Source organism: Notechis scutatus, chromosome 2 (genome assembly GCF_049901735.1).
Source record: "Notechis scutatus isolate UNSWTSFEM ecotype Mainland chromosome 2, rNotScu1.2, whole genome shotgun sequence".
Taxonomy (NCBI): Eukaryota; Metazoa; Chordata; class Lepidosauria; order Squamata; family Elapidae; genus Notechis; species Notechis scutatus.
The window spans coordinates 127,387,469-127,451,624 of record NC_142010.1 but is presented as its reverse complement, the minus strand read 5'-3'; the positions used below and the strand labels follow the sequence as shown (position 1 = coordinate 127,451,624).

At 40.8% G+C, this 64,156-nt stretch overlaps 1 protein-coding gene and 1 pseudogene across 2 annotated transcripts; both read right to left on the bottom strand.

The window, feature by feature from the left end:
• Nucleotides 1-21,403: 21,403 nt before the first annotated feature.
• On the bottom strand, nt 21,404-42,409 carry LOC148132237 (tubulin alpha chain-like; annotated as a pseudogene). Its single transcript, XR_015747754.1, has 4 exons — nt 42,278-42,409; nt 28,746-28,968; nt 23,910-24,058; nt 21,404-22,486 (listed from the first exon to the last, which is right to left on the bottom strand). The product of XR_015747754.1 is annotated as a tubulin alpha chain-like (transcript).
• A 3,666-nt stretch (nt 42,410-46,075) lies between these two features.
• On the bottom strand, nt 46,076-62,908 carry LOC148132236 (tubulin alpha chain). The gene is made up of 4 exons (XM_087956133.1): nt 62,458-62,908; nt 53,519-53,741; nt 51,099-51,247; nt 46,076-47,162 (listed from the first exon to the last, which is right to left on the bottom strand). The coding sequence occupies exons 1-4, from the start codon at nt 62,458-62,460 to the stop codon at nt 46,188-46,190; spliced, it is 1,350 nt and encodes a 449-aa protein (XP_087812259.1). The 5' UTR covers nt 62,461-62,908; the 3' UTR covers nt 46,076-46,187.
• Nucleotides 62,909-64,156: the final 1,248 nt, after the last annotated feature.

Below are 64,156 nucleotides of genomic sequence, written 5' to 3'. Positions count from 1 at the left end.
AGGCCTGCTTCTTTTTTGCCTCCGATGATTTATCTATCTGCTTCTTCGCACATTGTGTTTTCTGCCTTTGCCTGCCGGTCAAATAGCTTCCCAGGAGCTATGGCAGAAACGGCTTTACCCTCAGTCAGGAGAGAAGCTGGGGGAGTCATGATCATGTTTCACGGATCGCTTTGAGAAAGAGCTTTGCTCATGGGCACCGCATGAAACTCTGGACATGCCTTCGGTACACACAAAAGATGCAAGTCATGGGCAATGCAGATAACTGAACTTCTACAGCACACACCCACCTTCAGACAATCACATATTGGGGTAGAGAGATCAGGTCTAAAAGCTTTTCTCCTCCCCTCTGGTGGCTGCGGAAAGAAATTGCAAAAATTGAGATTTTTTTTTTTTTTTTAATGGAGAACTTGGCACATTATCCCAACCTAGATAGGGGTTTTTTTTCCCTATCTCACTGTGTGAGATAGGATGGACACACCCACGCACATGATTGCTAGATATACTATTAGCCCATACCTTTCAATACTTGTTCTTGTGTGGGCTCTTCGGTGCTCTCCGAGGCTAGTTGTTTTCTGCAGACATTTCATTACCCAATTGTTTTACTGTACACTGCCCAGATACCCCCTGTGAAAGAGCTGGGTGGTTCTTAAATATGACAAATAAATAAAATTAAGTCACATCATCAGTGCTTGAAGGGAGTGGGGTTGCTCTTTGTTTATATGAAAGGGGCAACAAGAAAACAACCAAGCACCAAAGAACCCCTGAGCTGCAAATACTCTCTTCTATGGATACTTGTTCTTGTTTTCCTATTCCTGTGTGTTTGCTGCTCATTTCTTGCCAGGGGCCTTGATGCGATGAGGAAACTGAGGCTGGGCCTTGTAGCCAAAGCCCAGGACCTGACAACTTCCAGATTTATTTATTTAGTTCTCAGGAGATAGGCTTATAATTCTGGGCAACTTCCAGCAAACACAATAAAATAGTAATAAAAACAAATTATTAAAAGCACTAAATCTTAATAAAAACTGTTGCTGTGATCCAGCAAATCTGAAGCTCTCCTGAAGAGGGTCTGTTTTGCTGTTATGAGAAACACCACCACGAATAGGGACATATCTGACTTCAGGTAAATAAGCTGAACCAGAGAGAAGGTTCCATTGCAGAGAATATGGTTCCTCCAGGTCCCAGTCCCCTCGCACCCTGAGGAAAAGTACCCGGAGCATCCTCTTTACTGAGTGGTGTAGAGTGGGGGGATTGTATGTGAAGAAGATGCTACTGAACATAACAAGGGCCCGGTACATAAGGGCTTCGTAAATAATTGGCAGCACTTTGAATTGGGCCTGCAGTCTTATCAACAGCCCATGCACTTTCTGCAGAATGTTATTCTGCTAAACTAGCTAATGCTGCAGCTTCCCAGTCATCATCAAGAGCAGTTCCACATAAAGCAAAGTGTAGTAGTCTAGCAGAAATATATTTATAGTGCCTTCTGGTCCAGGACATAGTGCAACTGATGGGTACACCCCAGTAGTGGGAATCAAAAATGTTTACTACCGGTTCTGTGGGTGTGGCTTGGTGGGCATGGCATGGCTTGGTGGGCGTAGCAGGGGAAGGATACTGTAAAATCTCCATTCCCTCCTCACTCCTAGGGGAAGGTTACCACCAGTTCTCCAAACTACTCACCATTTCCGCTACCAGTTCTCCAGACTGGTCAGAACCTGCTGAATACCACCTCTGATACACCCAACTTTGGTCAAAGGCTCTCTTTGGTCATATTTTTCATCTGCTATTCCAGCAGAAGCTATGAATCCAGAAGAACGTCTGGCTCCCTCAGGTGTCATCCCATCATCCTATCATTATAGATGGAACATCCATGACAGTAGCGGGATTCAAATTTTTGTTACTACTGGTTCTGTGGGCGTGGCTTGGTGGGCGTGGCAGGGGAAGGATACTGTAAAATCTTCAGTCAGAGGTGGTATTTGCCAGTCTGAACTACTCAAAATTTCCACTACCGGTTCTCCAGGACTGGTCAGAACCTGCTGAATTCCACCTCTGGGCCATGATGTCAAAAGGTTTCTGAATCACTAAAAACTTTGCATTTGCTGGAATATGCCCTATCTGATCCCTGGCAACCTCCAGATGAAGACCCTCAGGACTTTTTCATATCTCCTGTTTAGTTTGAAACAGGTAGTCCTTGACTTATGACTGGTCAAATTTACAACCTGGCTCCAAAGTTCTAGTGGCTGCTCCCTGCCAAGTCATATGACTACATTTTGGGTGCTCAGCAACTGGCTGCATTTATGGTGGTTTGCAGCATCCCACAGTCACATGAATGTGATTTGCAATATTTTTGCCCAAAACCAGCATTTACTTCCAATTTACTTCCAACATGGCCAATAGCGAACAATAGATTTGTGTAATAACCTTCACTTAGTCACAGTTACAAAAAGGTCATAAAAATAGGTCCAGTCACATAGTGAATTGCTTTATGACTCTCATGACTATAATGGGCAAGATCCATTATAATTATGAGTTGAGGACTAACTGTATTATCAACCTATTCATGATTCCTAATCCAAAGATGTGGATGGCCTTTCCCAGAGTTTTAATGTTAGATGACAATAAAATATTAGAGAGGGCCAAGTCCTGGAGCATCCCATTTTGAAGTCCCAAGGACTTGACTTCTTATCAACTTGGAAAGAAGAGTAAAATGGGCCTTCAATTCCCAAATCTCACAGGCAGTCCAAGTTTACCAGAACCACTGCTGATGGTTTTCATGAGCATGCTGGGATCCACTCTGGCCAATGTTATTCACCACAGCTTCCTTCCTTTGTATTTAAAAAAAAAACCATATTTCTAGATCAGGAATAGCTAGGCAGAAAATAATATGTACTGCATTCTGTTCGATTCAGTTCACTTAACTATAGTCATTTTCTACAATAAAGCATTCTTGCTGCCAAGTAAGTAAGTTTTGGCCAGCAGAAAACTTGTCATTCTATTTTGAATTCACTTCATGACTAAAATGAATTTAAATGGCAAAAACACGCATACCCAGATTATCACTTTTTATCAGTGGTGGGGGAAAAGATGGCACTTGCTTTAATAGCTAAAAACTTACAATAACTCTAAAGGACCATGAGGTCAAGAAAAGGAAAAGGCTGAAGAAAAATGTGCTTGACACACAAATAAGCATTTAAACAGCATTAATCCAAACTTTAGAAATCCCTTGAAGCTCCCATTTTGATGTCTTTTTCCATCTAAAAATAATTTTCTGCATCTACATACAAGAAAGTCTAGAAAACCTTGATCTGCCTCGGTTTGCTTTCTTTCTCGGCAGTTTGCACACAACCATCAGTAGTACATTCTGCCTATATACAACAAGGAAGGACCTTATGGCACTATGAAGACTATCAGATCAGTGATGACATAAAATAATGTGCGCAGTGGTGGTGCAAGGAGAAAACATGCTCCCTGTGACAATTCAGTTAAGGTTACAGCTTAAACATGTGATTTTTCACAGCTTGTACTGTGGCTTTCCCCAGCACAGAGATATTCCTCATTTGTCTTAGGCTGTTAAAATGATACCCTGATTCTTGTCAGCAAATACTGTTTATGTTTCCAACCATCCTCAGCTTTCACAGAGTTGTGACCAACGTTTCTAGATTACATCAAATTTTACAGCATCACTCTAACTCAGGCGCTAATTCCTTTATCTCGTTTTGGCCTTGCTGCTCACCCACATCCTATCTCAAGATATTCCTGCCAAAAAAAAATAATGAACCTTTCGAGCGGAAATTATTGTGCATAACAAATTGCTGTACACACACATGCATTTTTTACAAGGGCCCTTTGTAGAGTTTTACACTGTAGTGTTGGTTTTGTGCCTGATCTCTCATGGGGAGGGACAGGCCCTTGCATTGCTGCACATCAAGCTCCTTTTCTTGTGATTTTAATCCTGGTTCTGGGAGTGGGGTCTTCAACTTGCCACATTTGGGAAGGAGAGTAAAAGGTGGCTGAGGAATTCATAGCCATCATGGCGACCCTGGGCTTGTCCTACATCATTTGGGCCTGACTCATGAGGGTAGCCACATATTAGATCTGGTATTTGTCTCAAAGCACATGGAGTATGATGTGGAGGTAGAAAATGTTAACGTTCTTTGTCTCTATGGAGTTGACTAGGGCCGTTAACTTCTGCAGGGAAGAAGGAGCTATTCAGTCAGTCTGCTTCAGGAGCCTAATGGATCCATTTAGTCTCTTGCTTAAGGTCAAAAAGGGCAGTGCTGCCAAGTCCTTGGTTATCTCCTGGAACATGGAGAGGCTGCCTTAGGCTTAGGCTTTGGAGTAGCTTCTCACTGTTTGTCAGTCTAGGGCAGGGGTGTCAAACTCACATTGTCACATTGTCGTCACATGACATATCATGACTTTTTTCCTCTTCATTAAAATGGGGGTGGGGATGGCCAGTGCGTGACACATCCAGGTCGTGAGTTGGACAGCCCTGGTCTAGGGAATCTGCTTGAAGATGAAGCAAGAACAAACGCTCAGTCAGCACTGGCGGAACATGAGAAGTGAAATTGACTGCATATTGGTCAGAAGTCAGAGTCAAACCTACGCCGTGACAATCAGAGCAGAAAGCATCAGCATCTTTCCTCTCTTAGGGCATCTGATTTCTGGATCAGTTGTTAATTTCTGGAGAGTCTTCATGGGCAGCCTCATGGACAGCACATGGTGGTATTGGTAATCTAACCAGGAAGTGACTAGGATGCGAGTGACGGTGAATAAGGCCTCTCAGTCCAGAAATGGGTGCAACTGGAACACAACAGTCTGTCAAATATCCCCATCATCACGGCTGCCACCTGCTCCTTCAGCAGAAGCCACAAGTTAAGAGGACCCTCAAATTGCACACCAAGATTGTCTTGGGATGTTCTATCCTTGCCAGGGTCAAAGATGATACCTCACCAGACCCAGAAGGTTCAAAAACCCAGAGCCACTCTATTTTGCAAGGGTTGAGTCAAAACTGATTCTTCCCCAACCAGAGCCCCAGAGCCTTCGGCCTCAACTGCAGCACCTAAACAGCACTACCTGGCTGGTCTGATATATAACTGGGTATCATCAGTATATTGAAGTACACCTCGTATTGCCAGATATTCTCCCCCAGCAACTTCATGTAAATGTTAAAAAGGTCTGGGGCTCGACATCTCCCCGCTCCAACTAACATCACCTGGAACCAGTCCCAGCGGAAGGAGAAGAACAATCACAAATCAGTGCTCTTTACTCCCAACTCCCAAAGCTGGTCCAGAAGGATGCCACGGTTGAAGGTAAAAGCCTTCAAGAAATTCAAGAGGAGTAGGATTGATGCATCACTCACATTCCAAGCCCTCCAGAAGTCATCCACAAGCTTGGTCAATGCTGCAATCCACCCTGAACCTCAACTGAAAGGGTCCAAGTCATCCACTTCATCCAAGGCTCTCTAAAGCTGAACACCTCCCACCCTATTAACAGCCTCTCCTTTTTAGAAATGGAAGAGACTAGATGAACGTTGGCCAACACAATCAGAGCTAGGAATCGTTTCTTGAGAAGGGGGACATGCCACCACCTCCTTCAAGGCAGGCAGCACCACCTCCTTCCACAGTCAGGCATTAATCACTGCTTAGAGCCAACCACATCACCTCCTAGGAGACCTTAACTAACCAGGAGAGGCAAGGATCCAGAATATACGTGGCAGAACTCACAGCCTTGAGGATCCTATCCATTTCCTTGAGAATAACTGGATTGAATTCTTCCCAGATAAACTAAACTCAGATGTGCCCTGGTTACTTCCAGAGATTCTGCCAAGCTGGCATCAAACTCTGAGGAAAGTTAAGCATCTTTATGCAAGAGATACTGAGAATATTCTTCAAGCAGCCCTGGAAGGACTCTTTTGGACCCTCTTTATCCAGAAGGGACCAGGTCCTTTCTAAACAGGAGCTCCAGCTGGTTATCTGTGGATGAAGAAAGAGTGGAGAAATGAGCTTGCTACTCCACTCTTATTGTCACAAAGTCAGTCCCAACTGAGCTTGGTCAGCCTTGTTCTTCCTCTTTTCTTAGTGGTGCCTCAACCATCAATTGCATCGTTCTGTCACCCACAGCTCCTTGGTAAACTGAAGATGTGCTGTCCAGACAGTTTATAGTTAATTGGGAATTGGGATAGTTAGTTAGGAATTGGGAGCTGTCCCCTTAAGGGAATAAATGTAGTTAAGGTATCCTGGGAAATGTAGTCCATGTCATGTGGCCACATCTGTAATACTGATTGGTCACTGAATTGACCCTTGGTGGGTTGGGGGAGGTTTCTTCACTCTTGCCTGGACCCCAGCAGCATGCTGATGCCTCACCCCCTTACTCCTTCATTATGTGGATGAAAAGAGAACTATTCTTTTACACCAGAAAGTCAGCTATGCAGAGTTGGACATTGAGATGAATCTCGATGTAACCATGAGTTATCTTGAGGATGCCTGATGAACCAATAAAAAGACTTTGTATGGATGCTTTGTGGAGTTATCTGTCTGCTTTATAAACAGCTAATGGTTGGTTGTAAGGTCCAGAACAGTAAAAGGATAGTAATCTGTCGAATTCCCAAGACAAGTAAAAGGAATGTTGCTTATCTGAACTCCCTCAGTAAAAGGATAAATCGGGATTCCCAACATTAAAAGGAAAATTCCACAGTAAAGAAAGTTGTTTATCTGGGTTCCTGGAGAAATAAAGTACAATGCTAATCTGAGTCTCCAAAGCAAAGTTATAAGTAATCAGATTGCCTGAATTACAGAAGATCTCTACCGTATCCCCAGCCACAAGGTCCACACAGGCATAATATAATCCAGGGTCTCAGCCAAATCATGTGTTAGAGCTATGTGGAAATAGTAGCTTGCCCTTAGCTACTGAACGCCTCTTTGTAGCTTTCAGCCATTCACTCTTTCTCAGCTCATACAATCTAATAGAGGTGTTGGTTGGGGGGGATGGAAGAAGGGGTACCATGAACTTCTTCATAAAACTATGTATACTTCGAACCAACAAATAAAATAAAACTGTGCAATCATTTTATGAACAAATTCTCTTGGCAGCAGTCATTTCGGGCAGGGTTCAAAATGCAAAGCACATCTCGCTGCCCTAAAAGTTGCCCCTCTCTGCCATACAAAAAATGGAAGGGAACTATAGGCTACCAGACTGGGGGACTTGATTCAATGAGACAGATGGTATATGTGTCAACAGCTGCCAGGTAGGATTCTGGTGGGTGCCCTTTCTTGGCCAGGTAGAATTTTACAAAAGTGTGTGTGCAAAATTCAGAACATCAGTGCCTGATCATGCCTATCTCCATCAAAAAGCATTGCACTGAAAGAAATAGGAGGGCTATAGTCTCATACTGAGCCATCCCATGTTAGAGATACCTCTAGGGGGGAATGTGTGTGTACATATCATTCTAGAGCTGGTCAATGAAAATGCAATAGGAAACAGCTGGGTCTCTGTCTTGCCTCTTTCCAACTGGGTGGAGACTGCAACTTCTATCAGTTCAAGCCACCGTGGTCTTTCAGTAGGCGCCAAGAGAGCCTCCTTCAGTGAATATGTTCTATTATCAGCTTCATGTCTTACGTGGAGCCTTTCTGAACAGAAGCCAATTAGGAACTTTAAAATAATGAATGCAATGAAGGATGAGAAACTTGACTTTCACTTGGGCTCTCTTGGTGTTACATGCAATCTCACTGCCAAATGCTTTGCCAAAAAAAAAAAAAAACTCAACTGGGGGAATCGGGGGTGGGGAGCATTGAGCTGACACTTGGACTTTGGCAAACCTCAGTTAGACCATATCTTTGTATGCCTTGGATAGTACGCATTAGAAAAATGGGAGAGGAGATTTTGCACTTATCACACATCTGCCCAAATTTCTCCCAAGAATTCAAGACAGCAGATTTCCCCGTATTTCCACAGATTTCATAATCTGTATTGTGCATAAGTGCACAATCATGCCTACTGTCCCTGTCCTATTGTCCCCATTTATTTGTACCTATTTCCTGTATTCTTACTCATGTTTATCTATTATCTTGTAAGCGATTGACAAATCCAATCAATAAAAAACCTATAAAATAAATTTCCTCTTGTGGTACGGTAGGTTAGCAAGAGGGCTGGTTCCTACCCAGTTTGTGTCAGGCTGAAGGTTTGAACCAGTTCTCCCCAGACAAATTTATCCTCGTGTACAGCCCAACGCACAGATTTTAGCAATCAAAAGCAATAACCCTGCATATAGACTCCACTGCTGACATGGGCTCCGGTGCACCATAAAGCACTTGTACATTAAAACAAAACAGAACGGCAGCAAAAATAGACAACCAACCTGGGCTTTTTCAAAATCTGTCAAGATTACACGGCCAAGTTGCTTGGAATGGACAGCTGCCATCCAAATCACCTAGAGGATACCAAGGTGGAGTAGACCAGTTTAGATTATGGCAGGATCGATGGAGACAATGCAGCCTGTTGCAGCAAATTGAAAAATGAGATTAGCTAACTCTTCCTGTAAACCCCTGTGGCTTTCCTCTTAACATCTAATGGCCTTAGCAGAAAAAGCAATAGCAATAACAACCCTAGCCCTGATGATTTAATCCTTGATCAGCAAGAAAGGATGAGGCCAGTGACCAGACAGACAGAGATGAAAACAACTGCAAAAGATAAAGCCACGCCTTTGCTCTCATTACACCTCTTGTTCTCCCCTTGCTCACACTCTCTCACACATTCACCAGTGGATACAACCAGCAAAGGTGGAATATCCCTGCAATAACTGTATACTTTGGAAAGAAGCTCTTTCCACCAAATGTCCCCTTTTGTCACATTTGATGAGGGTGCCAATTCAGGATTAAGAACCACGGGTTGTACTCTTGCAATGGTTTTTCTGCTATAGGATATCTGAATGAGATTTAGTACCCAGTTGATTGATTTGTAGACGCCTGGATTTGGTTTGGAGGAAGAGCTGTTGCAGCATGTGTACTTAGATCAAGTGGCCCTCCCTCCCCTCTCCCCCTCCACTTCCTTTAGCCTCAGTCTCAATCGTTTAGCACTAAAAAACAAGGACGTGAATGCCCCACTAATGTGAAGATCAGAATGGCAATTACCATGCAGCTCTCAGCATTGGAAAAAAAAACATGCAGTAGATGGATTACATGAGAAGAAATGGCTGTAATGCAGAGCCTGGCCAATTATCCTGTTCTCTCTCACTTGCCAGAAAATGTGTAATTCAGTTTTGGTTCTGACTATGCAGACCGGGAGAGATTTTAAAAGCGGCTTAGTTCCACTGATGCTCTTACATCTATATAGGGAGACAGGGGCAAATAGGAATCCCTGTCCTGAAGAGTTTACAATCTCAATCTTGCCACGGAGAGAAAAGGAAATGAATGACATGCAGAGTATAAAAAATTCAGGCAAATATATTTTTAGGACATGGGGAATAACAGAATGACATAGGCCTGGAAGAGGGATTGTTAGAAAGGAAAGCGGTCCAGGGGATCAGGGCACCTAGAGTACTCTGCATCATCGGAGCCTTTTACCTTCTACTCAGACAGTCACCAAGGCTCTCTGGGATTACATTCCTAGTAAATGAAATCCTTTTTTGCAGCGTAAGTGATTTGCAAGGTCACAGAGCTGAAAACAGAGGCAAAGCATGGTGATTAATGAAGCATTGGGCAAGGGACACACTTTGCTGGCCTTTGCACAAAGTTTTGGGGCAGCAGTGAGACACAATGGCTTAGGGTCTCTTCCCCAGTACAACTCCCAACCAACCATGGCCAGCAGCAGTACTGTAGCAGGAATATTATTAGGCTGTCTAGAATTTTGGTACAAAGTCTCTAATCTGATGCAGTATCATAGCAGTGGGCCCCAAAAGCACAAGAAATATTAAAATATTACAAAAATCCTCATGGGGCACTGAAACTGGGAGGCCTTGATTTGTAGTCCCACCTCAGACATGAAAACAGGCTGAGTGACCTTGGACCAGTCACTCGCTCTCTCAGCCCAACCCACCTCAAAGGGTTGTTGTGGCAAAAATAGGAGGAGGAAGGAATATATGTTTACCACTTTGGGTTTGTAAACATCATAAAGGGGGGATATGAATAAATAAATCCCCTTATTTATTTCATTTTATCCTGTATTTATTATTATTTTTACATAACTCACGGCAACGAACAGACCTCATACTCTTTCCTCCTCTTACTTTCCTCACAAAAACAATCCTGTGAGGTGGATTGGACTGAGAGAGAGTGACTGGTCCAAGGCCACCCAGCCAGCTTTAATGGCTAAAGTGGGACTAGAACACTCAGGTTACTTTGAGGGGCAGTAAGAGAGCCAAAGTGAGGAATTTGAATCCAGGCCATTCTAATTCTATATCACCATGCTGTGACTGGGGTGTGGCCTCAGCCACAGGCCCCAGTACCAGGCTTTGAATATTCAAATGATGATTAAACAGGTTGCATCCTAGGTCATTGCCTGGCCTTATCTGAGGTTATCAAAACAAATAAACCATGATTCCCTGAGCAGAACATCTGAACCCACACTTTCCTTAATTCATGACTGGCTTGATCATGCTCTATTTTAAAAATAAAAGGCCTATTTCCTAAGCTTCATACAGTTACAGGCATCAAATTCTAATTAAATTAATTCTAATTAAATCTAATCTTCCCTGATCCTGCTGACAATGCTATGAACTGGTATAAGATCAATCACACTAATGGGGTCAACATGAGGCTGCAGAGACAGGTCATGGAAATAAAATAACAAATAAATCATTCCTGAAATTAAGCTCAGCAAAAAAAAAAGGCCGCTTTTTTTCCTTTGGATCCATCGTTCTCTGCCTGACCTCTCTCTCAGCCCCGTGTGCTTCATCCCTGCTCCCCATCTACCCACCCCCCCAGGCCTGAGGCCTGCGTCAACCACTAACAGGAAAGCCAGACAATTGAATATCCTGCCTTGAACTGTTCCCAGGGCGCAACTCAAGGCCTTTATAGGATGGAAAAAGAGAGGGCCAGCGAAACATCAGTGAAATGCCACACGGTATCGATTTTCAGGCTTAATGGATCATCCGCAGCCAGACCAGCCAAGGAAAATGGCCTTGGCTAAAGGCCGGATGCTGAATCAAGCAAAATCCTCATTTGTATTCATTTGAAAAGGCTGCCTCTTTAGAAGCAGGAAACGAAAGCTCATGCCGACCCCCATCAATTTAAAAACATGAAATAAAACCACAGGGAAGGGTAGTGGTGATGATGGGCAATATTATATTTCCCTGAAGGAAATAACATATTGGTTGTCCCAAATTACATTTTTGGGGGGTGAAGGAATCCTAAAGGGAATATAATTAAGAATATCTCTTCCCCCCCCCCACACACACAACTTGTGATATGGAACTGCACAATTCACCAAAGCTATGGGTAGGGGTTACTCCTGAATGGACCTTGAGATTGCTCGAGACTGAGGATCTGAACCAAGGGTGCCTTCGGGGAGTATCTATAAAATATGGTGGAAAAACTCAAGATGGTGCCCATGACAATGTAATCAAAGCTCTCTAATCCACAGGTATCTAATCCACAGAAAGCAGTCTTCTTATCATGTGTCCTCTGCTTAAAGGGATGCAAGGTGAAATTTAACAGGGTGTGACAAAGAGTGGCTTGTGTCTCTTATGACAGGTCACAAATCACAATTGCTTTCGTAAGGGGTGCGAACATTAATCAAACATTTCCTAAAGGTTTGGGGCATAGAAGGGTTGGGAACTATTGCTTTAAGGGAATTGGTCTTCCAATCACATCAGCCTCCATCATTGGTTCTCTCCCTCTTATTATTTACAATTGATGTGAAGCTGCTGGGAGAGCTCATCCATCAGTTTGAGATATAGCATCATCAGCATGCTGCCAATGCCAACTGTATTTTGCTACCCCAGCTGGCACAGAAACCACCATCGATGTCTTGATCCAGTGCCTGGAGATTGTCAGGACCTGAAGGAGGCAGAACAAATTTGATCCCACAAGATCAGTTGTTTATTCATCAAGCTATCTTATGGATCTAGTGGGGCCTCTGCTGGTATGGATACATGACCTGGGGGGGTTCTCTGGACTTACAGCTACTCTGAATGGGCAGGTAGAGTCAGAAGTCTTTTGCCCAATTCCAGTTGGTGCACCAACTGCATCCCTACCTAAAGCAGAACCTTATGACAGCATTGTGCAGTTTGACTACTGCAATACCCACAACATGTAACCTATCCTTGAAGACCACCAGTAGGCTTATAATGGGGAGTCCTTGGTGCTCTCAGAGTTTGGTCATTTTCTTGCGGACATTTCATTGCCCAATTAGATAACAACATAAGTGCTAGAAGGGAGTGGAGTTTGCTCTTTGTTTATATACAAGTGGCTTGCCCTGTCCATGTTGGTGCTTCAGATAATCCTGAAGAGAGCAGGGAAGCTGTTGGTTGCCACCTGTCACCATAAGTCTATGAGAGCACTTGCTTTAGAACTTGTATTGACTCCCTATTTGCTGTTGGATACAATTCAGCATGCTTTTTTTTAAACCTACGAAGCATACCTTAGTTTAGCACCAATTAATTCTCCAGCTGGAAGTGATCTGTGCAACTAGTATGTCCTAGCGATGCAGCTTGTGGTCTCCCAATAATATGATGCAAAAGTGGGTGAAGCATGCTGTGGTTTATTTTTCAGGAACTGCTCCTATGTTAAAGAATAGCCTCCCAATTGATATCAGCTTGGGCCCCATATTACTGGAACTTTGGAAGTTAGCCTGAATTGTTCTGGTGAGTCTGCATGGACTGAGATGATGCCAATAAAAGTTGGATGGGTTTTGCATTTTATATTGGTGCACTTTTAAGAGTTTCTCTGTTGTTTTTACTGTGGATGTTATATTATGCTATTGTACTGTGGTGGGGCAAATTTAATTGAATTAAGAAGTGTCTTTGACTAAGCAGCACAAGAAACACGACATCAGATTGGGAGAGACTTTTGTAGTTCTTCTGTAGCCCAGCTAAGGCAATCTTGAAAAGCTATGGTAAGCAAGGACAGGGTTCCAACAGAAGAGAATATCTGTAGTTCCAGTTTGAACTGAGGAGTTCTTGGTGTTCTCTGAGCTTGGTTATTTTCACACATTTCATAACCCAACTAGGCAACATCATCAGTGTGAAAGAGGGTGGGGTTTGCTTCCTGTTGTATACAGGACAAGGCTACCATTGGGATGTTTAGGAAACTCCAGGGCTGAAGTATCTGAAACACCCTGACACACCACTTCTGCACTGATCCAGAGAAAAGGATATGGCTTTGTCTATGATGACTTTAACCCAGCCAGTATTTAACTCTTGCAAGGTAAGTTTATGCATATGAACTTTTAAGTTCCTATGAGGTCCCAGTCTCTACACCTCTTAATTGCAGAGTTTAGACTGAGGCTGCAAGGAGCCATTAAAAAGATGGTGCTTCAGAGCATGAACAGGCTGGTTTTCTCTTCATTAATAGTAAAAGGGCCTACCCATACTTGGCACCTTTTAAATTTCAACCTTAATTGCCAGTTCTTGCCAGTTTTTCAGATACTTAACAACCTTAGAACGAAAGTCAGGTTATTCCCATCTCAAATCAAAGCTAGGATGTGCTTTGCCCAAATGGATTCATGGTGAAAGTGACATTCGAACACACCGTCCCCACATTAGGCACAACTTTAAAACTTTTAAAGCAACCATTTCCCACTACAGTACAAATCCTCTATCCTGGTCCTCATTTGGAAACCGGGTGATCTTTTCCGGCCACAGGGATCGCAAACCGCCCCCCTCCCTTCAACCATGCCGCCCTGGCAGGATCGGTGCCTGCTAAGGGCTGTGTTGCGACTGGCGCCAGCCTCTAAACAAACCCCCAGCGGCCCTCCATGACCTGATCGATGCCTGTTGGCTCGTCTTTTCTGTCCTGCCCAGGGGGGCTCATCGCCAGAGAGGCGCGTACGAACCAAGGCTGTAACTCTGCCAGAAGTCTGGACTGGGGGGCGTGGAGAGAGAGAAATCCATCTTAGGCAAATCTCCACACCGCCTCCTTCATCCATATTCAACCATACCAGTGGCGCCGGCTGGAGCCGAAAGCTTTCTTCCTCCCTATTCGATCCTTCCGCTCATTTTAGGCAAGGCACTAGAGGGCGCCCTTGTGCCTCCAACAAAGTCCCTTGTGCTATTCGGTGCTTAAATTTAGGTATTTCTCCGAAGGGGCTTTCCTCATTCAGACCGTCAAGGTAGCTCGTTAACGCGGGACCTTAATCGCAGGAGGAGGAATATCCCTTCGTCTGGATTGGAGGACAAGATCTTCACCTTAGAAAAACCAAAAGTGCACATATAGACTGGGTGACACCAGGTTCAATAGCAGTAACTGACAGGGATCTGCAGTGGACAACCAGCTAAATATGAGCCAGCAGTGTGCAGCAGCAGCCAAAAAAGCTAATGCAATCCTAAATTGTGTTAACAGAGGGATACAATCAAGATCAAAGGAAGTACTAATACCACTCTATAAAGCCTTAGTAAGACCACACCTAGAGTACTGCATCCAGTTTTGTTCACATTATAAAAAAAGATGTTGAGACTCTAGAAAAAGTACAGAGAAGAGCAACCAAGATGATGAGGGGACTGGAGGCAAAAACATACAATGAACGTTGCAGGAACTGGGCTTGGCTAGTCTAGTAAAGAGAAAGACCAGGGGAGACATGATAGTGGTCTTCCAATATCTGAGGGACTGCCACAGGGAGGAAGGGGTCAAGCTATTTTCTAAAGCACATGTAGGCCAGACAAGGAATAATGGATGGAAACTGAACAAGGAGAGATTTAACCTGGAAATAAGGAGGAACTTTCTGACAGTGAGAACAATCAACCAATGGAACAGCTTGCCCTCGGACGTTGTGGGAGTGCCATCACTTGAGACTTTCAAGAAGAGATTGGACTGCCATTTTTCAGAAATGGTGTAGGGTCTCCCGCTTGGGGGGGGGGTTGGACTAGATGACCTACAAGGTCCCTTCCAACTCTGATTATCTGTTATCTGTTATCTATCCATTACATACCAACAAGGGAAGCCAAGCGCAAACTTGTAAGAGACTTAACTTGCGCCTCCTGAACCCTGCATTTAAAGGTTACGTTTTTGGGGGGTCATTAATGAAAGCCAGCGTTTTATATATATAAATATAATATTAAACCTATTGTGTGCAAGGGGGCAGCCCTGCCTACCCTTTTGGAATGGAAGTGGAAGTAATAATTTGGCCCTGAAAATAGAGGGGCTGAAGTTCACAGCCTCCCCCTTCCCAACCCGCCCTCATGTCTGTCAGGAAAACCCACACTGGCCATTGGAAGGTAAATGTGAGGGGGCTTGCAAATACCTTAAGATAAGTGAAGTTTATAGGATGGAAGGTTTTTACCAGAAGAGGTGTCACAAAGGAGGGGTGGGAAGAAGCAGATGTCCTCGGGTGCCATCTAGAGGTCGAAGAAGTGTGGCATAAGCCTGCTGTAGCCCAGACAGATAATTCACATTCCCAACGTGGTTGGCTCTTGCAGCGCAAATACCCTTCCCTTCAGTATTTTTCAACCTTGGTAACTTTTAAGATGTGTGGGACTTCAAATCCCAGAATTCCTCAGCCAGCCATGCTTAGGAAGGCTCTTGATTTTCAACCCCACCCCACCCCAGATTTTAGTTGCCTTTCCATACATAGAAAATACATGAAAAAACCCTAGATGGATGTAGGATTAGGATTAGGCCTCCATGAATTCAGAACGTAAAATAAACATCACCAATAGAGTCCGAGAACCTGGCTTATGCTTAGGAAGGGTCTTCGAATTTAAATCCCTCAAATGCTGCTGTGAAATTCTGGGAGTTGAACCCCACGCATCTTAAAGTTGCCAAGATTGAAAAACACTGCTCTTTACTCTGGGTGCACAAGCATTCATTAGCTAGACTTTAATCTAACTGAAGCCAAATGTTTTGGATATTGCTGGATATCCCCTTCCCTCTCAGTCCTCAAAAGATGTGGAGAAAACATTCACACCTAACTTTTAAAATCCGAGAATTCTGTAGCTTCAGGCCTTCTAGACCAGTGATGGCTAACCTTTTTGGGCTCCTGTGCCAAAAATGGTGCAGGCGCTTGTGCCTGCACGCTCACGTGCCAACACCCAGAAGGCAATGTATCCGGCCCTCTACCACCTGCGCATGCGCATGCAATCCCTCCCCACCTTACCTGCACTGTGCCTCCCACCTGATTTTAGGGCTGTTTGAGGCCTTTTTCGGCCTCCCAGAGGCTTGAGGGAAGCCTCTGCAGCCTTTCCAGGCCAGAAATGACAAAACTGGCCTATTTTTTGGCCTGCAAAGACTGCAGAGGTTTCCCTCAAGCATCTGGGAGGCCGAAAGAGGCCTCAAATAGGCTGAAAATCAACTGGGAGGAGCGTGCATGTGCAGTGAGGTATGTTTGCCTGGGGCTCACATGCCCGCACAAATGGCTCTGCGTGCCACCTGTGGCACGTATGTCATAGGTTCACAATCACAGTTCTAGACTAAGCCCCCTTTCACAGCCCCTTCTGACCAGAACCACAAATCTGAGGCATCATTTGTTGCCACTCTGAGGCAGGGAATGCATCATCATTGCAGAAAATAAATCCACTCATCCTCTATATCCTCTAAATATTTTGCCCAAGTCTCAAGCATCCTACTCACTGCAGCTCTCCTCTTCCCAGAAATGTTAAATATGGCCATCAAAATATTCCTCATTATTGTTGTAATTAAGGCAGTTGTGTTATTAATGCCAGCTGAGTCTGAGTTACAAGGATTCAGATAGGTGCTCCGTAAAATAGACTACAGAAAAGAACTGGAGCTAGTAGTTATAATTTTCCCAAAAAGTACCTTTTTCCACAGTAGCTTAGTGAACAGCACACTCTTTTAGCTTCAGATTTATTCAAAAGCAAGCACAGTAGAGCTGAAAGTAATAGCAGCAGTCATTAACTTAATGTCTTCCTTACACATTTATTTTCTTTAACTATTCTGACATCCAGAAGGCAACTTGGCATGAACTGGTGTTCTCATGCATAAGGACTTGAATTCCAAGTAGCAGACTAAATAGCATTTATTCTGCTATTTCTAACCAACTGTATCTGGATTCAGAAGAATAATAGGACCAAATCCTGCTTAGTCAGGAGACTATGCCACCAGAAAATCTCAAGGTGGTAGACTACACTGGAAAATCTACATCCATCTTACAAAAACTATTCCAGAAAAGAGCTATGACAAAGCAGTTGTCAAGAAAACTGCTGTTACCCATTCAATTTTTCCTGTTTGTTAGCCTAGAAAAAGGTCTTCTAGAATGGATTAGAAGTTTACTGACTTAGGCAAGTATAAAGCATGCATCTCAACAGTAGGGCTTCCACAAGTCTTCTGTAATGGTTCATTCACAAAAGTCATTATATGTTGATTGTAGCATTCCTTCTGAACAGTATAAAAAAGCTTGTCCTTAGAGCAAGCTACTGAAAAACTTAAAAACAGAAGGTTTGAGAGTCATATTTTGAGATACGTATGTACCGGTATATTTTTTGTAAAAATTAGTGCTGTATCTTGATCATTGTACAAAAAACTTTTGTACATTCCAGGATTAAAATACTTTTTTTTTCTGCTTTATCTGTTTCCTACATAGCTTTTGGCACTGAATTCAGTTCCTCATTTTTATTCCAACTCTTATTAAATGCATCTCCTTTTAACTATGCAAATGCATGTTTTCTTCTTCCAGTATAGCTTCTGTAATTGCATGCACAACTAGGAATTATACATAAAGAGCTTATTATGGAGTGCAATTTGCATAACAGCTTAATATAGGCCCAAATTATCAGGAGTATAGACAGAAACACATGCATCTGCTGTTCCTGAGCAAGGTGACATCCTTCCCTACTCTTATTAATGCCATAAGATTGATTTTGTATCTGTGCAACTGAAAGCTTCTTCCAATTCCATTTACGATCCTTTCTCTTTACTTCTTGATATATGCGTAGATGTGATGGAACCACAACACAAGAATTCTATGGTCAAAGGTGAGATGCTTTAGCAATTGAAAAGGTAACAAATGGCCACTGGGAAAAGGTTTTTATCTTTCAGTTCTATGACTTTGTAGAACAGAGGTCCCCAAACTTGGCAACTGTAAGACTTGTGGACTTCAACTCCCAGAATTCTCCAGCCAGCTATGCTGTTTGGAGACCCCTGTTGTAGAAACTTAGTGATCCCAACTTTTGAAGGATTGATTTTCCTCTTTCCATGGGCAAGGCAGGAGTTTTGCTCTTCGGCAACTCTTCCCACAGCCTGATTTACAAAGCAGCTGCTGCTAATTTCTTTGGAGCCCCTTCCAGTAAGGTCCACAGCGATCAGAAGTGTCTTTGGATGCATAACCGGAACAACTAACGTTGACGCCTGTATATACCACCTCAGAAGGTCCAGAGCCAATCTGGTTTCTCCACTGAGAACATTACAGTCCTAAGGCTTTGCAGACTTCTCCCAAAAACCTAGGAGCAGCTGAAACATCCAAATTAAGCAAGAACCTGCCAGTTTCAGGTCCATTATGATAACTGAGCTGATCATTTATATAAGACACATGTATGGGTAGAGGCATTCACTTTGTCCCCAAGTCCCTAAACGCAGTCCAAAAGTTAATTGCCCTGATCTACAGAATGTAACAACATATGAAGGAATTAGCACAATGAATTTCCTTCTCAGGAGAATTCATGAAAGTAAACTATGCTGAGGACTTTCGGTTAGAGCTTCTTCAGCGACAGACCGAAGCCTCGTCTCTCCGAGGCTTTGATCCATGCTTGCCGCTGGAGCACCCCGAGCCGGCTGGTAGAGGTGGTGAAGAGGGGGGAGACTGCCTGCAGGGTTGAGGAGAGCCACATCTCTCCTCCCCAGCTGGCCATTACTCCCTTTCCCGAAGGCGGTTGTAGTGGTGGTCAGAAATGGCCACCACAAAGAAGAACTCGACCGGAAAAGAATGTGCAGGAAGAAGATAAGAGAAAGTTTTGGTTGACCGGGTCAAACAGCAAAAGCAACAAATTAGGTACCCTGGAATTTAAACTTAACAACATTGTTCCCAAAGAAGATTTTGAAGCTGCGAAGGAGAGAGAGAAGGGAAAGGATTAGGTTTTTTTTTCTTCCCTTCCTTATACTGACAGCTAAGAGACTTAAGCAAGAAACTGAAAAAAAAATCCACTTTGACATTAATAGGCATCTAAGCTGAAAATAAAAGTCAAAGGGATAATAAAGATTTCTGGACATTTAAAAGTTTTTAAAAGCTGGAAAGGAGAAAAAAAAGAATAGAAGGGCAGGATCTGGAAAAATGGAGGAGACTGCCTGGAATTAAGGAATGGAACTGTAATTAAAAGGAACTTACAGTGAAATCTTAACAAGATTCCTCAAAGATACATTTTAATGGAAACTTGGTAACAAAATAATAGAACCCCAGGAAGAGAAAGTGGAAAAAAGAAGCAAGTAGAAACAGCCTTGGATTATTTGGATTACTTGGTGATTTTTGGTTTTTGCATCTAGATGACTAAAAATAACTGGGTGGTTGTTTAAAAGTTTTTAAAATGGTATCACTCTTAGAAGAACTGAAAATGGAACTTAAAAAATGGAAAGAAGACGCACAAGAAGGGAGAAGTTCTTTTGGCTTCATGTTTCAATTCCTAGAAATGGAGATCTGGAACTATGAGAAACAACAAGAAATGCTTGCAGAACAAGAAGATTGGGACAAAGAAGAAGCCATCTTTAATGATCAAATAATTTTAAGTGGGGGGAAAAAGAAAAGGGTGGAAAGAGAGTGAAAGGTTTAAGATTAGAAAAAACAACCAAAAAGAAGAACAATTTGAAAGATAAGTATAATATTAGAAAGCAACAGAAGAGGGGATTACAGATGAGAGAGTTAGAAGTAGAGAGAAGAGGGGGTAAAAAGGGGAGGGAGAAGAAGAGGGGAAGAAGGCAAGGAAAAGAAGTTGTAAAAGACAGAAACAAGAAATGGAGAAACAGGAAAAAGATATAAGGATTGTAACCATAAGTTTGTTTAGAGATAATGGGTGAAAATTTAATTGTAAAAGGGATTCTGCAAAGGTACATAAGATAGCTTTGTTATATTACAAATATAAATAACTTTAGAAAATATGATGGATAAAATATTTATTGTAATGCAGTGGGATGTTTGTTAATAAATAAATGAATTAAAATGATTGAATTAAAAGGGAACATTTTTAATTATTAGTAATGATTTATAAAAATATAAGTGAGAAATATGGGGAAAAAAAGAATTAACTATGGAAAGTTTATAAGTGTTCCCAAGGAAGTATGATATTCAATTGAAAAGAAATGTTAAAGATGTTAAGATTTTAATGCATATTAATGATATAATTGAATTGGAATGGAATGTGTTTTATTTACATATATATGTAATTTTTTCTTTTTAAGAATATAGTGTCTATTTTAAGAATGTACCAAACAGAATTTGATTGGAAGTTATGTATTATATTGAATGCTATAATCTTAAAGCTATACATTGAAGCTTAAATAAGAGCTTGAATTGATAAAATTAAAGGATATAAAGGTGTCATACTCTAATTGGTAACTACAGGGAAAAATTTGCTTAATAAGAAAAGATAATGTGAAATTGTAACAGGACAGATAAAAGTATAAATATAATGATTTGAATTGAGATAATTAAAACAAAGTTGAGAAAATTAGAAGAGGGGAAAAACTATGTAGAAAATATAAAACGGTAATAAGATATGGAATAGAATATAAAAATGAGCATGAAATTGAATTTTGTGTCTGTATGAAGAAGTGATAACCTGGGACCATGCTATTTTCAAAAAAGATGTTTTATTTGTATTTTGTTTTTGTGAAAACCCAAATAAAATTTTCAAAAAACAAAAAAAAGAAAGTAAACTATGCTAAAGAGGGGGAAATAAAATAAAATAAAATACATTTTTTCTCCTGCCTGGAAGTACAAAGGACCTTCAGCCTGTCCTTATAAAGGACAGCTCCTCTCATTCCAGATATCCACTCTCCCTTACCTACTTAAAGCAGAACCAGGAATTCCTAATTTCCCCCTCTACAGAATTTTAAGGGGAATCACAAAACAATGTTCAGGATGGCATTTGGGGAGAACTGAAGGTTTTTGCAGTGAGGGCACAGGGGCTCAAGGTCCCTGGGTCGCTACATTTACACTCTTCACTTGACTGTACATTCTTAATGTACCCTTGCTGCGTAACCATTCAAGCTTTGCCAAGCTAACAGCCCATACCCTTTATTCATTTAACAAATGCGCTCCCAGCTGACATCAGAACACTGGAAAGGGCAGCGCTTGTTTTCTAAAGAAACAAAACTGCTTTCAGCTGAAACAGACTTTTAATAAGCTTTTCACACAATAGACAGTCATGTGAATCCAGAAGAAGGCAGGGGTGATGAATGGAAAAATTAACACAATGAAAAATCAATATTCTTCTTCCTCCTCCTCTTCCGCATCAACGCTATCGGCCCCGACCTCTTCGTAATCCTTCTCCAGAGCAGCCATGTCTTCCCGAGCCTCTGAGAATTCCCCTTCTTCCATCCCTTCCCCAACGTACCAGTGGACAAAGGCACGCTTGGCATACATCAGATCAAACTTATGGTCCAGGCGGGCCCAGGCCTCAGCAATGGCTGTGGTGTTGCTCAGCATGCAGACAGCACGCTGCACCTTGGCCAGGTCGCCTCCGGGGACCATGGTCGGGGGCTGGTAGTTGATACCAACCTTGAAACCAGTGGGGCACCAGTCCACAAACTGGATGCTGCGTTTGGTCTTGATGGCGGCAATAGCAGCATTGACATCTTTGGGAACAACGTCGCCACGGTACAACAGGCAGCAGGCCATGTATTTACCGTGATTTAGGGTCGCATTTCACCATCTGATTAGCTGGCTCAAAGCAAGAATTGGTGATCTCTGCTACAGTCAACTGCTCATGGTAGGCTTTTTCAGCAGAGATGACTGGGGCATAGGTCGTCAGAGGGAAATGGATTCTAGGGTAGGGCACCAAGTTGGTCTGGAATTCTGTCAGATCTACATTCAGGGCACCATCAAATCGCAGGGAAGCTGTGATGGAGGACACAATCTGACTGATAAGGCGGTTGAGGTTGGTGTAGCTGGGGCGCTCGATGTCAAGGTTCCGTCGGCAAATGTCATAAGTGGCTTCGTTGTCTACCATGAAGGCACAGTCGGAGTGGTCCAGGGTGGTGTGGGTGGTCAGGATGGAGTTGTAGGGCTCCACGACAGCTGTGGATACTTGGGGAGCTGGGTAGATGGAAAACTCCAGCTTGGACTTCTTGCCATAGTCAACGGACAGGCGCTCCATCAACAAGGATGTAAAGCCAGAGCCAGTACCACCACCAAAACTGTGGAAGACCAGAAAACCCTGGAGACCTGTGCACTGGTCAGCCTGTTGGAAAAAGCAAAGTGGATTCAGTGTCAATTTTAAGAACCAGATTTTTTTCTTGTTGATTTTCAAGTATTTTCTTGAAACACCATTAACACTCAAGAAAGTACTAGAAGAAATTCAATCCCCTTCAGTTGTTTGAGAATATCCTGTAACTTCCAAATAATTGTAGAGTATACCATCCAGCCTTCCAGATGGTGAATGCCAATTTCTCTAGCCCTTGCCTTTATCATGAATGACAGCAACTTAAATTCAACATTTAGAAGGCTGCTTGGGAATTGTCTTTCCTTCTCATTTGCTTCCTGGTAATAAAAGTCTTTATAGTTCTCCTCTACATCATTCCTGATCTAAGATGTAATTCTTTTCATTCTTTTGGTAACTCAGATGGTCAACCTCTTTAAAAAAAATGATTTAAGCCACTGTTTGCTAAACTTGCAAACCAGGGACAACTCATGATGCAAAACCATAAGCAGTGGTTTAGAAATTAAAAACTAGGTCCAAACATAACTATACCAAAAATAAATTTTATGACTTACCTAAAGTTCAAATCCAGCTACTGTCAAACTAATTTCCCATAAACTTGTTGCAAATACCTTAAGGCAGGAGTTTCAAACTCTATTTCATTGAGGACCACTTCAGGGTTGTGTTTTCCTTCTGGGGATTGGAGTGGGCATGGCCTGCGTGACATCACTTGTGTTGGGGAGGGCGCTGTGGTGGCCTGAGCACTCTGCTATTGAAAATGGGCACCTGAGCTCTGTTTTTGTCCGCAAGGGCCTCCTCAGGGGTCGGATTCTGCTATAGAACTGGTTGCTACAATTCTCCGCAATTCAGAAGAACTGGCAAATCATGCCACTGGCTGGCCCCGCCCCACCCTGTCAGCAAGCCATGCCCACCCAGTCACATGACCACCAAGCCACACCCACAAATTAGGCCATGCCCACAGAACCAGTTAAGAAATTTTAATCCCACTCCTGCCGGCGAAAATGGAGCTTGGGAGGGTTGCGCAAGGCCCTTGCAAGCTCCATTTTTGCTGGCAGAGGCATCACTATTCCCAGAGTGGCCCTTGTGGGCCAGATCTAAATACCCCACAGGCTGGATCCAGCCTCCAGGCCTTGAGTTTGACACCTGTGGCCCTAAGGGTTCTATGCAACTTCACTCTTATTCATTCATCACATTTACTGTTCAAAACTCAATCATGGCTAAAAAGAGAATAAATTGTTTGCCAGCAAGCATAAAAATAAAGTGAGAAACATTCAGTGAGTCGCACTAGAAGCAGCAGACGATTCTGTACTGTGAAACTAGGAGATGCATCAGGGGATCTTATCCCACTTAATACGGAGGTTTTATTTTTAAAATTCTGCATCTCCATAGTTCTTTATTTCACATTTCCAAACTGAGGGATCCTTCAGCAGCAGAAATCACCCACCAATTTCCTAATCCTGTCAATGACCAAGTCAATGACCTCTTTGCCAATCGTGTAATGCCCTCTGGCATAGTTGTTAGCGGCATCTTCTTTGCCAGTGATCAGTTGCTCAGGGTGGAATAGCTGGTGGTAAGTACCAGTGCGCACTTCATCTGTGAAAAGAATTAATGAAAAAGGTATTTATTTTGTTGTGACATTGTGTGATCAAGAACCCAAGATATGTTTCTTCAAAAATGTATCTACTGAGAAAGCTTTCAGAGAGATTTTGTCTTCAGAAGAATTTAACTTCTGGGGTAAACTAAGAGATGGCACTGAGATGATTGCGGAGGACAAGAATCCAGAACGAAAAAGAGTTGTGGAAGTGGCCAAGTCTTTCTGCAAGAGACACCTTAAATAAAGGCACCTTAAATATTAATTTCAGTGTATTCCAATTGCTCTCAATTGCATTGTTCAACTGCACAACTCTTCTTGATTCTGAATCTTTGTCCTCTGTTTCACTTCATTAATTCACTTAAAATGTACAATCACAAATGTACATCACAAAAAAATGTACAATCAAGTCAGTTACATGATGACTTCCTTTACAACCACAACTTATGACCATAATGAGCAGACTCCATTACAGTCAAGTTGAGGACAACTTGTAGACTTTGTTGTGGTTAGCTGGCAGCAGGTGCAGAGGGCTGAGGAGAGTGATGATTCTGATGAGGGGCCAGGACCATCAGGGAGTGGACTGCTGCCTTCAGGGATTGTAGGGGCTGGCAGCAGTGACAAGGAGGTTCCCAAGGAGCCTGTGCCAAGTGCACGTGAGCGCAGGATGATTCGTAGAAGAGAACAATTGGAGCAGCACAGCAACTCGGGAGTAAGGATGCAACGTAATGGCCCCTCCCTCCAGGGAATATAAACCTGGTTTCAAAAGGTTTTTGCTTTTGCAGAAAGCAAAAACATTCTAAGGACTCAGCCTTGTGTGTGGAGACTCCGGCTTATCTGAAGAATACTGTCAAGGCTTTTCTGGTTGGACTAATTGGCTGCAAGCCATCTTTTGTCTACAAAGAAGTTATTTGTAGATTAAAGCCGAGAAGGTTTGAGTTGCTGCGTTTGTTCGAGATTTTCTTGCTGGTAACAGGGTTGAGTCAGAACAGACTTATGGGAAAATACAGCATTTAAATTTTTATTATACAGTATTATTGTTCACAATACAGAATCTCCTTTGGGAGAGGATGGGCAGCTAAATAAATATGATAAAGTATTGAACTATATGGCAATGTTTTAGAATCTGAGCGTTTATCAGGAATTATGGTTTTATTGAACATGGGAAATGGGTAAAAGAATATTGAGAAATTGGAGGTCTGGTATTATGACAGATATTAAGAAATGGCTGCAAGGAACTTCCGGTTTGTCGGCTTCGCCAGCGGCAGGGATTCGCGATCCTGCGCGATCCCCGCGGCGCTAGCCGTCTTGGTGCCTCCGATCCTGACAGATCTGGAGGCTAAGGCTGCCCGGCAGAGGCAGCCGAAGATAGGGGGGATCCGGAGAGGGGTTTGGGGGTGTTGCAGACCCCCTACCCAGCCGGCTAAAACCCCTTTTCTCAAGGCGGTCGAGCGGTGGTCTGTAATGGCTGCCACAAGAAAGTCGGCAGCTGGGTAAGACTGAGCAGGAGGAAGAGGGGAGAAAGTTTCTAAGAGAAAGTTTTTTGGCTGACCCAGGACTTTAAGAGATGCCTAATCCTGAAAACTATGACTTCTTGAATGATACTTTGTTTCCAGAGGAGAATTTCAAGCGGCAAAACTGAGGTGCTGAAAGGGAAAGTTTACTCTCCTTCCCTATGGAATCAACAAATGGCCATTGAGAAACCTGTCTTTTTTTTTTAATAAAAGGTAAAAACTTGGCTTCTTGTTATAAGTGGGAAGGGAGAGGACAAAAAAATATTAAGATCTTGCTGGAGGAGATGCCTTGAAGATTTTGAGACTGGAAATTAATTGCAACAAGGCTCTAAAATACAGATTGGGTTTTTTTTCTTTTCCTTTTTATTGATACCACCCCAGGAAGAGAAAGTGAAAACTTTGTGCTTTGTTTGGACTGATGTCTCTGGGACTTTGGGGAATTGTTCTAACTTTTGAAACATTTTGGTTGCTTTAAGAAGAAGAACAAAGAAAAGATTTACAATGGCTTTACCTGTTGATGAACTTAAGGAATATGGAAAAATAAAGAAAGTAAGTAAGGACGCTGTGAAGGAAGCCTTCCTTTTTTTAGAAATGGCGCTTGCTATTTATCAGCAAACACAACAACAGATGGAGGAAATAGAAGAAGAAGAAGAAGAACAAGAAGAAGAAGACGCCCTCTTCAATGAATCTAAAAATTTAATTAAGAGAAAGGAGAAAGAGAGGAAGGAAAATGAAGGACTTAAGACTTAAAAAAACGCTCAAGAAAGAGAAAAATAAGATGCAAAATCAACACAATGTTACTAAGCAAAAGAAAAAAGGAATACAACAGAGAGGGGAAGCTAAAAAGGCGGAGGTTACTAGAGGGGGAGGTAAAAAGGCCAGGTGGGATAAGAAAGGAAGGGAAAGGGGGGGGGGAAGCCACAAAGGTATGAAACAAGATGGGGAAAAATGAATTTTTTTCAGGGATAAAGGGTGAAGTATAATTTCTTTAAAAAAGAAGATTCTGCAAGGTACATAAGATGGTATTGTAGTATTTGTATTAGAAATAGAAAATTAGAATGTTATAAGAATTAATAAAAAATTAAAATATTGAAATGTTTAGTAATGATAGACTTTAAAATTTAATAAAATATTAAAAGGAATGTTTAAAATATTAAGTTTAATTAAAGAGTTTAATTGACTATTGTGTTGATTTTACTATCAACTTATTATTCTAGCATTTGTTTTTTGAAATAGATAATTGGAATGTTATAAGATTTAACATTTAGATTTATTATCTAATTATGTTAATTATTTTGGACTTATTATTTTTTTCTCTTTTTAAAAGTTAGTAGGTAGAATGTACTAAGCAGAATCAGACTGGGTACTAGGCGTTATTTTAAATATTAATTTAGGGGGAGGATAGAAAGGCATCATACTCTGATCAGTGATTTCAGGAGAAATCCTTTTTTTTTTTTTTATTGTAGGGAATGAGATAAATGGATAATTTGGAAAGAATGGACAAAAAATACAAATACAATGATTTAAATTAAAATGAATTAAATAAAATAGAATCAAGAAGAATGAAAAGCGGGGAGAAGTTATATAGAAGATATAGAATGGTAAATAAGATAGGTAATGGTATATAAGATGAGCACGAATTTAATTGAGTCCATACAAAGAGAGGTAATCTGGGGCCAAACTACTTTCTTAAAAGAAGTTTTATATTTTTGTGTTTTGTGTGTTCATGTTTGTTTGAGAATTAATAAAACCTCGGAGGAATGTTCGATGAGAATAATGGTAATCAAGTCAGAGAGAAATGTAGATGATGATTATAAATTGGATAAATATAGAAAATAACAATAATAATGAAATTGAATACGAAAAGAGAAATAATGAGAAATTTGCTAAGAGATATTTATATGTCCATATGGAAATGGTGTAAAACAGAATTATGTTGTATAAAATAATATTTTACTTGACTTGTAAAATTAATAATGGAAAGAGGTTTTATGTATTCAATGGTTAATGATGGTTTGTTTGTCTTTAAAATTAATAAAATTTGTTCCAAAAAAAAAAAAAAAGAAATGGCTGCAAGAAGTGTGTGATATGTTTTGAAAAACAACAACAATAGTTTCTACTAATCAGATGCAGCAGTAAATGTTATTATATTTATAAGAACATCCAGATACAGATACAGTTCAGATACAGTTTTGTTCCATACAGTATCAAGCTTGTGAACTCTCAAGCTTACTCTTTCTACTATGTATTCAAGATGGACAGTGATTGAGATATATACATGTGTGTGTGTGTGTGTGTTCTTAAGTTCTTAAGTGTGTGTGTTCTTAAGTTTTCACGGGTATTTATATGTATGGTATTCTACTTTGTTCGGGTATTTTCCCACGTCATTATAGTTGTGCTTTTAAAGTTGTAGCAACGTTTCTCACAGATGAGCACAGTACAGAAGCCTGATGATGGCAGATGAGATTCTGCCGAAACGTTGCTACAACTTTAAAAGCACAACTATAATGACATGGGAAAATACCCGAACAAAGCTGAATAACATACATACATACATACATACATACATACATACATACGACAATAAAGGTAATATAGAGGTACATTTATTAGTAAATCAGCAAGTACTAAAAGTATAAAATATAACATGCTTTTGTTTTCCTTTATTACTTTGTCTGGGTTTGTCCCTTTTCTAATTTGTTTTGGTTTCTATTAATTTTTTTCTTTTTGATATTTATGTATGTTAAGAATATTAAATTAAAAAGTCATGATTGAATAGGTTAAAAATTCATATTAGCACAAATTAATTCCTTATACCAAAACAAAAATCCACCATATATCCAGTCAAAAAATTCAACAGAGTTTATTCAGATATGTCATAATGTTCTTAGCAGGGATATCCTGCTCTTGGCAACTTTAAAACTTGTGGACTTCAACTCCCAGAATTCCCCAGCCAGAATGGGTCCACAAGTCTTAAAGTTGTCAAGTTTGAAGACCCCTGTTCTTCAGGATCTAAGCCCGATTTGGTGTGGTTTTTTTAACTTACTTTCCCTTACTTGAAATGCAAGGCACTGGATCTCCGACTTGAACTAGAAATGTTTGTTTTTCTATGAACCTCTAACCTTCCTTGCCACTGAGTATTTCTAAAATGTTAGTATTACTGAAAGTAGCTCACCAATCACCGTTGGCTCCAAGTCTATGAACACAGCCCTGGGGACGTGTTTGCCAGCTCCAGTCTCACTGAAGAAGGTGTTGAAGGAGTCATCTCCTCCCCCAATGGTCTTATCACTGGGCATCTGCCCATCTGGCTGGATGCCATGTTCAAGGCAGTAGAGCTCCCAGCAGGCATTGCCAATCTGGACACCGGCTTGGCCAACGTGGATGGAGATGCACTCACGCTGTGGAAAGAAACCACTTCCGTTATATTTATTCTAGAACAAGTAAATCACAACTAGCAATTGGCTGCAATGATTAAACCACTCACCAGTTGCGGAAAGTCCCAACTAGCAATAAATAATCATCTGTTTTCATGCAACATGAAGCATGAGCTATTAACAAGACTTAATGTTAGGTATAACATTGATACCAAATATGGTTTGGGTGAATAAATATATAAAACTTAGATATCATGGTTTAAGTGCTTATCACTTTAAGCACAATGCAGCAGGCAATTAGCCGATTAAGGGTGCGGTTAGAAGTTACAATATAAGGAAGCATTAGAAGCTGGATAACTTACTGTCTGTAGCTGACTGTCTGACTGTAACTGTGTGCTGCTGCGACTTACTGTGTGTTGCTGCGACTAACTGTGATTACTTACTGTGAGTGCCTATGACTGAACAGTTATTGTTTGCTACTGTTTGCTGATTATTGCGTAATTCTACTGAATATCCAGCGTTTGTTTCTCTGGAGAGTGAAACCGGAGGAGGAGAAGATATCTTTATCGGCTGATAAAGATATTGCAAGGACTCTTAACTTGGACTATACTAGTGAGTCTTAATGGATGGAAATACTGTGAATAACTTAATGGACTGAATGACAATGCTTAAACTCTAACTGGATTAAAAACTATTTAAACTACAAACAGTGTTTGTGTTCAGTGTGTGTATACTCTGGGGCCCTTCCGCTCTCCTTTGGCTGCCTGGCTTGACTACTGCTGCAATACTCTGCTAGGGGTTAATCCTCAAACCCTAACATTGGTTATGGGCCCAGCAGCATAGTCTAACTAACCAGGATATAGCAGAGAGAGTTGGTGTGAGTTGCACATTACTGTAATAACAAACTGTTTTAATTAGTTTAAAATAGTCAAAATATCTGAAGAGTAATGGCACAAGTAAATTTGTCACAACTGTCCATGATATCCAGGCTGGATGGAACAAACTATGTTTCATGGTCAATGAAATGTAGTTTACTTCTACGCAGAGAAGGATTGTGGGACATTATAGCAAACCCACCAGATGTGAGTAGATGGGATCCTGCTAATGATGATGATAAAGAAAAGTTACAAGACTTTAAACTGAAGAATGAGCAGGCTTTATGCATCATAGGACTGACTCTCTGTGATCAGCAGCTTGTCCATATTCGTGGAGAAGAAAATGCTGCAAACTGCTGGGAGAACCTCAGGAAGATTTATGTTCGGGACAGTGTAGGAGCACATATAAATCTTACACGGAAGCTTTTTCAACGCATCTTCAGAGGAATGGAGATATGTTAGTTCATTTAAACTGTATGAAGAGCATTTTTCAAGATTTGCAAGAAAAAGAGCTTATATTTAATGAACTGCAACAAGTCTATATAATATTATCTTCATTAGATCAAAGCTATGATGACTATGTAACTTCGTTGGAAGTATTGCCAAAAGAAAGCCTCTCATTAACCGAGATTACAGGCAGGCTACTAGAAGAAGCCAGAAGAAGGCGTGAGCGTGACGAGCTGAGAGAAGATAAGAAAGAAGAGAAATTATCTTCAAAGCTTGAAAGAAACCAGCAAAGCAAAGTAAAGCACCTGGAAGAAGAGAATTTATCTTCGACGGCATACACAATTAAAAAGTGTTTTAATTGTGGAGGCAGAGGACATCTGGCAAGGTTCTGCAAAAAGAGAAAAAGCCAGAATGTAAAAAAGCCAAAGAAAGCATTTGAACTAGCCATGTTTAGCAACTCTGATGTGAAGAATAATTTATGGGTGGTTGACAGTGGCGCATCCCACTGCATCACAAGAGATAAGACAAAATTTATAAAAATGTCTACAAGCTCTCAACATATATCTCTTGCTAATGGCTGGAACCTGAAAGCGAAAGGTCAAGGTTTTGCACGTTGTCCGTACATAAACCAGGATATAAAAATGTTGTATGTACCGCAACTAAAGTTTAATTTGCTTTCAGTAAGGGTATTAGATAAATTAGGTTATGTAATTACTTTTAAAGATAATAATTGCATAATTGAAAAAAGATAACAAAAGGGTAACTGCAGCTTTAAATGGAACATTATATGTCTTAGATAATAGTAAGAAAGGGGAGGCTCAAACTGTATTTAATAATATAAAGCCTCATGATGAATGTATCCATTTATTGCATAGGCGTTTGGGGCATGTAAATTTTAAAATGCTAAAACGTACAGTTGAGTTATCTGAAGGAATAAGGTTAAAACCTTGTGATAAATATTTGCGTTGTAATGTTTGCTGTGAAGATAAGAGTAAGGTATTGCCTGCAAATAGGCTAAATGGTTTCAAAACAAAAGAACCTTTAGAAGTAGTATTTGCAGACATAATAGGTCCAAAGAAACCCAGTATGGGGGGTGCTAGATATATACTGAGCATTATGGATCATTATTCTAGATATGGGTTTTGCTATTTAATGAAAAGCAAAACTGAAACATATCAATATTTTTTCAATTGGCTTAGGTTTGCTGAAAGAAAGTCTAAACGTCAACTGATAACCCTGGTGACAGATAATGGTACGGAATTTGTTAATAACAAATTCCAGAACAGACTTAAGGTAGCTGGAATAGAGCATAAGAAGTCTGCTCCATACAGGCCAGAACATAATGCTTTTATTGAAAGAAGAGGCCAAACACTACAGGCAATGGTTAGAACAATGTTAAATGATTCTGGGTTACCTGATTCTTTGTGGGGGGAGGCTACAATGTGTGCTAATAACATATTGAACAACGTTGTTAATACAACAACAGGTGAAATTCCATTTACCAGATGGCATGGCAGGAAACCTGATCTAAGTTACCTGCACACATTTGGTGCACCAGCATGGGTGCATATTCCTGCACAACTCAGAAAAAAAGGCAACATAGAGCTAAAAGATTTTTCTTCGTTGGTTATCAGGCAAACCATAGGGCATATAGATTTTGGGAGAAAGGCACATCTAAAGTGTTATGTAGTGCTAGTGCCCAATTTCTAGAACATGAAGGATGGGAGAAATTAGAACAGGATGCCAATAAAGATGTAATTATTGAATCCTATAGAAATCCCATTAGTTATCCCTGTAACTTTAAAAATAAAGTAAAGAGAAAAATACAGGATGAAATAGTGCCCATAAAGGAAGAAACAGATTCAATAGCTGAACAGGATGAGGAAGATGAACAGGTAGTAGTTCAACAAAGTCCTCCTGTAAGCCCTATAATTCCCAGAAGAACTACACGTGTATCTAGACCGCCTGATAGGTACCAGGCTAACACAGTGTGCCAGATTAATCAAGTTCCTAATTCTGTTGAAGAAATTAAAAAGTATCCTACTAAGGAAAAAGAAAGATGGTATGCAGCAATGAATAAGGAACTGAATTCATTAAGTGATATGAAGGTGTATGAGAATGCCAAATTACCTGCAGGAAAGAAAACCATTGGCTGCAAATGGATATTTAAGGTAAAAATAGATAAAGATGGTAATTTAATCCATAAGGCAAGGTTAGTAGCCCAAGGTTTTAGGCAGAATGCTAATGACTACGATGAGGTGTTTGCACCTAGTCTTAAGGCAGCAACCTTGAGGGCAGCTTTAGTGTGGGCAGCTAGTAAAACTATATAGTTAACCATCTAGATGTGGAAACTGCTTACTTGCACGCCCCATTAAAACATATTATTTATATGAAAAAAACCTGTTGGTATTAAAAGTGAAAATAAGGATAATAATGATTGTTGGTTGTTAAAGAAAAGTCTCTATGGTCTAAAACAATCAGGCTATGAATGGAACCAGTATATTGTAAAGGAACTAGACAATATAGGATTTAAAGCTGGTTTAGCCGATCCATGTTTGTTTAAGAGGGAGACAAATGGGAAAGTATCATTATTATTACTATTCACAGATGATATTGCTTTGATAACTGAAACTAATGATGAAGCAAATAAAATAATAGCATCATTAGGAAAGAGAATAAAGATCAAGCAATTAGGGGAGATAAAGAAGTATCTCGGTTTGAATATAAAGAAAACACGGAAAGGTTTTAAGATATCTCAGGAAGATAAGATAAGCAAATTACTAAAAGATTACAAGATGGAGCTTTGTAAGCCAGCTAAGACTCCAATGAGTCAGGAGTTTAGCAACACTGATGAACAAAGCCCTGAGTTTGATAAGGTGATTTATCAATCTTTAATTGGTAGTTTGAGTTATATTAGTAATTGGTCTAGACCAGATATATCGTACTGCGTGAATCAGTTGGCTAGATTCAATTCTGCACCATGTGAAAGACACTGGATTGCAGCTAAGAGGATATTAAGATATCTTAAAAAGACAATGAATTATTCATTGTATTTAGAACCAAAGGGTGATTTAATTCTGTGTGCTTATGCAGATGCTAGCTTTGCATCAGAAAGAGACACTAGAAAGTCGACTTCAGGAACAGCCATAATGCTGGGTAAGACATTAATAGGCTGGAAGTCAATAAGACAACAGCATATAAGTTTGTCTACTATGGAGGCAGAATTCTCCTGTTTATCATTGTTATGTACAGAGTTAATAATGTATAAACAAATGTTAATTGATATAGGTATAACTGTAGATTATCCTATAATTATACATGAAGATAATCAGGCAGCAATTCAAATGGCCACAAATATTGGAGTAAAAACAAGGAGCAAGCATACAGATCTAAGATACCTAAACGTGAGACAATCTGTAAGAAGTAAGATGATTCAGCTAGAATACTGTATGTCGGAGGACAATTTAGCTGATAATTTTACTAAAGCCCAAGGTGCCAGTAAACACCAGGAGAGTTGTGAAAAATATGGGATTAGATTGTAAAGGTATTATATATTTATTTCACCCAAAAGGGGAGTATGTTAGGTATAACATTGATACCAAATATGGTTTGGGTGAATAAATATATAAAACTTAGATATCATGGTTTAAGTGCTTATCACTTTAAGCACAATGCAGCAGGCAATTAGCCGATTAAGGGTGCGGTTAGAAGTTACAATATAAGGAAGCATTAGAAGCTGGATAACTTACTGTCTGTAGCTGACTGTCTGACTGTAACTGTGTGCTGCTGCGACTTACTGTGTGTTGCTGCGACTAACTGTGATTACTTACTGTGAGTGCCTATGACTGAACAGTTATTGTTTGCTACTGTTTGCTGATTATTGCGTAATTCTACTGAATATCCAGCGTTTGTTTCTCTGGAGAGTGAAACCGGAGGAGGAGAAGATATCTTTATCGGCTGATAAAGATATTGCAAGGACTCTTAACTTGGACTATACTAGTGAGTCTTAATGGATGGAAATACTGTGAATAACTTAATGGACTGAATGACAATGCTTAAACTCTAACTGGATTAAAAACTATTTAAACTACAAACAGTGTTTGTGTTCAGTGTGTGTATACTCTGGGGCCCTTCCGCTCTCCTTTGGCTGCCTGGCTTGACTACTGCTGCAATACTCTGCTAGGGGTCAATCCCCAAACCCTAACACTTAAGGACATGGCTGTGCTAGATATTATTAGCTCTGTCTGCCTCTGTCTGGATGAAGTGAAAGTGCAGCTATGGCTGAAATTTTTATGCAAGTCAATACTAACTTCTTCTTCTTGTGCTATATCGGTCATCGGACATTGGCAATCATATTGGCGATCAAAACCAACATCAACCATAAGAACCTCCGTTGCCGCCCTGACCTAACCATACAGCAATGTGCCCGCTCCCGTGTACTCCGCATCAAACTCAAAAACCGTCTAGACAATGGAGAGAAGGACCTGTACATTGACTACCATGCTGACTGTATCAAAAGTAAGCCACGCAACCCAATACTCAGCATTTACCCTCAACCACAACCCTACCTCAACCCATCCACCATCACCCAAGACTAGGCACGCACGCCCCCAACTACCTCAATTCCAACTACTGCCGGCCTTAAATGCAAACTACTCAATGCAAGAAGCCTCGTGAATAAAATACCTGAATTTCTCTTCCTCCTAAATATGGCTAACTTCGACATTATATTTGTCTGTGAAACATGGCTCAATGCATCTCTCCCCGACTCCATTACCACAGTAAGAGACTATCATGTTTACAGATCAGATCGTGAAAATTGTCGAGGAGGTGGTGTTGCTATATTCTATAAAAAATCCTTACATCTAAAAAATATCCAAGTTACCCAGGAGCTTGCCCTTCCTGAAACCATCATCTGTGAACTATCCTCAAATATCACAATTCGATTCTTACTATGTTACAGAGCACCTGATTATGACATCGAACATGGAAACAAGCTAAATACATTACTAACATGGGCTGCATCCTGCCCATACCCTTTTATCCTTCTTGGTGATTTCAATCTACCTCATATTGACTGGACCCTAAATGATTGTACAACTGAAATCATACACACAACCTTCTACAATGCTATTACAAATCTGGGACTGGAACAACTAGTAATCAACAACACTAGACTAAACAACTGCCTCGATCTCATCTTCTGCAACAGTTTGAACCTAATTTATGGAATACAAACTAAAGAACCCTTTTCCAGTAGTGACCACAATATGATTGACTTTTGTCTCAACATACATCCACACAAAAATCACCACAATGATGTAATACCCTATTGTAACTTCAAAAAAGGCAACTATGATCTTATAGACAACGATCTCTCATCCCTTGATTGGCAATCTCTATTCACTGGATGCAATACTGTTGAAGACCATTACAACGTATTTTTACTTGAAGTCAAAAGAGTCATCAAACTATATGTTCCAACAACTCCCAAAACAAAACAAAAAAGCAGACTACCCATATCAATAAGGAAACTTCAATCCAAAAAGAGATCACTCTGGCGGAAAAACAAATCTGGTCACGTTGCCAATTTCAAAAACCGATACAAAAATTTATGCCACCAGATAAAGACTGAATGCACCAATTATCACATTAAACAAGAGGAAAACCTTCTAAGCACCAATTCCACCCGAGCTTTTTACAATTTTGTAAACAACAAACTAAAAGACTCAAGGTCCATCCCTCCCTTGATAGGACCTGATGGTAAAGACTGCAACGACGACACCATTAAAGCCAACATCTTTAACACATTCTTCGGCTCAGTATTTGTAAACAGCAATGGATCATGCCCAGTATTTCCTAGCCGTACCACAGATAACAACAATGATCTAATACATATCGATTTCACAGAAGACAATGTCGAAAAATCACTACGCAATCTAAAACCATCTCTATCTATTGGACCGGATGGAATATGTGCCTACTTCTTAAGAAAGCTATCCACTGCCATAGCCAAACCTCTAAGCATAATCTTTGAAAAATCTTTCAGGACCAGCTCCTTGCCTAACCTATGGTCACAAGCCACAGTCATCCCCATCTTCAAAAAGGGAGACCCAAGCCTAGTTGAAAATTACAGGCCAATCTCCTTATGCTGCGTCACCTGTAAAGTCATGGAATCAATTATTAACCAATCCATCATCCTCTACTTAGAGACAAACAACCTACTCTCCAATAAACAATTTGGTTTCAGAAAAAAACTATCCTGTAATCTGCAACTCTTACACTGCAAAAACATATGGACGACACAACTCGACCAGGGCAAAGCAATAGACGCAATCTACATAGACTTTTGTAAAGCCTTTGATTCAGTGGTACACGACAAACTACTCCTAAAAATAAAATCCTATAGTATCTCTGGACAACTGAATAACTGGATAGAAGCATTCCTGTCAAACAGACAACAAATGGTCAAAATCGGGAGCGTCCTATCAAATCCAGTACCTGTCAATAGTGGTGTCCCCCAGGGCAGTGTTCTAGGACCAACTCTCTTCATACTCTACATAAACGACCTCTGTGATCATATTAAGAGCAATTGCGTTCTCTTCGCTGATGATGTAAAGCTGTTCAATACCACAGACAATACTGCTACCCTACAAAAAGATCTTGACTATGTATCTCAATGGTCAAACAAATGGCAACTTCAAATCTCAACAAATAAATGCTCTGTCTTACATATTGGCAAAAAAATCAGAAAATAAAATACAAGCTGAATAGTCAAGATCTTGTTGATGACCCAAGCTCTGTAAAGGACCTTGGAATACTCACCTCTAATGATCTAAGTGCTAGAGCCCACTGCAACTACATAGCCAAAAAGGCATTAAGAGTTATTAACCTAATCCTACGTAGTTTTTTCTCTGGTAATATCACACTACTAACCAGAGCATACAAAACATTTGCTAGACCAATACTCGAATACAGTTCATCAGTCTGGAACCCTCATTACGTATCTGATATTAGCACAATTGAGAAAGTCCAGAAATATTTCACAAGAAGAGTTCTCCACTCCTCTACTCGTTGTAGAATACCTTATGCCACCAGACTTGAAATTCTAAAACTAGAAAACCTTGAATTACGCCGTCTTCGGTCTGACTTAAGCATGGTATATAAAATCATACATTGCAATGTCCTACCTGTCAATGAATACTTCAGCTTCAACCATAACAACACAAGAGCACACAATAGATACAAACTCAAAGTAAACCGCACCAAACTTGATTGCAGGAAATACGACTTCAGCAATAGAGTGGTCAATGTCTGGAATACTCTACCCGACTCTGTAGTCTCTTCCCCAAACCCCAAAAACTTTAACCTTAGACTGTCTACTATTGACCTCACCCCTTTCCTAAGAGGTCTGTAGGGGCGTGCATAAAGCGCATCATCGTGCCTACCGTCCCTGTCCTATTGTTTCTCTTATTCTTTTATTTTTCTTATATGTACCCATTTCATGTATTCACAACTATGTATACACTTATACTTATTATCTTGTAAACAATTGGCAAATCAAATAAATAAATAAATAAATAAATGGCCGCACAAAAAAACTGCTGTTTTGTCCAAACAAGCTCACTTAGATTTTGAAGCCATGTTGTTCTTTTTCTGGCTGGACCTCGTTTGCCTTACATCTTTCCTTGGAGAATTAAGTGAAGTATACTGCATTTTTCTGGGTGTCGCATCACATGTCCGAAATATTCTAACTTTCGCTTTTTTATGGTTTTGAATTGATGATTTCCCTGGTCTTTCCCTGGTGGCTTATCACCTCTTTTCCCATTTCAATCACTTCCCATCTCAATGGTAACAACTACCTAATCTTAATTTGGCATTTTGTTAAAAGCTGCCAATGCATTAATTATGAGGTTGGGCTCCAGTTTTATTTTTCAACAATAGCTGAAAAGCACAGAAACCAGTATGCAAACACACGTCATTGGGCAAGAAAGACTAAAAGTGCCATTAGCATCATTTTTAAAAAGGTGCAGCATCTGAAAAGTATCCACTCTTTATGACATACATTTTGGGGAGTTGCAGCTACATCAGCTACGTTCATCAACTACAGTAAATATGGGAGCTGCAAACACTTGAGATTTGATCTCCCAAAGATGCTTTCCTGCATGCAAGAGGGCAAAATATAATACCTGTTCAATGGATCTCGCAGTAGCTGTATCTTTTTCTAGAATCACATGGCTGCCCTTCATAGCTGCTACATAATTCCACAAAATGACCAACTGCTTTAATCGAATGCTCCAATCCTTATCCTGTATACTCCAAACACTTTTTTGAACCTGAATGTGAAGCACTGCCTAGCAAGCGTTATCCTGAGATGCAATTATATGCAGAATATAGAAGCTTTCATGGAGTCTTCCCACCTCAAAAGTCTTCCCACCTAAACATTTCAGGCAAGCAATTTAATTATCTTATCTTTCAGCACTAAAAAAGGGTAGAGAACAGCCTGAAAATTTAAATAGCCTTCTCCAACTTAACCATTTTCAGATGACTTGTACTGCAGCTCCCAGTATTCCCCGCCAACATGGGTACTGGTGAAGTTGGGTGCAGATGATTGGAAGCTGCAGCCCAAATATGTATTTTAATATTTATTTATTTAATGTCTATGCTGCCCATCTCCCCTACTAGGTGATTCTTCAAGAGCTTGATGACTTAAATTCAGAAAATTCATGCTCAGAATTTTAGTATTAAGAGTGTCAAATGTTAGCCCAAAATCACTAATAGCTGGATTGACATTACACCCAAACGGTAGAGTTCTGAAGCTGCTTCAGATTTTAAAAATATGAACAAACACTGCAACTTATTTCCTTCCTGTTGCAGGTAAATGCTAGCTGTTTGTAAGAGCACCATGAAACATCTTGAATTCTTATTCTAAAAATTGTGCCATCTTCCTAGAAGGCTTGGTGTGAGATCAATGGAGATAATACAATAAAAACTCTGAAGTAAAAGTATTTCAGATTTCATATTTACCTAGAAACATGAAACTGAACCAATAATGTTTGGAAAATGATTTCATTTGATGTAGTCTATACTATTTACAAATAGATGGCAGATATTGTAGAATTTAGAATTACGGTGAGCCTTAAAAAAAATCAGCCAACCATCAGAAAACAGCACTTTATCTTAAACCCTAACTTAAACACCACATTCTTGCCTAAACTTGACATTTAAAAATTATCTCTCAGATGAAGTATTTGAACAATGTCAATTTAAATTATGCATCTTCTACAAACTCTCGTCACCATTGTAGGGTATCCAATGGTGCTCTGCAGCCCTGACTTGATTTGGCCTGGACATCATATATGCAACAGATCCATTCAGAAATTCTGCTCTTCCTATTTGTAACTGGCTTTCTTCAATGCTCTCAAAACCTTTTACAGCAAGTAGCAAAGTCACATATCTTCAAGGTCAGACTTGGCCACTTACATTTTATATTACTTTAAGATTAAGATTATGGTGTTTAAGGAAGCCTTTTAAAATGTGGCTTGAAGTGCTGATGCTGGTCATTTTGCAATATTGTGACTTCCTGTTTTTATTGTTTTCCGTGCCTGCTATAGAAAAGTATTACTTAGGAAAGGGTTTTTTTTTTAATTATTAGTAGACACACTCAAAAATATTGGAAAAGCAGTGCAGGTTATTGCAGGTTAACAGGATTTGAAACTTCATATGCTAATGTCTCCCTTTTCCCTGAAAAATGACTCAGCAGGTATCTATGAAAAATGAAGGCAAAGAAGCTGAGTCACAAGACTGAAGCATCAAGTCATATCCTGCTCCTAAAAGCAAGATAAAGTTTCTCTATTAGGCCACCTCCTACTGGTAGCTTTTCAAAAAGAGAAACAGCCTTCTTTTCTCTGTGCTGTACAAATCCTGGAAGATTTGGGCAAGAGTTGCCCATCCGTTTCATAGAAACAATAAGGTGAGAATACAGGAGCTTGCTCACAATTTTAGAGCTTTTCACATGAGTAATTACCAATATTACAGCATTCAAGACTTTGTTCAATGAAATAACCTTCTGGGTTCAGTTCCAAGTGGGGAAAAAGACACTGGATTCATGGAGGTTGCTTGGAAAGATGCTTTATTGATGGACAGGTTCACATGCCTTGGATGAAGGGACAAAATGCTGAGAGTCCCTCGATTTTATGTCCTCTGTTGGGATTTGAATTTGAGCTTGTATTCTGATTGGTTGTCAGACTCCCATGGGGCCATGCAGGGGCAACTCTGTAGGCTGTCCTGAGTTCTAGACTTGGTTGAGCCTTGCTGGATGATGTAATTAAAGGGCTTTGGGCAATTCCTATTATGGCTCTACCTGGAGGAGATAGATCTTTGTTATATAGAATAGGCTGGCCCAGGCCTTAATGGAACATTAGCAAAGGTAGGGGAGCTGAGTTTCTGGCTCTCTTGAGTTTCTACTTCTCTTTTAGGGGAAATATTCTCCTTTTTAGTATATCCTAAAATATTTCATTTTCCTAGGAAAGGGGTGGGTTTTAACAATTTGATACCTATAAAAGAATATTTTAGCTGTTCTGACCCCAACCCTTTTCCAATTTAAAAAAAAACACGAACCAAAGGGAACAGAAACCTTTTAATGATTTTTAAGAATCCCCGGTTAAAAGGCTGTTGCAAACTAACTCTGATAAGCACAAGCCTGGCCAAAGCTGTGGGGGCTGCCAAGAATAACAGATAAGGTTACCTACAAATATTTTACAACACAAGTGTCTTCAAATACCCAACTAAGATACTGCAATGTCCACGAGGCTTGAGTTTCAAAACATCTTTGCTTCCTGCAAAGAATGTCCCATTCACAGCTGGCTTTTATCTTCTTGAAGGAGGGGCCATTGCCTTGCAGCCTTACTCCCGAGTTGCCCATGCTGCTGCAGCTGCTCTTTCCTTAGAGCAGCCCTGCGCACACACACACTTGGCACAGGCTCCTCTGGAACCTCCTCATCGCTGCTGCCAGCCCCCACAATCTCTGAAGGCAGCAGTCCACTCTCTTAATGGTCCTGGCCCCTCATCTGAATCCTCGCTCTCTTCAGCCATCCATACCAACTACTAAGCAACAGTAGCTGGGGCAGGAATGAGAGGTCATTGGTGCTCTGAGCTCGGCTGTTCTCTTACAGACGTTTCATCATTACCCAAAACTAGGTAACTTAGATGTTACCTAGTTTGGGTAATGAAAGGTCTGCAAGAAATCCACCAAGCTCAGAAAACACCAACGGATCCCTCATTCAAAACTGTCCAATACAGCTCAGCCTGTACTTATCAGCTCCAAACCTCCAACTGCTTATCTCTAAATATCAGGGATGATTTACTGCTCTCTTGAAGCAGCCTATAGCAACCCGCAAACCAACGATAGAGCTCTACTCTTGCAGCCACGGAAATCTGTGAAGCCGAGAGGCGCAAGAAAGGAAAGACTTCGAGAGGATGCCATGCCCCAACGAAGTGAGTTAGGCAACCGGCGCACAGACTTCCCGCCTCCTGATGGGCGAAACACCCTGCAGGAAACGTCCCAACAGCTCTCTCCATCCATCCATCCATCCATCCATCCATGCGGGCGGTCGTGTGTGCTACTATCAGCCGGAGCCAGGGGCCGCTTCTTTCTACCGACCAGAACTGGGATCTCGGAGTTGAACTGAGTCTCCCGCGGGGTGGGGGAAAGAAAGTGAAAGGCGTAGTAGCGCTACTTCGGAGAAACAAGCCAGGACGAAGTTTCCCTTTATCGCTCCCCGCTCTTTATCCGTAACTGTGGAAAAAAGCCTTTTAGGTCCATTCTGACTCCTTCCTTCCTTCCTTCCTTCCTCCACGGGTCGCGGGAGCCGGACAAGGCCCCACTTGGACCATTACATTTCTCCCCCGACTTCACTTTCACCGCCCGCAAATCACCGGAAGTCGGAAAAAATTTCCCTTCCGATTAGATGTAAAAAAACAATAATTCGGAGAATCCTTTGTTCACTTACCATGTTTCGTGGAAACCGGGATTCCGGGGGTGGGAAGCACCTCCAACAAACGGGTCGAGAGTCTTCCTCACTTAATCGACCCGTTTAGGAAGCCGCCAGTGAGCCAAAACTTCTTTTGGGCTAAAGCAAACTCGGGCGGGGCATTTTATAGCGTTTGGGCGTGTCCTAAGGCACGGGGGGCGTGGCTAAAGTGGAAGGTAACGAAGGAGGCAGGTTTTACTTTACTTTCCTCGCCCATCAGCTGCCGCCTAATTGGCAGGCTCGAATGTCCCGAAACCTGAACGGAATGACATGCGCAGGATGGAATAGAGGTGGGGGGGGGTTAAAAGCTGTAAAAGCTGAATTCATTTCATTACTACCGTCCATGTCCTAATGTCCCTTTTTATTTGTACCCATTTCATGTCGTCTTAATCATGTTCTAATTATATGTTATCTAATAGATGCTTGACCAAATAAAATATATAAAATATAAACATATATAAATATATATATAATATTAAACCTATTGTGTGCAAGCGGGCAGCCCTGCCTACCCTTTTGGAATGGAAGTGGAAGCAATAATTTGGCCCTGAAAATAGAGGGGCTGAAGTTCACAGCCTCCCCCTTCCCAACCCGCCCTCATGTCTGTCAGGAAAACCCACACTGGCCATTGGAAGGTAAATGTGAGGGGGCTTGCAAATACCTTAAGATAAGTGAAGTTTATAGGATGGAAGGTTTTTACCAGAAGAGGTGTCACAAAGGAGGGGTGGGAAGAAGCAGATGTCCTCGGGTGCCATCTAGAGGTCGAAGTGTGGCATAAGCCTGCTGTAGCCCAGACAGATAATTCACATTCCCAACGTGGTTGGCTCTTGCAGCGCAAATACCCTTCCCTTCAGTATTTTTCAACCTTGGTAACTTTTAAGATGTGTGGGACTTCAAATCCCAGAATTCCTCAGCCAGCCATGCTTAGGAAGGCTCTTGTTTTTCAACCCCCCCAGATTTTAGTTGCCTTTCCATACATAGAAAATACATGAAAAAACCCTAGATGGATGTAGGATTAGGATTAGGCCTCCAGAGATGGTCATTATGCTTAGGAGGCCTCTAAGTATTTCAAATCCCACATATTTTCTTCTCTGTGTAAAATAGATGGAAAAATCCTATTTGGATCCAAATCCTGCTAAGGTTAGGGTTAAGTTGCCATGGATTCAGATCGCAAAATAAACATCACCAATAGAGTCCGAGCACCTGGCTTATGCTTAGGAAGGGTCTTTGAATTTAAATCCCTCAAATGCTGGCTGTGAAATTCTGGGAGTTGAAGCCCACACATCTTAAAGTTGCCAAGATTGAAAAACACTGCTCTTTACTCTGGGTGCACAAGCATTCATTAGCTAGACTTTAATCTAACTGAAGCCAAATGTTTTGGATATTGCTGGATATCCCCTTCCCTCTCAGTCCTCAAAAGATGTGGAGAAAACATTCACACCTAACTTTTAAAATCCGAGCATTCTGTAGCTTCAGGCCTTCTAGACTAAGCCCCCTTTCACAGCCCCTTCTGACCAGAACCACAAATCTGAGGCATCATTTGTTGCCACTCTGAGGCAGGGAATGGATCATCATTGCAGAAAATAAATCCACTCATCCTCTAAATATTTTGCCCAAGTCTCAAGCAGAAAACAAAACCTGCCATCGCTATTGTTCTCCTCTATTGTCATCCTACTCACTGCAGCTCTCCTCTTCCCAGAAATGTTAAATATGGCCATCAAAATATTCCTCATTATTGTTGTAGTTAAGGCAGTTGTGTTATTAATGCCAGCTGAGTCTGAGTTACAAGGATTCAGATAGGTGCTCCGTAAAATAGACTACAGAAAAGAACTGGAGCTAGTAGTTATAATTTTCCCAAAAAGTACCTTTTTCCACAGTAGCTTAGTGAACAGCACATTCTCTTTTAGCTTCAGATTTATTCAAAAGCAAGCACAGTAGAGCTGAAAGTAATAGCAGCAGTCATTAACTTAATGTCTTCCTTACACATTTATTTTCTTTAACTATTCTGACATCCAGAAGGCAATTTGGCATGAACTGGTGTTCTCATGCATAAGGACTTGAATTCCAAGTAGCAGACTAAATAGCATTTATTCTGCTATTTCTAACCAACTGCATCTGGATTCAGAAGAATAATAGGACAAAATCCTGGTTAGTCAGGAAACTATGCCACCAGAAAATCTCAAGGTGGTTAGACTACACTGGAAAATCTACATCCATCCTTCAAAAACTATTCCAGAAAATAGCTATGATAAAGCAGTTGTCAAGGAAACTCTGCTGTTACCCATTCAACTTTTCCTGTTTGTTGTAAAAATTAGTGCTGTATCTTGATCATTGTACAAAAAAACTTTGTACATTCTATGATTAAAATACTTTTTTTTCTGTTTTATGTGTTTCCTACATAGCTTTTGGCACTGAATTCAGTTCCTCAATTTTATTCCAACTCTTATTAAATGCATCTCCTTTTAACTATGCAAATGCATGTTTTCTTCTTCCAGCATAGCTTCTGTAATTGCATGCACAACTAGGAATTATACATAAAGAGCTTATTATGGAGTGCAATTTGCATAACAGCTTAATATAGGCCCAAATTATCAGGAGTATAGACAGAAACACATGCATCTGCTGTTCCTGAGCAAGGTGACATCTTTCCCTACTCTTATTAATGCCATTAGATTAATTTTGTATCTGTGCAACTGAAAGCTTCTTCCAATTCCATTTACGATCCTTTCTCTTTACTTCTTGATATATGCGTAGATGTGATGGAACCACAACACAAGAGTTCTATGGTCAAAGGTGAGATGCTTTAGCAATTGAAAAGGTAACAAATGGCCACTGGGAAAAGGTTTTTATCTTTCAGTTCTATGACTTTGTAGAACAGAGGTCCCCAAACTTGGCAACTGTAAGACTTGTGGACTTCAACTCCCAGAATTCTCCAGTCAGCTATGCTGTTTGAAGACCCCTGTTGTAGAAACTTAGTGATCCCAACTTTTGAAGGATTGATTTTCCTCTTTCCATGGGCAAGGCAGGAGTTTTGCTTTTCGGCAACTTCTGCAACACTTCCCACAGCCTGATTTACAAAACAGCTGCTGCTAATTTCTTTGGAGCCCCTGAAACATCCAAATTAAGCAAGAACTTTAGCTCTGCCAGTTTCAGGTCCATTATGATAACTGAGCTGATCATTTATATAAGACACATGTATGGGTAGAGGCATTCACTTTGTCCCCAAGTCCCTACTCTCAGTCCAAAAGATAATTGCCCTGATCTACAGAATGTAACAACATATGAAGGAATTAGCACAATGAATTTCCTTCTCAGGAGAATTCATGAAAGTAAACTATGCTAAAGAGGGGAAAATAAAATAAAATAAAATACATCTTTTCTCCTGCCTGGAAGTACAAAGGACCTTCAGCCTGTCCTTATAAAGGACAGCTCCTCTCATTCCAGATATCCACTCTCCCTTACCTACTTAAAGCAGAACCAGGAATTCCTAATTTCCCCCTCTACAGAATTTTAAGGGGAATCACAAAACAATGTTCAGGATGGCATTTGGGGAGAACTGAAGGTTTTTGCAGTGAGGGCACAGGGGCTCAAGGTCCCTGGGTTGCTACATTTACACTCTTCACTTGACTGTACATTCTTAATGTACCCTTGCTGCGTAACCATTCAAGCTTTGCCAAGCTAACAGCCCATACCCTTTATTCATTTAACAAATGCGCTCCCAGCTGACATCAGAACACTGGAAAGGGCAGCGTTTGTTTTCTAAAGAAACAAAACTGCTTTCAGCTGAAACAGACTTTTAATAAGCTTTTCACACAATAGACAGTCATGTGATTCCAGAAGGGGTGATGAATGGAAAAAATAACACAATGAAAAATTAACACAATGAGAATCAGTATTCTTCTCCCTCCTCTTCCGCATCAGCGCTATCGGCCCCGACCTCTTCGTAATCCTTCTCCAGAGCAGCCATGTCTTCCCGAGCCTCTGAGAATTCCCCTTCTTCCATCCCTTCCCCAACGTACCAGTGGACAAAGGCACGCTTGGCATACATCAGATCAAACTTATGGTCCAGGCGGGCCCAGGCCTCAGCAATGGCTGTGGTGTTGCTCAGCATGCAGACAGCACGCTGCACCTTGGCCAGGTCGCCTCCGGGGACCACGGTTGGAGGCTGGTAGTTGATACCAACCTTGAAACCGGTGGGGCACCAGTCCACAAACTGGATGCTGCGTTTGGTCTTGATGGCAGCAATAGCAGCATTGACATCTTTGGGAACAACGTCGCCACGGTACAACAGGCAGCAGGCCATGTATTTACCGTGACGAGGGTCGCATTTCACCATCTGATTAGCTGGCTCAAAGCAAGCATTGGTGATCTCTGCTACAGTCAACTGCTCATGGTAGGCTTTTTCAGCAGAGATGACTGGGGCATAGGTCGCCAGAGGGAAATGGATTCTAGGGTAGGGCACCAAGTTGGTCTGGAATTCTGTCAGATCTACATTCAGGGCACCATCAAATCGCAGGGAAGCTGTGATGGAGGACACAATCTGACTGATAAGGCGGTTGAGGTTAGTGTAGGTGGGGCGCTCGATGTCAAGGTTCCGTCGGCAAATGTCATAGATGGCTTCGTTGTCTACCATGAAGGCACAGTCGGAGTGCTCCAAGGTGGTGTGGGTGGTCAGGATGGAGTTGTAGGGCTCAACGACAGCTGTGGATACTTGGGGAGCTGGGTAGATGGAGAACTCCAGCTTGGACTTCTTGCCATAGTCAACGGACAGGCGCTCCATCAGCAAGGATGTAAAGCCAGAGCCAGTACCACCACCAAAACTGTGGAAGACCAGAAAACCCTGGAGACCTGTGCACTGGTCAGCCTGTTGGAAAAAGCAAAGTGGATTCAGTGTCAATTTTAAGAACCACATTTTTCTCTCATTGATTTTCAAGCATTTTCTTAAAACACCATTAACACTCAAGAAAGTACTAGAAGAAATTCAATCCCCTTCAGTTGTTTGAGAATATCCTGTAACTTCCAAATAGCTATAGACTGTAAAATCCAGCCTTCCAGATGATAGTGAATGCCAATTTCTACAGCCCCTGCCTTTATCATGAATGACAGCAACTTAAATTCAACCACTTCAGTAGGACTAAATCAGGGGTCGCCAACCTTTTGGACCTCAGGGACCACCAAACTTATAATTTTAGATCCCAGGGACCACTAACCGGTTCTGTGGGTGTGGCCTAATTTGTGGGTGTGGCTTGGTGGTCATGTGACTGGCTGGGCATGGCTTGTGTATGTAAATATTATATTTATATAAATATTGAATTTTTATAAAAAAGAGCAACATTTACCCCAAATCAGGCAAAGCAGGCAGATTGAGTTGCTCACAGAATCAGATTCATTCAGAGATCTATCTGCCATTGGCTAGCTCAGTCTGTCAATAAATTTTTAAGCAAACTCACAAAATTAAGTCACAACACCATACATGTAAATATTGAATTTTTATAAAAAGAGCAACTTTACCCAAAATCAGCAAAGCAGGCAGATTGAGTTGCTCACAGAATCATTCAGTGATTTATCTATCTGCCATCGGCTAGCTCAGTCTCTCAAATTTGCTTGCTGTGAGTCTGCACTGAATTTGCTTGCAAGCAAACCTTCAGTCCTAAGGGAGGTTCGGCTGTGCTGAGCTGAAGATCTAAAGACTAGCTAGAAAGCAAGAAATCTAACCATTTCCTACTTCCTAGCTAATCTAAATCTCCCAGCACAGCAGAACAGAGGGGGGAGATCACCAGCAGTGTCGAGGAGAGCCGCATCTCTTCTCCTCAGCTGGTCAAACTCCCTTTCCCGAAGGCGGTAGGAGCGGTGGTCAGAAATGGCCACCTCAAAGAAGCACTCAACCGGAAAAGAAAGTGCAGGAGGAAGATAAGAAGTGAAAGTTTTGGCTGACCGGGTTAAAAAGCAACAACTAAGGTACCCTGGAATTTAAATTTTATAAAAGATAACAGCGCTCCCAAAGAAGAGTCGGAAGCAGCGAAAGAAAGTGAAAAGGGAAAGTTTTTTTTTCTCTTCTCTCTCCTTCCTTACATTGACAACTAAGAGATCTGAATAAGAAATTGGAAAAATCCGCTTTGGCATTAATAGGCAATTAAGCTGAAATTATAACTAAATACCAAAGGGACAATAAAGATTTCTGGATATTAAAAACTTTTTCTTCTACAAGCAGGAAGGGAGAGGAAAAGAATAAGGGCAGGATCTGGAGGGAGGAGATTGCCTGGACTTCAAAAGAATCTAAAGTAAAATTTCAACAAGACTTCTAAAAGATACATTTTAACTGAAACTTTGCAACTAAATAGTAACCCCAGGAAGAGAAAGTGAAAGTGTAAAAAGAAACAGCCTGTGTATATTTGGATTGCTTGGTGACTTTTGGATTTTTGGTTATTATATTTGAATGACTAAAATCAATTGGGTGGTTGTTTAAAAATGTATACAATGGCATCATTTCTGGATGAATTGAAAATGGAACTTAAAAAATACAAAGAAGATGCACAAGAAGAGAAGGGCCTTTTTGGCTTCGTTTTTCAATTTTTAAAAATGGAGATCTGCAACTATGAGAAACAAGAAAAGACTACAAAACAAGAAGACTGGGACAAAGAAGAAGCCATCTTTAATGCACAAGTAACTCTTTGTGGGGAAGAAAGGGGAAGGGGGGAAAGAGTACGGAGAATTTAAGACTTAAAAAAACAACCAAAGAAGGGAAAAATAATTTGAAAAGTGGATATAATGTTGGAAAGCAACAGAAAAGGGGAATACAGAAGAGGGAAATGGAGGTGGAGAGACGGGGGGGGGGGGTAAAAAGGGGATAGAGAAGAAGAAAGGGAAGAAGGAAATGAAGAGAAGTTACAAAGGTTTGGAGCAAGATGTTTCAAAGAAACAGGACCTATTTAGGCTAATGGGTGAAAATCTAACTGAAAAAGGGATTCTGTGAAGGTACTTAAGATTGTTTTGTTATATTTGTAATAGAAATAATTTTAGAAAATTGGAAATAACATATGATTAAAAAGAGGGATAAAGTAGTTGGTGTGGTTTGGTAAAATGTTTGTGAATAAAATAAATGAAATGAAATAAATGAGAAAATTGAATTAGGAAGGAACAGGAACATTTTAATTAGTCAATGTTTTATAAAATATAACTGAAGAGGGGGGAATTAACTATGGAAAGTTTATAATTGTTCCCACAGAAGTATGATATTTGAAAAGTAATGTGCAAAATGTTAAGATTTAAATGAATATTAATATTAATGATAGAATTGAATTGGGATGGACTGTTGTCTTAATTATATTATACATTTATAATTTTTTCTTTTTTTAAGAATACAGTGTGTAGTTTTAGAATGTACCAAGCAGAATCCGAATGGAGGTTATGTATTATATTAAGTGTTATAATTTTAGGGGAAAGATATAAAGGCGTCATACTCCAATCAGTGATTACAGGAGAAATTTTGTTTAATGAGAAGAGATAGTAGACAGTTGAAACAGGACAGACAAAGAATATAAGTACAATGATTTGAATTGAGATGAAATAAATAAAATAAAATTAAGAAAGTTAAAAGAGGGGAGAAGCTATGTAGAAAATGTAGAATAATAAGATATGGAATGGAATATTAAAATGAGCATGAATTTGAATTTGTGTCTGTACGAAGAGATGTAACCCGGGATTATGCTGCTTTCAAAAAAGTTGTTTTTGTTTTGTTTGTATGTTTGTTTTTAAAAACCAATAAAATTTATTTTTAAAAAAATGATTTCAGCCACTGTTTGCTAAACTTGTAAACCAGGGACAACTCATGATGCAAAACCATAAGCAGTGGTTTAGAAATCAAAAACTAGGTTCAAAAATAACTATACCAAAAATAAATTTTATGACTTACCTAAAGTTCCAATCCAGCTACTGTCAAACTAATTTCCCATAAACTTGTTGCAAATACCTTAAGGCAGGAGTGTCAAACTCTATTTCATTGAGGACCACTTCAGGGTTGTGTTTTCCTTCTGGGGATTGGAGTGGGCATGGCCTGCGTGACATCACTTGTGTTGGGGAGGGCGCTGTGGTGGCCTGAGCACTCTGCTATTGAAAATGGGCACCCGAGCTCTGTTTTTGTCCGCAAGGGCCTCCTCAGGGGTCGGATTGTGCTATAGAACTGGTTGCTACAATTCTCCGCAATTCAGAAGAACTGGCAAATCATGCCACTGGCTGGCCCCGCCCCACCCTGTCAGCAAGCCATGCCCACCCAGTCAAATGACCAAGCCACACCCACAAATTAGGCCATGCCCATAGAACCAGTTAAAAAAAATGGAATCCCACCCCTGCCAGCGAAAATGGAGCTTGGGAGGGTTGCGCAAGGCCCTTGCAAGCTCCATTTTTGCTGGCAGAGGCATCACTATTTCCAGAGTGGCCCTTGTGGGCCAGATCTAAATACCCCACAGGCTGGATCCAGCCTCCAGGCCTTGAGTTTGACACCTGTGGCCCTAAGGTTTCTATGCAACTTCACTCTTATTCATTCATCACATTTACTGTTCAAAACTCAATCATGGCTAAAAAGAGAATAAATTGTTTGCCAGCAAGCATAAAAATAAAGTGAGAAACATTCAGTGAGTCGCACTAGAAGCAGCAGACGATTCTGTACTGTGAAACTAGGAGATGCATCAGGGGATCTTATCCCACTTAATACGGAGGTTTTATTTTTAAAACTCTGCATCTCCATAGTTCTTTATTTCACATTTCCAAACTGAGGGCTCCTTCAGCAGCAGAAATCACCCACCAATTTCCTAATCCTGTCAAGGACCAAGTCAATGATCTCTTTGCCAATCGTGTAATGCCCTCTGGCATAGTTGTTAGCGGCATCTTCTTTGCCAGTGATCAGTTGCTCAGGGTGGAATAGCTGGCGGTAAGTACCAGTGCGCACTTCATCTGTGAAAAGAATTAATGAACAAGGTATTTATTTTGTTGTGACATTGTGATCAAGAACCCAAGATATGTTTCTTCAAAAATGTATTTACTGAGAAAGCTTTCAGAGAGATTTTGTCTTCAGAAGAATTTAACTTCTGGGGTAAACTAAGAGATGGCACTGAGATGATTGCGGAGGACAAGAATCCAGAACGAAAAAGAGTTGTGGAAGTGGCCAAGTCTTTCTGCAAGAGACACCTTAAATAAAGGCACCTTAAATATTAATTTCAGTGTATTCCAATTGTTCTCAATTGCATTGTTCAACTGCACAACTCTTCTTGATTCTGAATCTTTGTCCCCTGTTTCACTTCATTAATTCACTTAATGACCATCACAAAAAAATGTACAATCAAGTCAGTTACATGATGACTTCCTTTACAACCACAACTTATGACCATAATGAGCAGACTCCATTACAGTCAAGTTGAGGACAACTTGTAGACTTTGTTGTGGTTAGCTGGCAGCAGGTGCAGAGGGCTGAGGAGAGTGATGATTCTGATGAGGGGCCAGGACCATCAGGGAGTGGACTGCTGCCTTCAGGGATTGTAGGGGCTGGCAGCAGTGACAAGGAGGTTCCCAAGGAGCCTGTGCCAAGTGCACGTGAGCGCAGGATGATTCGTAGAAGAGAACAATTGGAGCAGCACAGCAACTCGGGCGTAAGGATGCAATGTAATGGCCCCTCCCTCCAGGGAATATAAACCTGGTTTCAAAAGGTTTTTCCTTTTGCAGAAAGCAAAAACATTCTAAGGACTCAGCCTTGTGTGTGGAGACTCCGGCTTTTATGAAGAATACTGTCAAGGCTTTTCTGGTTGGACTAATTGGCTGCAAGCCATCTTTTGTCTACAAAGAAGTTATTTGTAGATTAAAGCCGAGAAGGTTTGAGTTGCTGCGTTTGTTCGAGATTTTCTTGCTGGTAACAGGGTTGAGTCAGAACAGACTAATGGGAAAATACAGCATTTAAATTTTTATTATACAGTATTATTGTTCACAATACAGAATCTCCTTTGGGAGAGGATGGGCAGCTAAATAAATATGATAAAGTATTGAACTATATGGCAATGTTTTAGAATCTGAGCGTTTATCAGGAATTATGGTTTTATTGAACATGGGGAATGGGTAAAAGAATATTGAGAAATTGGAGGTCTGGTATTATGACAGATATTAAGAAATGGCTGCAGAAGTGTGATATGTTTTGGAAAAAAAACAATAGTTTCTACTAATCAGATGCAGCAGTAAATGTTATTATATTTATAAGAAGAACATCCAGATTCAGATACAGTTTTGTTCCATACAGTATCAAGCTTGTGAACTCTCAAGCTTACTCTTTCTACTATGTATTCAAGATGGACAGTGATTGAGATATATACATGTGTGTGTGTGTGTGTGTGTGTGTGTGTGTTCTTAGGTTTTCACGGGTATTTATATGTATGGTATTCTACTTTGTTCGGGTATTTTCCCACGTCATTATAGTTGTGCTTTTAAAGTTGTAGCAACGTTTCTCACAGATGAGCACAGTACAGAAGCCTGATGATGGCAGATGAGATTCTGCCGAAACGTTGCTACAACTTTAAAAGCACAACTATGACCTGGGAAAATACCTGAACAAAGCTGAATACCATACATACATACATACATACATACGACAATAAAGGTAATATAGAGGTACATTTATTAGTAAATCAGCAAGTACTAAAAGTATAAAATATAACATGCTTTTGTTTTCCTTTATTACTTTATCTGGGTTTGTCCCTTTTCTAATTTGTTTTGGTTTCTATTAATTTTTTTCTTTTTGATATTTATGTATGTTAAGAATATTAAATTAAAAAGTCATGATTGAATAGGTTAAAAACTCATATTAGCACAATTAATTTCTTATACCAAAACAAAAATCCACCATATATCCAGTCAAAAAATTCAACAGAGTCTATCCAGATATGTCATAATGTTCTTAGCAGGGATCTCCTGCTCTTGGCAACTTTAAGACTTGTGGACTTCAACTCCCAGAATTCCCCAGCCAGCATGGGTCCACAAGTCTTAAAGTTGTCAAGTTTGAAGACCCCTGTTCTTCAGGATTTAAGCCCGATTTGGTGTGTTTTTTTAACTTACTTTCCCTTACTTGAAATGCAAGACACTGGATCTCCGACTTGAACTAGAAATGTTTGTTCTTCTATGAACCTCTAACCTTCCTTGCCACTGAGTATTTCTAAAATGTTAATATTACTGAAAGTAGCTCACCAATCACCGTTGGCTCCAAGTCTATGAACACAGCCCTGGGGACGTGTTTGCCAGCTCCAGTCTCACTGAAGAAGGTGTTGAAGGAGTCATCTCCTCCCCCAATGGTCTTATCGCTGGGCATCTGCCCATCTGGCTGGATGCCATGTTCAAGGCAGTAGAGCTCCCAGCAGGCATTGCCAATCTGGACACCGGCTTGGCCAACGTGGATGGAGATGCACTCACGCTGTGGAAAGAAACCACTTCCGTTATATTTATTCTAGAACAAGTAAATCACAACTAGCACTTGGCTGCAATGATTAAACCACTCACCAGTTGCGGAAAGTCCCAACTAGCAATAAATAATCATCTGTTTTCATGCAACATGAAGCATGAGCTATTAACAAGACTTAAGGACATGGCTGTGCTAGAAATTATTAGCTCTGTCTGCCTCTGTCTGGATGAAGTGAAAGTGTAGCTATGGCTGAAATTTTTATGCAAGTCAATAGAAAAAAATATAGAAATTTAGCAGGCAAGTTTACGGGGTAAGGAGTGAGTGTGTGGGGAGGGTTCCCACAGGCCATGTGGGTGGTACAGCCTTGTGTTTCTGCGCAGCCTGGATTAATTGCTTTGGGGGGGGTGCTCTGGAGGTTAGATTTCTCTGCGGCCCACCAAAACTTTTCTCGCGGCCCAACGGTTGGCGACCACTGGTCCAGGGCACTTGGACAGAGTCAAGATGTGGAAGCCTGATCTAAGGAACTCTTTTAGATGCAAGCTTTGTATTTGGCAATGGGCAGAAGGAGGCATTGTGCAGTTCAGAATGTACTTCCTATTTACCTAGCTTGGCGTTTTCTCAAAAGCAGCCAATGCATTAATTATGAGGTTGGGCTCCAGTTTATTTTTCAACAATAGCTGAAAAGCACAGAAACCAGTATGCAAACACACGTCATTGGGCAAGAAAGACTAAAAGTGCCATTAGCATCATTTTTTTAAAAAGTGCAGCATCTGAAAAATATCCGCTCTTTATGACATACGTTTTGGGGAGTTGCAGCTACATCAGCTACGTTCATCAACTACATTAAATATGGGAGCTGCAAACACTTTTGATTTGATCTCCCAAAGATGCTTTCCTGCATGCAAGAGGGCAAAATATAATACCTGTTCAATGGACCTTGCAGTAGCTGTATCTTTTTCTAGAATCACATGGCTGCCCTTCATAGCTGCTACATAATTCCACAAAATGACCAGCTGCTTTAATCGAATGCTCCAATCCTTATCCTGTATACTCCAAACACTTTTTTGAACCTGAATGTGAAGCACTGCCTAGCAAGCGTTATCCTGAGATGCAATTACATGCAGAATATAGAAGCTTTCATGGAGTAGAGTCTTCCCACCTTAAAAGTCCGTTTTTAAAACTGGCACACCACAGTAACTGATATTTAAAACTGTTTCCAAAATATTTAGAAAAGCACCTTAATTTTAGTCCAATTATGGCTTTAAATACTTTGGAGTATAAACAAACCAGAATAAAACTGGCAGCAGAGAAAGCTGGAATTACATCTCTGCCCTCTGGTCTTCTGAATAAATAAAACACGGCTGCTTCAAGCTTTCTGTAATTTGAGAACATTCCCGATTGTGGAAATAAAGTTACTTTGGTCACGTAGCAATCTAGTATCATTGTAACAAGAGTTAAGCTGATTCAACTCTACTTCCATCCTAAACTTAGAATGTCTCTTCGCTTCCTACACCCCCAACCTCCCCAACCAGCTTAAACCTGTTGGCTCTGTCATCATTTGGCTCACAACACACAAGACTTTAGATTAAACAGCAAGGCTTTAAAGGTGTTGTTTGAAGGGCTAAGGGTCAGGCATCACTGTGCCTTTTCAAAGGAGCAGCCAATGGATAGCACAATTTGATGCCTGTCACAATGACTGGGGGGGGTAGAGCTTAATGCATCTCCAAAAATTCACTTGGAGATCAAGAGCTGAAAAAAACGACAGCCTTGGAAGGGAGGGTTCAATCCTACAGAAAGAAGACCATATTAGTGGTCCATAATTAGACCATTATTTATTACAATAAATTGGAGAAAAAGGAAATTTCCTCAAAATATTTAGTGCTTTTTATTGAATTAAGATAAGGCCAATAGAGATACCCTATTTGGTTTCCAACTCTCTTTAAAAAGTCCTGGGCACTTTTTTGTTTCAGGTTGCCTTAAATGGCCTTTTGAAGCTTGCAATGGATTCTTCCATAATTTTTAATTTGGGTGTGGAAATTTTATAATAATAATAATAATAATAATAATAATAATAATAATAATAATAATAATAATAATTATTATTATTATTATTATTATTATTATTATTATTATTATTATTATTATTATTAATGGAACATAGGAGATTCTTCATTCCAAAGTAACTTTATTTTCTCTCACTGTCTTAACCCTTAACACAAATTCATGATTCACTGAGACTAGAAACTATGGAAAATACATTGTAACAATAGATTGCTAAACTGCACCTTTGCTAAGTTATCAACTGACAATAGCAAAACCCAAGTACCAAAACCAAGTACCAAAACCAAGTACCAAAACCAAGTACCAAAACCAAGTACCAAAACCAAGTACCCGGACAAGAGTAATTAACCAAAGAACCTGTTCAGTCACATACTTCCCCACACCTACAAATAGGCTGCCCAGACACCATCTACACAACAAAAAGGTAAGCCAACAGAGACAGGAAGGACAACTAAGATTGACCTTTTGACACAGTCATACACACACACACACACCCAAGAAACACCAAGGACCAGTCCCTTTATAAAACAAAGTCTCTCTACCCCATTTTCTCAGTAGCCTATCAATAAGAGCAAACCTCCTTGATTTGGAAATAAATGGATTACCTCCTTTCCACTAGCAGTGTGCTTTTTTATCTTATTTGCTTGCAAAGTCTCTCTCCCCCATTTTCTCTGTAGCCTATAACCTCCAAACATGACCAATGACTATGCTGCTGACAGAGAACAATAGGAATTGACGTGGAGTTGTACAAAAGCCTTTGTCCAGATTGAAGGAAGACAACCTCATACCTGAATCCTCAGCAACTTTCAGAAATCACAGTAAGCTATAATGCATTGTGGAATAATCCATGAATAACAAGATCTGCCCCGTCTGCTAGTCCACACAAAAACCATATTTTGGTTGAGGACAATACATAAGTCAGACCAGTATGCGACCAATTAATCCTCTGCAAGGTAGACAGGGCTGTATTCCCCAGACAATATTGCTCACTTCTTATCAGCAGTAGAAGCTCTGGGTGGGATTCAAACCTGTTTGAGTCACTATGACTATTGCAACACATTGTATTTAGCAAACAAGAGGCCAGGAGAAGCATCATGTCCTGGCCCTCTTTTATCAGCTACTAGCAGATGCTTTATTTTTCATGTACTCTTTAACACCAACATCCATAGCCTTTCCATGCATTCACATACCCAGGAATTACTTTAAACAAGTAGCTCTGCAGTGGGACATTATGCAGTGTGGAATTTTTATGAAGGTACACTTATTTATTTTTATTTATTTAATTTGATTTGTCAATCACTTACAAGATAATAGGTATAAGAATAAACATAGTTATGAATACATGAAATGGATACATATAAATAAGAAAAATAAAAGAAACAATAGGACAGGGACAGTAGGCACGTTGGTGCGCTTATGCATGCCCCCTACAGACCTCTTAGGAAGGGGATGAGGTCAATAGCGGATAGTCCAAGATTAAAGTTTTTGGGGTTTGGGGAAGAAACCACATGGTCAGGTAGAGTATTCCAGACATTGACCACTCTGTTGCTGACGTCGTATTTCCTGCAATCAAGTTTGGTGAGTTTGTATCTATTGTGTGCTCTCGTATTGTTATGGTTGAAGCTGAAGTATTCATTGACAGGTAGGACATTGCAATGTATGGTTTTATATACTATACTTAAATCGGACCAAAGACGGCGTAGTTCTAGGTTGTCTAGGTCTAGAATTTCAAGTCTGGTGGCATAAGGTATTCTGCAATGAGTAGAGGAGTGGAGAACGCTTCCTGTGAAATATTTCTGGACTTTCTCAACTGTGTTAATATCAGATATGTAATTTGGGTTCCAGACTGATAGCAACTTCCACATGCAAACTTAGGGCAACCCATACAGAGGCTATACAAGGAAGCCAATGAAAAGATAATATGTAGTATTGAATATCAAGCATATTTGGGAAGAAAAGGGACTCTTAGATTTTTGTTTTTTAATTTCCTGTCTCTCTGACCAAAAGGGTAATTCTATTATCAGAGGAAAATGAGGAAATGCTATACTGTGACTCAGGTTATACTCAGAGGTTTGTTCAATAAAAGTCCAAAGGGTACAGTATCACATGGCTCTTACTATGGAAGCTACTGCAGTACCCTTCTGCATAATGGGAAACAAACAATGGAGTCCTTGATGCTCTCTGAGCCTGGCTGGTTGCTTGCAGATGTTTCATTGTATTATTGCACTGATGATGTTACCTAGATGGGTCATGAAATACCTGCAAGCAAGCAAGCAAGCTGAGAGAGCACCAAGGACTCCATAGTTTAACCTCGAGCTACAGATATTTTCTTCTATTGAGAGCAAACTATTCTAGGAATCCTAGCAGGAATGGGCTTGTTTTAACTAGTCCATGCAACAAAGGGAATATTTAGCAATATCCTCAGGCCTGGCCCACCTAAACATATTAGTCATTTCAGGCAAGCAATTTAATTATCTTATCTTTCAGCACTAAAAAAGGGTAGAGAACAGCCTGAGAATTAAAATAGCCTTCTCCAACTTAACCATTTCCAGATGACTTGTACTGCAGCTCCCAGTATTTCCCACCAACATTGGTACTGGTGATGTTGGGTGCAGATGATTGGAAGCTGCAGCCCAAATATATATTTTAATATTTATTTATTAAATGTCTATGCTGCCCATCTCCCCTACTAGGTGATTTTGTGTGGCTTCATCTCAATCTTCAAGAGCTTGATGACTTCAATTCAGAAAATCATGCTCAGAATTTTAGTATTAAAGTGTGTCAAATGTTAGCCCCAAATCTCTAATAGCTGGATTGACATTACACCCAAACGGTAGAGTTCTGAAGCTGCTTCAGATTTTAAAAATATGAACAAACACTGCAACTTATTTCCTTCCTGTTGCAGGTAAATGCTAGCTGTTTGTTTGTAAGAGCACCATGAAACATCTTGAATTCTTATTCTAAAAATTGTGCCATCTTCCTAGAAGGCTTGGTGTGAGATCAGTGGAGATAATACAGTAAAAACTATTTCAGAATTCATATTTATCTAGAAACATGAAACTGAACCAATAATGTTTGGAAAATGATTTCATTTGATGTAGTCTATACTATTTACAAATAGATGGCAGATATTGTAGAATTTAGAGTTACGGTGAGCCTTAAAAAAAATCAGCCAACCATCAGAAAACAGCACTTTATCTTAAACCCTAACTTAAACACCACATTCTTGCCTAAACTTGACATTTAAAAATTATCTCTCAGATGAAGTATTTGAACAATGTCAATTTAAATTATGCATCTTCTACAAACTCCAATGGTGCTCTGCAGCCCTGACTTGATTTGGCCTGGACATCATATATGCAACAGATCCATTCAGAAATTCTGCTCTTCCTATTTGTAACTGGCTTTCTTCAATGCTCTCAAAACCTTTTACAGCAAGTAGCAAAGTCACATATCTTCAAGGTCAGATTTGGCCACTTACATTTTATAATACTTTAAGATTAAGATTATGGTGTTTAAGGAAGCCTTTTAAAATGTGGCTTGAAGTGCTAATGCTGGTCATTTTGCAATATTGTGACTTCCTGCTTTTATTGTTTTCAGTGCCTGCTATAGAAAAGTATTACTTAGGAAAGGGTTTTTTTTTTAATTATTAGTAGACACACTCAAAAATATTGGAAAAGCAGTGCAGGTTATTGCAGGTTAACAGGGTTTGAAACTTCACTTTCCTTCATATGCTAATGTCTCCTTTTTCCCTGAAAAATGACTCAGCAGGTATCTATGAAAAATGAAGGCGAAGAAGATGAGTCACAAGACTGAAACATCAAGTCATATCCTGCTCCTAAAAGCAAGATAAAATTTCTCTATTAGGCCACCTCCTACTGGTAGCTTTTCAAAAAGAGAAACAGTCTTCTTTTCTCTGTGCTGTACAAATCCTGGAAGATTTGGCCAAGAGTTGCCCATCCGTTTCATAGAAAGAATAAGGTGAGAATACAGGAGCTTTCAGTTCAGCATTCAATACCATCATTCCAGACACTCTTCTAAGTAAATTAAACCAACTATCGGTACCTGAACACACTTGTAAGTGGATCATAAGCTTCCTAACAGACAGGAAGCAGCAGGTGAAGCTAGGCAGAATCACATCCTATACCTGTACAATCAGCACAGGGGCTCCCCAAGGCTGTATGCTTTCTCTACTTCTCTTCTCCCTATATACCAATGACTGCATCTCAAATGATCCATCTGTTAAAATACTGAAGTCTGCTGATGACACAACAGTGATTGGTCTCATTCGAGACAACAACGAATCTGCATACAGACAGGAGGTTATAAAACTTGCCTTGTGGTATAACCAGAACAATCTGGAACTGAACACACTCAAAACCGTAGAAATGGTGGTAGACTTTAGAAGAAACCCTCCTATACTACCACCTCTTACAATACTAGACAAGAGACCTTCAAATTTCTAGGTTCTACTATATCACATGACCTAAAATGGACACCTCACATCAAAAACATCATCAAAAAAGCACAACAAAGAATGTTCTGTCTGCGCCAACTCAGAAAGCTCAAACTGCCCAAGGAGCTGCTGATACAGTTCTACAGAGGAATTATTGAGTCTAACATCTGCACCTCTATAACTGTCAGGTTTGGTTCTGCAACCCAACAAACAGACACACACTTCAGAGGATAATTAGGACTGCAGAAAAAAACAATTACTACCCACGTGCCTTCAATTGAGGAATTGGATACTGCATAAGTCAAAAAGAGGGCTGTGAAAATATTTACAGATCCGTCACATCCGGGACAAAAACTGTTTCAACTCCTTCTCTCAAAACGATGCTAAAGAGCACTGCACACCAGAACAACTAGGCACAAGAACAGTTTTTTTCCTGAAAGGCATCACTCTGCTAAACAAATAATTCCCTCAACACTGTTCAACTATTTACAAAGTATACACTACTATTACTGTTAATCTTCTCATCACTCCTTATCAACCATCCCCTCCCACTTGACTGTGTGATTTCTGATAGTATGATATGGTTGTTGATTGTACCCTATGACTATCATTAAGTCTTGTAAGTTATGATTCTTGATTCTTAATGAATGTACCTTTTCTTTATGTATACTGAGAGTATTTACACCAAGACAAATTCCTTGTGTGTCCAATCACACTTGGCCAATAAAGTATTCTATTCTATTCTCACAATTTTAGAGCTTTTCACATGAGTAATTACCAATATTACAGCATTCAAGACTTTGTTGAATGAAATATCCTTCTGGGTTCAGTTCCAAGTGGGGAAAAAGACACTGGATTCATGGAGGTTGCTTGGAAAGATGCTTTATTGATGGACAGGTTCACATGCCTTGGATGAAGGGACAAAATGCTGAGAGTCCCTCGATTTTATGTCCTCTGTTGGGATTTGAATTTGAGCTTGTATTCTGATTGGTTGTCAGACTCCCATGGGGCCATGCAGGGGCAACTCTGTAGGCTGTCCTGAGTTCTAGACTTGGTTGAGCCTTGCTGGATGATGTAATTAAAAGGCTTTGGGCAATTCCTATTATGGCTCTACCTGGAGGAGATAGATCTTTGTTATATAGAATAGGCTGGCCCAGGCCTTAATGGAACATCAGCAAAGGTAGGGGAGCTGAGTTTCTACTTCTCTTTTAGGGGAAATATTCTGCTTTTTAGTATATCCTAAAATATTTCATTTTCCTAGGAAAGGGGTGGGTTTTAACAATTTGATACCTGTAAAAGAATATTTGTAGCTGGGGCAGAAATGAGAGGTCATTGGTGCTCTGAGCTCGGCTGTTCTCTTACAGACGTTTCATCATTACCCAAAACTAGGTAACTTAGATGTTACCTAGTTTGGGTAATGAAACGTCTGCAAGAAATCCACCAAGCTCAGAAAGCACCAACGGATCCCTCATTCAAAACTGTCCAATACAGCTCAGCCTGTACTTATCAGCTCCAAACCTCCAACTGCTTATCTCTAAATATCAGGGATGATTTACTGCTCTCTTGAAGCAGCCTATAGCAACCCGCAAACCAACGATAGAGCTCTACTCTTGCACCCACGGAAATCTGTGAAGCCGAGAGGCGCAAGAAAGGAAAGACTTCGAGAGGATGCCATGCCCCAACGAAGTGGGATTGAGTTAGGCAACCGGCGCACGGACTTCCCGCCTCCTGATGGGCGAAACACCCTGCAGGAAACGTCCCAACAGCTCTCTCCATCCATCCATCCATCCATCCATCCATGCGGGCGGTCGTGTGTGCTACTATCAGCCGGAGCCAGGGGCCGCTTCTTTCTACCGACCAGAACTGGGATCTCGGAGTTGAACGGAGTCTCCCGCGGGGTGGGGGAAAGAAAGTGAAAGGCAGCGCTACTTCGGAGAAACAAGCCAGGACGAAGTTTCCCTTTATCGCTCCCCGCTCTTTATCCGTAACTGTGGAAAAAAGCCCTTTAGGTCCATTCTGACTCCTTCCTTCCTTCCTTCCTTCCTTCCTTCCTCCACGGGTCGCGGGAGCCGGACAAGGCCCCACTTGTACCATTACATTTCTCCCCCGACTTCACTTTCACCGCCCGCAAATCACCCGAAGTCGGAAAAATTTTCCCTTCCGATTAGATGTAAAAAAAACAATAATTCGGAGAATCCTTTGTTCACTTACCATGTTTCGTGGAAACCGGGATTCCGGGGGTGGGAAGCACCTCCAACAAACGGGTCGAGAGTCTTCCTCACTTAATCGACCCGTTTAGGAAGCCGCCAGTGAGCCAAAACTTCTTTTGGGCTAAAGCAAACTCGGGCGGGGCATTTTATAGCGTTTGGGCGTGTCCTAAGGCACGGGGGGCGTGGCTAAAGTGGAAGGTAACGAAGGAGGCAGGTTTTACTTTACTTTCCTCGCCCATCAGCTGCCGCCTAATTGGCAGGCTCGAATGTCCCGAAACCTGAACGGAATGACATGCGCAGGATGGAATAGAGGTGTGGGGGGGAGGGGAAGCGGGGTGGGGGGGCTGCAACCACTGGCGGCCCCCAAAGCGGGTGGGTCATGCGCTCTCTCTACCCCTTCGCCCCGTGGATCCAGAAGAGACTTCGCCGTCGATATTGGGATCATGCTATAAAATGCCTATCAAAAATAAATTAATTCTAGTTAGGTTTTGTTTCCAGGAAAACTGAGGCGCCTCGCTCACTCTGAACCACAGCGAGGCCTTTCTCTTTGATAGCATTGAACTCCCGAGGCAAAAGCTTCCCTCAGGGGGAACCTCTTCTCTCCGGTCTTTTGTTGCGGAGGGGGAGGGGGTGGGGGGAAACGGTGTGCGAAGCCGGGGACGTAACCAGGCGGATTTATGGAAATGTTTTAGGCGAGAGAAAGGGACGACTTGTTGAAGAAGAACCTCCGCCGGCAGCCAGAGGTGGGAGGGGCGGGAAGAGTCGCCCTGTTTTCAAAGTGCCGTCGCTGCACATTCCGAAAAGATGGCGGGGCTGCTTCACTGCGGCAGAAACAAAGCGCCGGCATACCTTTGGCGGAGGAAGGTCAAACGAGCAGGGCTCCTGTGTCACACTGAGCTTCTCTTCAGGGAGTCCTCATGAAATATTTAATATTTGTGATGACAGATGGCTGCCTTTTTAAAAATGATATACTCCCCCTTCTTTCAATTATCTCTTTTTTTTTTTTCCTGTCAGCAGGCTGAGCTTTCATGGCTGGGTTCACGTCACATGCTAAGGGTTCACATAAGTGTGCCAGAACAAAAAGACCACACTGTGGTTTAATGGAATGGCCTGAAACATGTTCCTTAAATCCATATGGTAATTTTGGTTTGACTTAAGCTGTAGCTAGTTTTTGTTGTTGTTAACGGGATGGTATAAAGCAGGGTCTGTGCTGTGTAGCTGCACCCAGCCCATTCCTTTATATCAGGGTCTCCCAACTTGGCAACTTTTAAGACTTGTGGACTTCAACTCCCAGAATTCCCTAGTCAGCATGAAGACCCTGGTCATAAAGGAATGGGCTGGGTGCAGCTACACAGCACAGAGAACTGGTTTCATTGGAATAGGATTAAATTGCTGGTTCAGATGTTGTGTAGATCAGGGGTCTCCGACCTCAGGGTCCACCAAACTCGAAATTTTAAATCCCATGGACCAGAGACCCTGGGAAAATCCCAAAAAAAGTCTGCAGGAAAATTCCTCAACCCATTTTCCTACCGATCAATCATTCTTTATTTGGGATAACAGGATACTGTCTCCAGCTCCATTCGGGGGGGTGGGGGAGAGAGACTTTTGGCTTCATGCAAGGAAAGCAGCAGAAGTCTGTCTTTCTCTCCCCCAAACTCTGCCAGAATGGCACAGCCTCTTGGAGCAGGATGCCTTGCAGG

Bases quoted from the DNA above. Each gene is read 5' to 3' on its own strand.
- LOC148132236 (XM_087956133.1), bottom strand. The intron at 51,248-53,518 runs GTGAGCTACTTT...TTCTTTTCACAG, and splicing joins CTTGGAGCCAACGGTGATTG to ATGAAGTGCGCACTGGTACT. The intron at 47,163-51,098 runs GTGGGTGATTTC...TTTTTCCAACAG, and splicing joins TTGACAGGATTAGGAAATTG to GCTGACCAGTGCACAGGTCT.